Source organism: Telopea speciosissima, chromosome 11, assembly GCF_018873765.1.
Source record: "Telopea speciosissima isolate NSW1024214 ecotype Mountain lineage chromosome 11, Tspe_v1, whole genome shotgun sequence".
NCBI lineage: Eukaryota > Viridiplantae > Streptophyta > Magnoliopsida > Proteales > Proteaceae > Telopea > Telopea speciosissima.
Genome location: NC_057926.1, coordinates 21741967 through 21814055, shown reverse-complemented (window position 1 = coordinate 21814055; position 72089 = coordinate 21741967). Strand labels below are relative to the sequence as shown.

Here is a 72089-nt window from a genome sequence, read left to right as displayed (position 1 = left end):
GTGGATCCACTGTTCACATTTGCAATGATTTGCAGGGGTTCAAGGAGACAAGGAACCTAGAAAGAAAGGAGGTGCATCTTCGGATGGGCACTGGAGCTGAGACCATGGCAATGGCTGTGGGAACTTTTATTTTAAATTTTAGTTCTGCTTGTTTAGTTTTAAAGGATTACTATTATGTACCCTCTTTTAAGAGGAAGATTATTTCAGTTTCAAAACTTGTTTTAGACGGGTATAGTTTTTCCTTTAATACTAAGTTAATTATTTGTTTTAATAAATCCTTTGTGGCATCCGGTTATATGCAAAGTGGTTTGTATTTTCTAGAATGCCCTATTAGAACGAATGTTGTTTCAAATGTTGATTTGAAACGAAAAGTAGCTCCAGTGAACTCAACATACCTGTGGCATCTAAGATTAGGTCACATCAATGTGGACCGAATCAGTAGATTAGGTCACATCAATGTGGACCGAATCAGTAGATTAGTGAGGGATAGACCCTTAAAGAGTCTGAGGGTGGAACCATTCTCTACATGTGAGTCATGCCTTCAGGGTAAAATGACCAAGAAACCCTTTAGCAATAAAGGTGCTAGAGCCACAGATCTATTAGAGTTGATACATACTGACGTGTGTGGACCCATAAACATACAAGCAAGATATGGGTATGAGTACTTTATCACATTCACCGATGATTACTCTAGATATGGTTACATATACTTGATGCGTAGAAAATCGAAAGCCTTTGATAAGTTCAAAGAATTCCAAGCCGAGGTCGAAAGACAGCTCGATAAACTCGTCAAGTCCTTATGATCAGATCGTGGAGGGGAGTATCTATCAGATGAATTTAAAGATTATCTCATATCACAAGGGATAGTTAGTCAACTAACTAATCCAGGTACACCACAACAAAATAGTGTATCTGAACGATGCAATCGAACCCTATTGAATATGGTCTGGACGATGCTCACTTATAGTGAGCTGCCTCTTTCTTTTTGGGGGTACGCTTTAGAGACGGCAATATATATCTTGAATAGGGTTCCATCAAAGTCTGTAGCCAAGACACCCTTTGAGCTGTGGAAAGGGCGAAAGCCCAGTATTCAACACCTTAGGGTATGGGGTTGCATAGCACATGTGCGAAAGCAACAGACGGACAAGTTGGAATCCAGGACTTCGAGATGCTATTTCTTAGGCTACCCCAAAGGCACGATAGGCTATTATTTCAATGACCCGGTTGACCAAAAGGTCATTGTAAGTAAACACGTCACATTTCTGGAGGAAGAAATGATGACCCAGAGCTCTGAACTAGTAGTCATTAAAGAGCTATCAGATGGCTCAGAAACGTCACTTTCAGAAGTGAGACCAACTGATATACCTGCTGAAATACCAACACCCGAGGAACCTTGACGTAGTGGGAGGACTATTAGACCACCCACCAGGCTTACTCTTCTAATTGAAGAGGAAACAGTGGAAGAGTTCCACATGATATCGGTTGAATCATATGATGATCCGTTGACATACTCTGAGGCTCTAAAATATGTTGATGCCACTAGGTGGCTGGAAGCAATGCGCTCTAAAATCGATTCGATGCGTTCCAACAAGGTCTGGACTGTAGTCGATCCACCACTTGGCGTCAAGCCGATTGGATGTAAATGGATCTTTAAGAGGAAGAAGGGTGCAGATGGAAAGGTCAAGAGATTCAAAGCGAGACTGGTGGCAAAGGGTTATACCCAGAAAGAGGGTATAGACTATGAAGAAACCTTTTCACCAGTGGCGATGATGAAATCCATCAGGATTTTATTGGCAATCGCTACACACTTTGATTATGAAATTTGGTAGATGGATGTGCAGACTACATTTCTGAATGGATTCCTTCAAGAGGAAATCTACATGGAACAGCCAGAGGGGTTCTCTTCCTTAGAGGAAGAAAGAAAGGTGTGCAAATTGTAGAGGTCCATTTATGGGTTGAAGCAGGCTTTCAGGAGCTGGAACATCAGGTTTGATCAATCAATCAAATCGTTTGGTTTTAATCAAAACATGGATGAACCATACGTTTACAAGAAGACCAGTGGGAGGGCAGTATGTTTTCTTGTTTTATACATAGATGACATATTGCTGATTGGTAACGATGTAGGTTTTCTTTCATCAGTAAAATAGTGGTTGTCCACAACGTTTTCAATGAAAGACCTTGGTGAAGCTAGCTATATCCTTTGGATCAAACTCGTAAGAGATTGCCAGAAAAGAATGCTAGGCTTATCATAGGCTACCTATATAGACAAAGTCCTGGCCAGATTTAGTATGGAGAACTCCAAGAGGGGAAGTGTTCCCTTCAGACATGGAGTCAGTCTTTCCAGATCTCAATGTCCTCAGTATCAAACAGACATTGAAGAGATGAAGAGGATTCCCTATGCCTCAGCAGTAGGGAGTCTTATGTACGTTATGTTGTGTACGAGGTCGGACATTTGCTATGCAGTAGGTATGGTAAGTCGTTATCAATCTAACCCTAGACGCGAGCATTGGAGTGCTGTCAAGAATATCCTCAAGTACCTGAAAAGGACTAAGGATTATTTCTTGGTTTTTGGATCTGATCAGTTGTCAGTATTGTGATACACAGATTCGAATTTCCAAACTGACAAAGATGATAGAAAATCCATGTCTGGGATGGTATATCTAATGGGTGGAGGTGCCATTGTGTGGCGGAGTGCGAAACAAAAGTCTACAGCCAATTCTACTACCGAAGCAGAATACCTTACAGCTTGTGATGCAGCAAAAGAAGGTGTTTGGCTGAGAAAATTCCTATCAGATTTGGATGTAGTCCCTGATCTTGTCAAGGGCCCTATTCCCCTGTTATGTGACAACAGAGGGGTCATTGCACAAGCTAAGGAGCCTAGGGCTCATCAGAGGAACAAGCACATGCAGCGGAAGTATCACTTCATCAGAGAGATTATCCTGCAGGGTGACGTGAGTATCTCCAAAGTGGACACAACTGAAAATGTGTCTGATGCCATGACAAAGGGTTTGTCACCAGGTGTGTTTGAGAAACACATGGAGGGCATGGGTTTAAAATGTATGGGGAATTGGCTTTGATGTACAAGTGGGAGATTGTTGGAGAAGTGTGTGTCCATCAAACCCGGTTCGGTCTGGTTCCACCCGGTTCACCTTTGTATTGAACATTTATACATTTTAGTTTGATATTGTCACATGCGATATAAACTTTTTGAGCATTATGTGTCCCAAAGTTTTACTTAAAATGGTAGTCACGACTAGGGTTTGGGCTGGGCACCCTTATCATATGGTCATTGCATTGGGTATGCCTAGACATGTGATGTCAGGGTACGAATGCGAGTGCTCACATGTTTGATGTGTGCATTGGAGAAGAATCTACTTTGTCGATTCCCTTATGTATTATTGCCAGATGTAGGAAGGGATAGACATGTGTCACTGACACCCTGTACCTGAGGGAACCCTGTCACTGCAAAGTTTGATCATATTCTTTGATTCATCAATGACTGAGACTCAAGCGAGTCAAAGCCGGTGTTCTGGGAATGCGTGAACACTTTGTGAGTGAAGGAGTTATCCAACACGGTCACCACTGCCCGATTGGGGAACACCAAGATAGAGACTGTCTGTGCATGGTCGGTTCAGAATCTGGATCCAGTACCGTTTTAGAAATGGTTTAGCAAAATTTAATTTACATAAAATGATACATTATTTACAGTTATTTTAAATAAAGTGTTTAATTGAGTTTTGTGGGACCCAATCAAATGCACAGACGCTCGTATATGGACTTGTACTATGGATTTGGGTTTGGCAGTACATGTGTACGTGCCCTAGATTTCATAATGATGGTGTTGATTAGTGGGGGGGTTGTATATGATAATTGTTATCATATAGGGAGTTATTTGGAATTTGCTAATTTAATTGGCTCTTTATTTAATTAATGGATTTGGTGCTAATTGTAATTATCCATTAATAATTAAATAAAGAATCTAATTAATACTTTCCCTATTAGATTCTGCTTCTTCGCCTGTGTAGCACTTTGAGTTTAAACAGAACTACCAAACAAAGAGAGAGAGAGTCTGACTCTCACAGGGGTTCTATTAAATCCTACTGGGATTTAATTAAATCTAAAAATAATATATAAAGGGGACCAAAATGCAGAAGGGAGAGAAGCTCTCCACGTTTTTGAGCAGACACTCTCTCTCTTACGTTTTTGGTTTCTCTCTCTCCCTCTTGTGATCTCTCTTCTTCTTCTTGCTTCTCTCACCTGTGTTTGAGAGTTAGGGTTTGTGAAACCCTAGATCTGTGCTGAGGAGTTTGAGGGCATCTGGGATTGGCGTGTAGAACCTTGGTAGCACCATTGGAGGTTCAGATCTGTTTGCTTGGAGAGCTCACTGGAGGAAGAACCACTGTCTATTGGAGGAGCAACACTTTAGGCTCACCAGGTTAGCAGTGCTTTATTAATTCCTTCAGTTTATTGATTATTAATATTTATGGGATGCGAAAGAAACTTGAATCGATTTAATTCCGCTGCGCATTCGAGTATGGGATGGACCCCTCTTGCCATGTGATGGACTAGAGATGAATTTCTCCGTCCCTATTGTGATAATTAATTTTATGGGACACAATAGGGAAGGAGAAACCCTAATAGGGATGCACCAGGTTCCCATGGGAGACCATGGGAAACCCTAAAATTTAATGGGGCACCCATGGGATACCATGGGATAACCTAGGGCGTGCAATACCCTAATTTTCAGTTAATTGGTTTCCCTAGGGAACCATGGTTTAATCCCTGGACCATTGTTTGACCAACAGTTTGATGAGGATACAAGAGGGCCAGCAGTAGAGGAGTCATTAGATGGATCGGTTGCCATGGGGAGATAAGCTCTTGTGGGTAGACAAAGTGCTGCTGCTGAAGGAAGGCACCACCACAAGATTGGATAACTCGTTGGAGTTAAAAGAGCTGCTCAATGGAGCAGAAAAAGAAAGACAAATGGCCTGGCTGTGATACCATATTATTGCATTGAAAATATTATTCATCCATTAGAATTCTTCTCCTCATTGTGGAGAATATATAAGAGGTGTACATGCAATCAGATTTACAAGGATTACAAGAGATTCAAGGAATCATAAGAGATTACAAAGATATTCACAATCAGATCTAGAATCTTTCAAGGATAGAAATGCATATCACATGTGATTGGAGAAATCCATATCACATGTGTTTCCTAAAATGAGAGGATACCGATCTTGAGTATCCATAACTGATAGGATCCTCAAGATTGGTTGATACCTATCAAGTAGTTCAAAATAAAGCAACTGTAACAAACAAGAATGCCAACAACAGATACAAAAGGATCAAAGCAACTTTCTCTGTATCTACTCTCCTCTTCTGCTTGTTCTCAAATCTCAACCCCCTACAATACTTCAAATATAAAACAATCAAATGAATTGGTTTGTTGGGGAAGTCTGATATGACTAAAGGATTGAAGGTTCAAAACCTATTAATCAAAATCTAAAAAAGAGTGAAACAATGACAAGGAGAAGTTCAGAATAGAACGGAAGAGAGCTTCCCCAATATAATTTCAGAGCGAGAGAACACACACACTCACTCACACAGAGGAGAGAGCAACCAACGTCTCTATAGGAATTTAAATTGTTGCCCGTTCTGTGACTAGTTTTCATCATTTTGATTTGTATTTCAAAAGTTGTGGGCAACACGTCATCATTAAGCATTAGGACTGCTGATACAGACAGATTTTGTTATATATAATCTATTTAACCTTAAACCCTTTATTCCTAGGATCACTGCAACCCACCGGCGATGGTTTCTTAGTGGTCGTTCACCGAAGGGTCACTACCCTTGGTCGGCTGGTCTAGCAGCTGGTAGTCCTGACACTGGCGCCATTTCACGCTTATGAAAGTACTCAGGTTTGCAGGTGCTAACCTGCAATATCAAATAACAATCAGATAGCAGTTTCACCACTCTATTCTATAGATTCGACAAAACTAGATGGAATTGTAAATAGTACAAGTGATAAAGCTAAGATACCACATATAAATTTTCATTCCAGGCCAACCATGATCTAAGATGTAGTGAGCTTGGACCAGACAATGTATTCGCATGTTTGCTGAGGAAGATCTCATGCCTTCAAACTACTCTACAATGGACACACATGCATACTAACACAGCTGTTTATACCCACACCTTTAGAGAACATGGAAAACAAAAATTGAACACAAAGAACCACCAATTCATTATGCAGTTCTGTGGGTCAATGAAAAGTTGTAGTAGTTAGTCTAAGCAGAGAAACTATCATGGGACATCAACAAATGGAAACCAGCAAAAATCCTAATAACCCTAATCTACTTCTCAGGCCCATTGCAAATTGGTTCAGCTGTTTCTTTGATTTCTCCTTTTATTATCCCCCCCCCCTCCCAAGAGGAAAGCAATCAATTTGAGTAAGTAAGCAGTTTTAAGTATTTAAGCAAATAGATTCATGTTATCAAACAATCAATATTTCTTGACAAGGTTGTAAGTTGTAACAAGTAAGATTTATACCTCAGCGCTTCTTATATGTGGCAGCAAATTTCGATTCACTAATATATACCACAAAGAATCTCCAGCTCGTGGAGTGCTTTAAGTTGTACTCAATATGTCAGCTATTGAGCTCTTCTTCTTCATCTTCAATGGGATCTTCTTTAGGCCGATTGTTTTGAGTTCATTGTGCTTGATTGGTGAACTAGTGCTTCATATTGTTGACATAATGGATTTGAAAAATGAAATCTTTCATGGAAACAATAACTCTCACCATCCCTACTCATGTGAAATTGGAATTTCTGCCATATGATGAAAGAGATTCCTAGTTTATTTATCAAGATTGAGAAAGATACATGTAATTTCATTTTTGAATGGCCTTATAAAATAAGGAGAATCTCATATTGGAAGCCCAAATTCATTTTTATGAATATGAACATGTCAATGATTGGATCACCTGCTTTGGATCAGAAAAAGATTGGAGGTACTGATGGGTACCCACAAAATTAAGAGCAAACAGTGTGAAACCAAATACGAACCTCAAAAATGACAGCCTTTATAAAAGATGCATTCAATAGTAATATGAAATCATTGTTATACAAGTTCTCCGACCTCAATTTGTAGATTGACACTACATGCACCTCCTTGGGAAGCTATAGCAGGCCATCTGGATATTCTATGAAAGAATTGGCTCCCTGACATTGTGACAGCCTGCCATGGTTGCTATGCAAAGCTGTGACCTCAGTCATTACAAGTTTGATATCTACAGAGCTACAAGAGACCTTGCTTGTAAAATGGAACCATATTAGTTGACACACTACCATATACAACATTAATTCAAGATAGAATTTTCATTTACTTGACACATTAACGTTTTTAGTTTCATCCAGCCAGCAAGCAGGAGATTCTCACGTACCACTTAGAGCCATATGTGTAACAAGTCTGGCAAAAAAATACTGTGTTATTTCTTTTTCCTTTTTTTTTGGAGGGGGGTGGATAATTAAATGATGTTTTAGAAGAATAAAGAAGGCAATGAACTAACACACATTGTTTATTTCATGAAGTATATATAGGTGGGAAACATCCCACATCTGTTTTGGACACATCAAGTAAATTGCAAATTTTTACCGTGTTGTCGGGGGTATGCACATCTACCTCCCAGAGGAGTCAGAAACGATGCTAAAAAACCAAGCTATTCAATGTACAGATCATCATACAAAAGCAAAACATGTTTTTTCATAAGAATCTACACCACCATACCATATCTTTAACCTACTAAAATAAGCAGCACTAAATATCTGAATCAGAATGAAACAAAAGTTCTACCAAAAAGTCTGAATCAGAATGAAATAGAAGTTCGACCAAAAAAATAAAAAAATGAAACAGAAGTCTAACAGCAACCTAATTTCCCATTTTTTTTAAGTAAGCAGTCTGTTCCACCAAATTTGAAATTCCTGCAAATGAAAATAAACTGAACCTCCTTGCTGTTATCGGCAACAACAAAACCTAACAACTAGAGAACAAAAGCCCTTTCCATTTTCTCAGTTGCATCATCACATGCTGCCTGTAAAGAAACAAAAGTTGAAACCATAAACATGCAAATTCTAACATCTAATGCAGCATAGCATATCACTCAAGTCATGCACCCTCATATCATGACTACAAGGCAACAATGAACGTTGAGGAAACAAGGAAGCAACATCTAAAACTTTTATACTTGAAACCCATGTGACACTAAAAGGAATTTTAGTAACGCAGAAAGCCAGAAACATAATTGAAACAGAGATGCACCCAATGAATGTTGGGAATACTGTATGAGAAGAATATCCCTCTTCATTAAAGAACAAGTAGGAGAAAGTAAGTCAAGAAAGTACCACCCAAACTTATCTGAAAACTACACATATCAGTAAATGTAATTAAATCAACAACCTGTGAAGGTGTATACACAAAATACCTTTGTGATCTATGCAGGTGGACTTGAGTAGTACCATTCATTACTGGGAGGATCTGCACAAAAATCAACGGCTTGTTAGGCTATTAAGATATGACATATCAAAACAGTTATGAAAAACTTGTTCTGCGAAAGCGGAGTATTACTATTCAAATCTATTTGCATCAGTTGATCGAGTAGTTGGGTATTAGCATCTGCCCTATGTGCATTAACCTAATAGATTGTGAGGAGTATTTTTTTCAATGTTAGTGATGAAAAATTGCTATAATTAATTAACAATAATATGGAAAGAATAAAGATAAAGACCCTCACCATAGGACATAATGCCACGTTGTGTCCTATACTATTGCAACCCGAGCAATGATAAGCCCTTCTGTTGGTGATATTATAAGCCCTTCTGTTGGTGATAGTCTCTACGATTGACGTAATACAGGATTTATTCGGTCTCCCTTTCGTTGAAGAGCACTTTGGAGCCATGACACAAGGACAGTCTTGGTTCAAAGGAATGCCAATGCCGCTTTGTGATCCCAAATTGGAAGTAAAAGTGCCAAGAGTTAGTTCCAATTTCAACACCTCCTCTAGAAGTTCACTCAAAGCTTTAAGTGCAATATCAAACCTCTCTTGGGAAAGAGATCCTTCAATGGCTATTTGGTTAGCAATGTCATGAAGTTTCAACACAAACTGTTGGGGTTGCTCATCAAATGAGCCCTTAGCATGTCCACTACCACTGCTATCATATAGAGCAGATTTGGACCATCTAGGCAGAACATAGTGTTAGTGAATTTGGGATCTATTTGTTATCACATACACTTTAAGTATGTGCCTACAAAGTAAACCTTTATGCTCGAACATCTTACAACTACAGCTAGTAATTTTGGCCTCTTGGTTGTCAAGCACATAGTTCACGGTAATCTCTCGATCCTTGTCCCTCAAAAACACCTTGTACCTCTTAACTGGGAATTCCCAATCACATTGCCTGACCTCAAGTCCAAAGCATGGATACCATTCCTCCGTGAAAACCTTGAGCACCTTTGTTGTATAAACATTTGCGGCTTGCTCCTCAACTTTATGGGTTGTACGACAAGAAGGTGTTGAAGTGATGCAATCAATGTCTGCCTTCGCTTCTTTTTCACGTCTTTTCTTAATAGCCTCTTCATATTGTGTTATAAATTCATTAATTGGGGTGGATGGTGTGAAGAAACCTTTAAAGTAGTTGTTCATTGACTCCCCTCTTTGTGTAGTGCTCATACCAGCAAAAAAAGTATCAGCATAGTAGCATGGCACCCAATGCTTCCATATTTTGTACTGCCTCCTCAACCATTTATGCTCCTCTAAATTATACCTCTATATCATACTAGCCTATCTCTCCTCAAACTCAGATGGTATTTTTGAATCATTAATGCAACTTTTATATATTGCTTTCAAGTCTGGATATCTTTTATATAATGGCCTCATGTGATTGATCCTGTGATTCTCCAAATGCCATCCACAAAATCGATATACAGTATATGGAAATACATGTCGAATAGCTCTCATTATTCCTGGGTCCTCATCGGTCAAATTGCCTTTGGATGGATATTATGCATTGCTTGAAGTCATGTCTAAAAAAGCCACATAAATGATTCCTTTGTTTCATCGGCTATTAAGCCACAACCGAACAATATACAATGCATATGATGATTAACACCAGTAAAATGGGCAAATGGGAACTTGTACTTATTTTTTTTGTAAGTTGTGTCAAACACAATTACATCACCAAACTTCTCATATTGTTCTCGTGCACGACTACCTATCCAAAAAATCCTAGTCAATTGTTGCTCCTCATTGACACGGACTGCATAAAAGAACCTTGCCTCTGAAGCTTGGTTACTATGCAAATAATTGATTGCTTGTTGACAGTCAATCCCTATAGACTTCCTACACTTGGACCTAATCAAATTCCTGCAACTATCCTTAGTTAAACCAACATGTTGTTCTCCACCAGCAAAATCTTTTAAAATTGTCATTATTTGGGACTGCCTAATCCCACACTTTTGCAGCCGTTCTATCAGTTGAACTGTACCACTATTAGCTTTTTGGTGTGACCGAAGTCTAAAAGAATCATTCTGATCTACCATTGGATGGTTGTGCTCCTTTTTCCAAAGATCCACCACCCATTTCCCATTCCTAGACTTGATCCTCATTACAGCTCCACAATTGGTTTTCTTTGATACACGAGGCATATAATTCATTCCCCTCCGCCGCTTGTCATTACACCATTTTTCATCTTGGTTTGCACATACATATGATCTAGCAAGGATATGGTTATCAACTCTTGAGCGCTCCACCCTATATTATCGGACTGAAAAATACATCTCATTTGCATAGTTGTTATAATGGTTATATGCATCATCCTCGGTCTTGAATTCCATGCCAACGGATGGTTCCAATTCACGAATGGAAAATCTAAATTGTGAGCTGTTGTCATCGCCTTCTAAGCTCAAATTGACAGCTTGCTCCTCGGTAACCTCCTCAACATTAAAGTCAGAAGATGTATTGCTATCTTCATTCGCATCACTTTGATAAGAATTATTTTCTTCATCTTCAGGGCTACTATTATCCTCGTGCACATCATTTTCTTCTTCGTTGGATGTGCTATCATTCTCCCTCCCATCATTAATTGCATCAGTCTCTCCAGTTGTATTATGCTCCACTGCATTGTTTTCAAAACCGATAAATGCATTACATGCATCTGAAACATGCAAATTACTACCCTGTAAGGGAGCTTGACCCGTTAAGAAGGACTAGTCCTCTATCCAATTACTTTCCATTTTCTCAAAAAAAAAAAAAGGAGTTATATTGCACTATCCTGCAAATTAAAGATGACTCAAGGATTCAATAATACATACAGTCGCACTAATTAAACCAACATATCATTAACAACAAAATACAAAAAACAAAAATTTATATCTACCAACCTATAAAGCTACATCCTAGTAGTACCAATAATTACTATAAAAGAAAATAATTTTTGTAAAGCAGCCATAAGGAATAAATCTAAAACCAAATACAAATTACAAATTATTTATTTTGCATCGAGTGCATTTTTTAAATCAACTTAGGAGTCTAGTATAGTATATTAGTCTTGCTTGAAATTATTTCAAATGCAGAAAATTCCCATTTGGCCTAGTTGTAAATTCAGTAACCAATCATATACAACATTAAATGATAACAACCAAATAAACTACAACCCATTCCATACAACTTTAATAGATAATGACCAAATAAACTACAATGTGGTATAAAAATAGATAGAACCCATAACCACACTGACATTTGTCTCCAACATGATATGCTTACTTTTCCATACACAATTAATTTTTTTAAAGACAATTAAGCACAAAAACAACAAACTCAACAAGTATTTCCCTTATAAGAAAAACTCTTAGTCAATAAACATGAAAACAAAAAATAAGCACTACTTTTTTATTAGTCAGTAAAGAGAGTGTTAAAATAATAAAAGATGGTACTAAAATCCACTAAATGAAGTACAACAGATTTTGCCTTTTGTTTTAAAAAAAACTACAACACATAGGAAAGCAAATAAAATATAAGACAGGCCTTAGAGAACAACTTCTATGGTTGAGAGAATATTTCACTTTTAAACTGTATATCTAAAAGAAACAAAACATGACTCAGTTCTGCGTCAAGCAGGTATAACAAGGATAACTAAGACATATCAGTTAGCACTTGAAAACAAACGGTTGGACATTGATAAAACCCCCTATTGAGACAAATCCAAGAAATATAACTCAAATAACTCATATCAGTGATAGAAAAAAAAAATATTGAGCTGCCCACTCTACCAGGTAGTAAATTATAACATAGTTAAGACTAGAAAGAATGGAATACAACACTATTTAGCTACCTACATACTCTTTTCTGGCAGAGTTCAAGTTCATACATAAATTTCATCTGGCAATCAAGCACACCCGAAGTATGCCAGCCTTTTTTTCTTTGGCTTTCCCTTTCTACAATTTCAGAGAAAGAATTGGGATCAGTTCTTATGGTTAAAGCTTTTCTTTTTTTTCCATCCCCCCCCCCCCCCACTTTTCTTTGGCTTTCCCTTTCTATAATTTCAGAGAAAGAATTGGGATCAGTACTTATGGTTTAAGCTTTTCTTTTTCTTCCACCCCCCCCCCCCTTTCATTAGTTGTCTTCTTGAGATATTTTTTTCTTAGTATATTTGTTTATGAGTTGCTAGAAACATGGGTATTATTCAAACAATTGTTAGAATACTTGGGTATTATTCTAATAAGTGGACCTAGATTCTTAACTAAGAGTAATACCTTTGCCTGAAAGGCTTGTTGCAGATAACTTGAATAACTATAGACCTTCTAAGACATTAAGAGAATTATAGAGGATTTATTGGCTTTTCCCTTCATCCTCTTTACCCTTCGTAAGGGAAGCACTTCTGACTTTGAATATTCAGTCTGTACTGTAAAAATTGGAGGGTTTGTTGGAATCTTGCCTCTCAGTTCTGCCTCTCGTTGACATTTTTGATTTCTTTGCCAAGTGCTTTCTGGACAAACATCTCTGCTAAAAGAACTCAACTATTCAAATGAACAACAAATGGATATGATTTAATTTAATCGCATGATTATGCATGAATTCACTTTCAACTCATTAAAACAATTTTACCTAGATTCTAATTGAATTTTTGTTATGCTCATGGAAGGCTTAGAGATGGTAAGATTGTTGTTGTCAAGGTACTATCTCATCCTCCACTTTACCGGCTCCATCTCTCTATCTAATCTAATCTATGTATCAAATAAGAATGCACAATTACCAAAAAAACAATGTACACAAAATGGTAGCTCATGTGGAAATATCATACTAGGAGCATAATGTAAAGGAAAATCAGATATAGCGCACTTACAGCCTTGTTAGATCCAACAGATTGGTTACAGCAATAGGAAAAGCCCCAACAATTAATAAATCATGAACTTCCCTGTAAGGCAAGAGTGATTACCTTAAGGTATAAACTAAGCATTTGAGGTCAACACCAAATACTGCCAGAGGCATTATATTTAAGGAATAAGCCTCAAACATCAAACACATCATTGCTAACCTACAGAATGGAAAGGGTCTTCCAAGCTTAGGGTTTTAAGGTAATGTGCCACTAGCAAAAATGATTATTCAAATATGTTATTACAAATCCACAAAAAATGCAAATTTGTATTCAATAAAATGCTATTAAGGGCCTTCTTTGTATTTATTGGGAAGGATAAACCATAGAAGGCCATGATAGAAGGACCTTTATCCGCTCCAGTACAGCACTTGTTGCTGTACGAATCATGCGGCGCAGCAGTGGCCATGTCTACACAATGGGGCCCGCGGTGCACACATGGCCACTGCTGCGCCGCACGATGCAAACAGCAGCGCTGCCTATACAGCAGGTTTCTGACCATTAGCAACCCAGAATAGCTGGGGGCTGCCATGAACTATCTCAGATCCACCATGCAAACCCAATGCATGGAAGATCTGAGTATTTCAACCATGATTTGATGGCCATTTTACATCTGAGACTGAAACCCAGGCTGTGCCAGGCTGCACTGCCTTGTTACACCAAGAACAGGCAATTTGGGCTCAGATCAGTGTGCCCTAACTGCATGCAACCTAACCCTGAGCTGTAACAGCCTTGGATCATAGTAATAAACATGAATCCAGCCTTGGATGCAGCCAAAACCATGATTTGCAACTGAAGATATGCTGGGTTACTATTCACTGGGCTGTCTAGGTAGTTCCTGGCAGCCAAGTGGTGGGCCCAGGTGAAAATCCATTGGGATCGGTGCAAAGTATGCCCCAGGGGGTCCATGGTGACCTAACATGCATAGGGAGAAGATCCATGCACTGCCCATGGCCTGCAACTTAGGAATCTCAGCTTGTTCCCGATTTTGCAATCTCTGGGCGATGCAGACATCGCCCAGTGAATGAAATTTGGCTGGAATGCTGATCTGACTTGGGGATCTTCACCCATGGGCCATAAATCAGTGTAGGGAGGGGGAAAATAACCAAAATGCCCCTCCCCACATCTGTCCACATGTATGAATGCCTTGGGTACCCAAGTGGGCCCCGCAGGGCTTGGAAACCCTATCTGTCAAGGTCCTGCAGGACTGCCAAGTTGGGGACTGTACTGTGAAGCTTGAATAACCTAGGGACATGTACCAATGTGATAAATGACCATTCTGCCCCTAGACCACAGTCTCCGGATGATGCACTGGGACATAGGCGTAAGGCCCAGTGCAAGGCCCAGAGATTTCCAAGTGATGACCAACTGTACACCGAGCCTCAGCACAGTTGGGATGCCCCAGGGTAAATATGCCGGGAAGCCCCAGGCTACAAGCTTGGGAAGCATTGATAGGTGAATCATGGCTATATGCCACATAAAGTTTATCCTTCAATTACATGGAAGCACCGAAAGGTGAAATTATTATTGAGTCGGTTACCTCACAAGTTCAATCTAGAGGGCCGATCGGGCTGACTTGGGTAGGGAGATGCTGGAGCCTACTGGTTCTCTCTGACAACTTAATGAGTGTATCGCGGGAAAGGGTAACCAAGCCCAGACAAGGAATACATGTATTGGGGATTGTAGTAGCACTGATCTGACTTAGCTGTATTGTTAGGTGGCTAATAAATAATCTGGACTTGCATATCATGTAGGATCATGTGGAATGTGGTTGCATATGCATGCATGATGATATGTTTTGCTCACGAGCTCAGTGAGGGCTCACACTCTGTTATATATGTTTTTCTTCTAGATGATTCTGCAGGTGGATGCCGCTGTGGCATGGCGGCTTATTACGAGGAGGAGAGCCCTTGTGATTATGATGTTATTGGTGTGGACCCCAACGGAGGTCGTACCGATGATGCAAGCATTCTCAGAGGTTAATGATGAAGACCAGTGAGGGGCGCTTCTGATTCTTTTTTGTTTTGGGGACTCCTCTTTATTTTTTATAGGAGTTTATATCCGTTTCTGTTTCTGGTTTAGACTTTTCTTTCCTTTTTGGGGTTGAGTTATCTCGCCCTGTATATATATGTACTTTTCTTTTTTGCTTATGTATATGTCGGTTTTACTTTTCAGTTGTGGGTTGTACTGGGGAATGTTTCAGAACATACATATGTATATATATCACCATCATTCTTGTATCGCTACGCCTTCTCTTTCTTGAATTATAATTGTAGATTATCTGCAACACTCTGATCTTACCTATGGTAATGTTACGAATGTGGTACCATGAATGTATTAACTGCTTCTAGATCTGTGGGATTTGGCGGATTATTGTTATGCAATTCAGGTCACCTACCTAATCCTCCCAGGGGGTGGTTTGGGGTGTGACAGAGATTGGTATCAGAGCGTGAGACTCTTCTTACATTCACGGGATGCAGAATAGGTATAATATGCTACCAACATTAAAATATGTAATATAGTAAAAGTTACAAGGGAGGTAGATGTAATAAAAGACAAAGATGCATAATTACATTAATATAAAGCAAACTGTGGCTGAGCCACCACAAGAAGTTTGATTGAAAGTACTACTTTTAATTTACATATACAAAAAAAAAAAAAAAAAACTACATAATCTATAAAAAAAAAAAAGGGTGTGAGATAAAAGTCAGAACTACATAGTGACAAGTCAGACTAGAGCTTATGGACGCTGGTTGGAGTACTACTCTGTCAGTGGTAAATCACTCAATGGAGGCTGAGACTGGCATGAGTCAACTCGGTAGAATGTATCCCAAAAGTTCAGGCGTCGCTCCACAGATCCCACTCTACCCTCAAGTGACGAGAAGCCCCAATCCATCCTGGTCGCCATATTAGTGAGCTGGGTGTTGTAGCCCTGGAACTGAGACATCACCTGTGACCACTCAGATGACTCTGGCACATGCGAGCTAGTGGCACCTGTCGCCTCATATGGGGGCAAATCAATAAACTGTGTACCCATCCCCTTAAAGTCGCCCTCCTCTCTCTGCTCGTCTCCCTGCATCTCTCTCTGCTCATCACCTTGCTCCTCATTGCCCTGCATCTCCATCTGATCACCGTCCTCTGGATCACTACCTAGCTCCCCTGGTACCTTCATCTTCAGGATCGAGGTCTTGTTGATGGGCCTAGACCTGTCTCTCTCCATATACTCACCTCCCAAGGGAACCTCAAAGTGTCTGAAAACTAAAGTGAGGAACTTCCCATATGGAAGGTTCCCATCTGAAGGGTTTTGAGCATGATATAGCATAGCCTGAAGAAGTAGATACGGGAGGTTTATCACTAGACCCCCCTTGCCCGCTCCCAGTAGGCAATAGGTAATGTAGGCTCTCATCATAGAAATGCTGCCCTTGTTCCCGCCTTTCGGGTAGATGTTTTATGAAACACATCTACTGATGATGCGAGCACTGGGCTTATAAGAAGCCTCAGACCTAGGAGTGCTCTCAGAACCAGTCAATGCTTTGAAGACCCTCCTCCTGGTCTCCAAAGATAATATATCAGAAATGTCAACCCTGGGCTTATAATAACATCTCTCACTGGTAGCCCTAGGATCCCTGCTAAGGTGGCAGTGGTCAGTCTAATGTCCACCCCCTTGACTCTGCTCTCCAATCCAAACTCTTATGCCCCAGATGGTAGGTTGCAGTAGAAGTAACGAACCAAGTTAGGATAACAAGGTTCTGTAGGTGATAGCTTAGAGGCCCAACCCAGAATGTTGAACCAAGTGAACAAATTGTACTGGTGGAAGTCATCCACCTGTGCCACCCTTCCATTTACAATCTTTAGGGACCTAAGCTTGTCCCAATCCCTAGAGTGCTCATACTTAGAAAATATGAACCAATCAAAATCCGGCTCCTCTGATGATGAATCTTCCCTAGGAGAAGTAGGAGTCACAGAAGAAGAAGAAGAATGCTCACTCTCGGACCGTAGCCTCTTGCGTGCTACGGATTTCCTCGCAGTTCTATGGCTAGTAGACATTGGGCTGCAAAAAGGGGAGAAAAGAAATGATTAGGGCAAAAGAAAGTGAGAAAACCCTAGCTAGACAAATAAAAACAAAGAGAATGACCTAAAGTTAGGTAAAAGGTGAAGAATCTTACCTAAAGTTGCGTAGAAGCGCGGAAGACCCGAGGAATTACAACGAAATGGTGTGGAAGGGGTCACCCTACGCACCTAAGCTCTGCCCTTGGTGTTTGGGGAGCTTTAGAGAAGAAATGAGGAGAAATGGGACCCTCTCGGACTGATATAACTGGGCCCCGATTCTCTGGGCAATGCATCTAACGCCCAAAGATTAAATTTTTGCTATTTTTGTATAACAGCTTATGGAATTTTGGTTTTTGCTTGTAAATGCTTCAATAAACACAAAAACATTAATTTTGATAAAATATGCATATAAAAGAAATAATACCCAAAAAAAAAAGATAATAATAATAAATTAAAATATTAAGCTAATAATGTGTTCAAAGAAAGCTAAGTTAATGCTTGAGGAATGTAAAAAAAAAATATATACGATACATAGGAAATTAGGAATTTTATTTTCTTTTGTATGTAAGTAAATAATGACCAATAAATATGCCTATGCCTATATGTAATTAGTGTGTACATAAATATTTGATGATGTATGCCTAGTACCATGCGTGTATGAACCAAGTGGATTGATGCTATGCAAATTTGAACATAGATATTTAGGTATGTTGTAATACGTATCTATGAGATTAGGGTACATAGGACTCATCCTACCCATCACCTAGGTCAACCAAGAATAGTATCCAATAGATCGTACGGTTAAGTTGAACCATTAGACGCTAAGACACCTCGAGCCAACCCATTTATTTTCTCCTGCTCATAAGTTATACCTACAGCCATGTACTTAATTCTTTTAATTAAGTATTTATAGTGACTTGATGCTTAGAACCTTTTCATGATAGGACCATACTACCCCATTCTAGCCTGGAGACCCCGGCAGCATGCGATATATTAGGCAACTGAGGAGAAGATTGATCAGGATACGAGTGGTACAAGCCTGTGCCGAGAACCAACTAGTAATCTACTTAGCTCTTGTGGACGCCAGCGAACCTGTAAATCGAGCCATTTACTTATCCCTAGCTGACGAGGTTAGAGGTGATATAGCCTACCTATACGTGCAGAACATTATCACCAGTTGGCAGTTACAGAGACTTGCCTGTTAGACTCAGGTATATATTTAAAAGATTTTTGGATTAAAACTTAAAAATTTATCATATAGTATCATGCATAGCTTATCATCGCATAAAATACCTAAAGGATAAGGAAAAAAAAAAAAAACAATTCAAAAAAAAATACATGCAACAATGACTATAAATATAATAATCCACCTTGCTGGTATGACAACAAAATTTCACTAGAATTATGGAATAGGTATGTACATGTCTTAACTAGGAATTATTCAGTTGACCTCAAAAGGAAGTGTTGGATTATTGATTGTGTTGCTCTTTTCAGAAAAGCAACCATGGTTAACACAAGAAGTTCTCGAGGTGGTGGTAAAAGGAAATGCCCTTATGTTATACTGGAGGTTGAACGGCCAGATGGAACTGAGGCCCAAAATTCTGAAGCATCGGCTGCTTCGTCAGGAGCACCAGCTGCTGCTCAAGCCATTGCTGCGGCACCTCAGCCGGGTATGGCAGCCGGCGAGGTAACTGTGTTCATGACCACTATGATGCAAACCATACAGCAACAACAAGAATTACTGGGTTAGATGTCTACACAGTTTGCGACCATAATGCATGAGTGTGTAGCACCACCTCCACAACCCAACCGGCTCGTACTTTTTCCACCTCTTGTGCCTCAACACTTGGCAGAAAACTCTACCGCTAAGGTGATGGAGAGATTCAAGAAATTCCAACCACTCGTGTTTTCTAAACTAAACTCTGAGGCAATGCAGCCAGAGCGGTGGATTAGCGCATGAGAGAAGGCATTTGATGTGCTTGAGTGCACGGATGCGTAAAAGTTTATATGAGCGGGTTATCAGCTATAGAACGAGGCTGAAGCTTGGTGGAAGGGCACTAAGCCAAATCTGGAAGCTACTCATCCGAATCCCACGTGGGAGCAATTTAAAGAGGTTTTCTTCACGAACTACTTCCCAAAAAGTTTTAGGGACAAGAAGGAAGCTGAATTCTCTGCATTGGTACAAGGGACCAAGTTAGTGCTAGATTATCAACAACGATTTGAAGATCTATTCCATTTTGCTCCGGAACTCTTGAAAGGGGAAGTTAGTAAGACGAAAAAGTTTGAGAAGGGACTCAAACCCGAGATCGGGTCTGTACTATCAATTATGGACATTCGGGATTATGCTCAGATGGTCGACAAGGCGAAGACCATGGAAGACAGATTTAAAGAGAAGGCTACAACATTGCCTGGGTTAAACAAAAGGCTAAATAACTTTTAGACTTTTGGTTGGCCAAACAAAGTTTATCGAGGAACAAGTTCAGGCCCCAATCCGACTCTGTACCGTAGGCCACAAGTGGGTTAGAATCCTTTCCGCCCTACTATGAATTGACCTGCTCAATCGGCTACGAGTCAAGCGACAATAGCAAGCTTCGCCAGCCCAACCAACCACAAGCCAAGTGAGCCAAGCCTCAACACCTACTATTCCACCTTATAAGTGTTACATGTGCAACAAAGAAGGGCACATGGCCAAAGAATGCAGACTGCGTGGGTACAGCAATAACTCGCTGAACCAGCCCTACGCTAGGCCTTTTCAGCCACGGGACAATCGGACACGAGGAAAGGTGTTCGTGCTAACTAATGAAGAAGCTGAGGTGAATCTTGATGTATTGACAGGTAAGTCTACTAAATGCTGCTAAGTTGTAGGGAATAAATCAGTGTATATTCATAACTCAAGCTATATACAAACCCTAGGTACCCTGAGTGTCTCAACCATTCCTGCACGAGTACTATTCGACTCGGGCACATCCCACTCTTTCGTTTCTACCACCTTTGTGAGTAGGATGAAAGATCAACCGAGAGACATCGAGCAAGACTTAGTAGTTAGCACACCGACGGGTAGTGTCGTGAGCTTGAAAGAAGTCTATGACCCCGGTCAGGTGGAAATTTATGGGAGGAACTTGACCATACGGCTAATAAAGCTCAATATGAAGGATTTTGACATGATATTAGGCATGGATTGGCTGTCCGCCTACGGAGCAAACGTCATGTGTGCGAAAAAGAAGATAATATTCAAGTTGGAAGATGGGTCAGTTTTTACCTATAAAAGTGAACCAAAGAGGAAACCTGGAAGGATAACTTTATTTGCCCTTCAGGCTCGAAAGTTACTAGACGAAGGATGTCAAGGCTTTTTGGCCACTGTGATGGACACCGAGGCAAAGATAAAGCCCTTGGAGGAACTTGACGTCATCAGAAAAATTTCCTGATGTTTTTCCAGAAGATCTGACCCAGCTACCGCCCGATCGCAAGACAGAGTTCACGATTGACCTAATTCCTGGTGCAGCACCAGTATCCAAGGCACCATATCGAATGGCACCTATTGAATTGAAGGAGTTGCAGGTTCAATTGCAAGACCTATTGAAGAAAGGTTTTATACGACCCAGCGTATCTCCCTGGGGAGTACCCGTGCTGTTCGTGAAAAAGAAGGATGGTAGCATGCGGTTGTGTATCGACTACTACGAGCTGAATAAGCTAACCATTAACAATCGATACCCATTGCCATGCATTGATGACCTATTTGACTTTTCTCCAAGATTGACCTTAGGTCCGGGTATCATCAACTGAAGATCAAGAGTGGTAATGTACACAAAACGGCATTTAGAACTCGATATGGACATTATGAATTTCTAGTCTTATCGTTCGGGTTTACCAACGCCCCGGCAGCGTTCATGGACATGATAAATAGAGTATTCCATGACATGTTGGATAAGTTTGTCATCACATTTATCGACGACATTCTGGTGTACTCCAAGAGTGAAGAAGAGCATGCTCGGCACCTTACTTTCGTGCTGCAGCGATTGCGGGAACACCAGCTCTATGCCAAGTTCAGCAAATGTAAATTTTGGCTTCACCTGATCGGATTTCTGGGACACATCGTCACCAAGGATGGCATTAAAGTGGACCCAGATAAAGTGAAAGCGGTTCTCGAGTGGGAGACTCCGAAGAGTGCCACTGAGATCCGAAGTTTCTTGGGCTTGGTCGGATATTACCGACGGTTTATTGAAAATTTCTCATGAATCTCGGCACCAATGAAAAAGCTAACAAAGAAGGGCACCAAGTTTGAATGGAATGAAGCATGCAAGAAAAGCTTCCAGGAGTTAAGAAACCGGTTGGTGATGACTCCAGTTTTAACCATTCCGGATGGAACTGGAGGAATGGTGGTATACACCGACGCATCTAGAACAAGATTGGGTGGCATCTTAATGCAGAAGGGTAAAGTGGTCGCCTATGCCTCAAGACAACTGAAGCAACATGAAAATAACTACCCCACTCATGACTTAGAATTGGTAATGGTAGTTTCGCATTGAAGATATGGCGACATTACCTATACGGTGAAAAGAGTGAAATCTTCAGCGACCACAAAAGTCTAAAGTATTTCTTCACCCAGAAGGAGCTGAATATGAGACAGAGGCGGTGGTTAGAACTGGTAAAGGATTATGACTGTGAGATCTAGTACCACCCCAGCAAGGCCAACGTTGTAGCGGATGCGTTAAGCAGAAAATCTCAGGCTGCATCCCTCGCTTCCTTGGTCGTAAGCGAGCAATTGTTAGAGGAAACTCAAAAGTTTGGTCTAGAGCTCGTGATCGAAGGAACGGCTATACAATTAGCAGCTATGGATCTACAACCGTCGATACGAGAAGAAGTAATTGCAAAGCAACCTTTGGACCCCTAGTTAGCAAAAATAATTTGGGAAGTTTAACAAGGAGTCCATAAGGACCTAGATTTTTCATTGGCCCATGATGGTGCTGTTGGAAAACACATTCCTCCATAAACTAATTTTGATGATAACAAACATTAAGATTAATACTAATATTCCAATCTTTAAGCAAACTTCATAGTCAGACGTTGGGAGCATCAAGCATCCAGGAAAGACTTGATCAACGGAGCTCACAATGAAGAGTTAAGGAAAAGAAGAAATTTGAAGATTGAGGAACATCTTCTAAAGGAAGCCAAGACAAAGACTCTCCAAGAAGATTCAAGTGCATTAGAACACATTTCATTACATGTACATATCACATTACACACACATTGCATTCACATGTAAGAGACCCTAGGAGGAACTCATTCGCATGGCCTAGACTCAAGAAACATGGCCATTAAAGTGTTAGACAAAAACCTATGAAGTCCCCAAGCAAGTGGACCAAAAATCCCCTTGACAGACAATCAAAAATAGGATAAATGTCGTCGGTCGACCTCGACTCACGGCGACCTACAGAATATAAAAGATACAGACACTGTTTCCGGTGATCAGCCGGTTGCAACCGACGATCTATCGGTCGACCGACACTTGTAGGTCGATCCATCGGTCGACCGACAATCGTGACGGCAGTCCCAAACTTGGGCTTAACGGCTAGTTTTCAACGGCTAGTTCTTTGATGGTCGACCGACAACTTTTATAGGTCGACGATAGACTAAAAATATGGCCGTTTTATATCCGTTGGAGAACAAACAAACTCCAACTTTTGGCTTTATAAAACCCATCCAAACAAGGAACAAAACACATCCTTTGATAGAAAAAGTGCATTGTACATTTGAGAAAGTACAAAAGTGAGAATTTGTCATTGAGCTAAGTTATTCAATTCAAGCTCTTCAAAGAGATATTACCAAGCTCTTAACTCTCCACTCTCTCCAACTCATGCCATCAAGGAGAGTTATCTAGGAGACTCAAGGTGCATCACTCTCATTCATATCATTGAGCACCATCACTCAAAGGGTAAAAGTGTCACTACTCTTTGATAGGTATTTATACCAAACCTCTATTGTATTTACTTGTTTATGCTTTTGATTTGATAAAGCATTGTTGTATTAATCTAGACTGTACTTAGATTAGTACAAGGACCCTCTCATCCTTAAGAGATTGAAAGGATACTCTTGTCCTGGAACTAAGAATGTAAGGATCCTCTTATCCTGTTAAAAAGAGTTGTAAAGGTGTCATTTCCCCACCTATTGTATTGAAAGGGAAATACTAGTGGAATTCTCTCAAGGTTGAGAGGAGTGGATGTAGGCTAAGTTAGCCGAACCACTATAAATCTTGTGCCTCATTTACTTCGCTTTTTATATTTAATATAAGTGTGCAACCAATCGAAAAAGAGGCAAAATCCACTAGTGGTAACCTATTCACCCCCTCTAGGTTACCCAACAATTGGTATCAAAGCGGGAGCTCAAAACTAAGACCATATTGTCTTTATATTGTGCTAAAAACGATCCATGGCATCATCATCATCTACACACCAAATTGAGGGCTCAACACTTCTAGGCCACCATACTTTGATGGTGAAGGATTTGCCTCTACTGGAAGTGTAGGTTCAAAAATTATGTGTGTGCTCATGATATTGATGTGTGGACTGTGATTGAGGAAGGTCCTTCCAAATCATAAAAGAAGTAGGAGGAAGAATTGTACCTAAGGAGAAATCCGAATGGACACCATCGGATAAAACACACATACAACAAAACTACAAAGCTATTGCATTTCTACAATGTGCCCTTAGTGAAAAAAGAGTTCAATAGAACTAGTATGTGTAACACAGCTAAGGAGATGTTTGATACTCTTGTGGTTACCTATGAAGGAACATCACAAGTTAAACAACTCAAGATTGACAAACTTGTTCATGAATATGAATTGTTTAAAATGCTTGATGATGAAAGTATTTCTAACATGTTTACTAGATTTACTAACATTGTTAACAAGTTGAAAAGCTTAGGAAAGGAATACACCAAAGCGGAGAATGTAAGGAAGATCTTGAGATCACTACCCTCCAAGTGGAGACCAATGGTGACCGCCATCAAACAAGCAAAAGATCTAGAGGCTCTACACATGGATGAATTGATGGGAACTCTACAAACCCATGAAGTTGAACTCCTTGAAGATGATAAAGTCATAGAAGTAAAAGAACCAAGGAGAAAGCCCATCGCACTCAAGACCTCTTGCGAATCCGAAGAAGAAGAAAGCGATGAAGAGGATATAGAGAAAGAAATCTCTCTAATCACAAGGAAGTTCCAAAAATTCCTAAGAAAGAGAGGAGGAAGATTCTACAAAGGACAACCATCAAAAGAAAACAAAGGTAAAACATACACAAAACCCTTCAATACTAACAAGGACATTGTGTGTTATGAATGTAGAAAGCCTGGACACTTCAAAACCGAGTGCCCTAAGCTAAAAGGAAAGGAAAGCGAGAAAGAAAAAGGCTTGCACCGCCGAGATATCATGGGATTCAAGTGATAGTGAAGAAGAAAATAATGAATCCGATGAAGAGACCGTCAACTTGGCACTAATGGCTCACAACAATGATGATGACGAGGTAAACTCTCCCTATCATAGCTCATTGTCAATTTGCAATGATGATTTAGAATATGAAGAACTTCAAGAGGCCTTTGAAGAACTTTATAATGTAAGTCTCCAAGAGGAAGCTTCTAAAAGGCCTTAGAAAAAGAAGTAGCCAATCTTCTACACAAAATTGATGAGTTGACGTCACATGCACACAACCTAGAAGAAGAAAATAAGAATCTAACTTCCACATTGCACACCTTTACTAAGGGCCAAAAGACCTTAGATACATTATTAGGAAATCCACAAAAGGGACCTCATAATAAAGAAGGTCTAGGCTATGATGGTAAAAGACCACATCAAGCCAAAGGAAAGGGAAAGATGAGAACTCCAAGATGGAGAAAATCAAACCAAGGCCAAACCTCACATCCCATTGTATGTGAAAATGTCATTTACCCGGACATGAAACTTGCATCGGTGCTTATATTGATGGTAAGGTGATATATAAAGAACCGGATACAAAAAGGAAGCATCATGCATTCTACTATACTTCTCAAAAGAGGACCAACAAACCTCAAAGAGAATTTGTGTCCCAACGGCCACAAAGACAATATCCCAAGCCTAAGCCATTTCAACCATATAGGCAAAATGCTTCATATATGCCATATGCACCCCAAAGACCTCAAAATCACTATAGACCAAACACATACACTAGGCCCTATGATCACCAAAGGGCCTACATCAACAATAAGTCTTACACATCACAAAATTACTATATTCCATATAGACACTATGAATTTCAAGGGCCAAGAAGAACCCAAAGATCATATGGACATCGAAAACCTACATCTATCACACCTACAATACAAAGTCAAAATTTCAGAAGAGCTTGGATACCTAAGGGTATGATCGATCCTAACCTCAATGGACCCATGAGATTATGGGGACCAACATATAATTGATTGCTTTTGTAGGTATGCTTGAAGAGCAGTGAAGCAATTGAATGGTATATTGATAGTGGATGCTCCAAGCATATGACGGCCAACCCCAATCTATTCACCAAGCTAAACAAGTACAATGGAGGAATGGTGACATTTGGGGACAATAGCAAAGGAAAAATCATTGGCATCGGTGAAATCACCATTGGAGGTACAATCATATCCAATGTATGCCTAGTTGACAATTTAAAGTATAATTTACTTAGTGTGAGTCAACTGTGTAATATAGGATATAGTGTCATTTTCAAAACCTCTCATTGCTTAGTAAAAAATTCAAATGATAAGACTATCTTGAAGGGAATTAGGAAACATAATATCTATATCTGCTTATTGGATGAAGCAAACTCTAGTAATACATGTCTTGTGACAAATGATGTTGATCCCTACCTATGGCATAGGAAACTAGGACATGTGAATGTAAAAGTGATTAAGACCATTGCATCTAAGAATTTAGTTAGAAACTTACCCAAACTCAAATTTGGAAAAGACCATGTATGTGATGCTTGTCAAAGAGGAAAACAAACCAAGGTATCTCATAAATCAAAAAATGAAGTGTCTACCACTAGACCCTTAGAACTACTACACTTGGACTTGTTTGGACCTATTACTACACCTAGCCTAGGCGGTTCAAGATACACCTTTGTAATAGTTGATGATTTCTCTCGCTTCACATGGACTCTATTTTTAAAACATAAAAATGAAGCCTTTGATGAATTTGCATCTCTATGTAAGAGAATACAAAACCAAAAGGGATATCTCATAACAACCATTAGAAGTGATCATGGAGGAGAATTTGACAATCTCAATCAATTTGGGAGTTATTGCAGTAAACAAGGCATAACCCACAACTTCTCCGCTCCTAGAACACCTCAATCCAATGGGGCGGTTGAAAGAAAGAATAGATCACTCCAAGAGACCGCTAGAACAATGATAAATGAATACTCTCTTCCAAAATATTTTTGGGCGGCGGTCAATACGGCTTGCTATGTGTTAAATCGTGTATTAATTAGACCTATATTACTCAAAACACCCTATGAACTCTATCATAATAAACTACCTAAAGTTGATTACTTTAAAGTGTTTGGGTGTATATGCTATATATTGAATACTAAGGATAACTTAGGAAAATTTGATGCTAAAGCCGATGATGGCATTTTCCTTGGATACTCTTCAAATAGTCGAGCCTATAGAGTCTTCAATAAGAAAAGCTTGATTATTGAAGAATCAATGAATATAAAATTTGATGAATCTCTTCCTAAAGATAGAAACAAGCCATTGGTTGATGATGATGATACACTTGTTGAGATTAGGGAGAACATAGAAAATCTCTCTCTAAGAGAACCCGAAAACCAACCAAAGGATCTACCCAAAGAGGTTAGACCTTGGAAAGACCATCCCTTGGATCATGTCATTGGAGACTTAAACAAAGGAATCCAAACTAGATCTAAAACTCAAGACATTTGCAACAATGTTGCTTTCATATCCAAAATTGAACCTAAAAATATAAAAAGAAGCATTGGAAGATAGTGATTGGATAGTAGCTATGCAAGAAGAGCTCCATCAATTTGAAAGAAACAATGTTTGGGAGCTTGTCCCAAAACCCAAGAATCATTCTATTATAGGAGCCAAATGGGTGTTTAGAAACAAACTTGATGAAGATGGATCAATCATTAGAAACAAGGCTAGATTAGTTGTCAAAGGATATAATCAACAAGAAGGGATAGATTTTGATGAAACTTATGCACCGGTAGCAAGACTGGAATCTATTAGAATGCTACTTGCTTTTGCATGTCATAAAAATTTTAAGCTATGTCAAATGGATGTCAAAAGTGCTTTTTTAAATGGCTTCATCATGGAGGAAGTATATGTTGCATAACCTCCCGGATTTGAGGATACACAATATCCGGATCATGTCTTCAAACTTAACAAAGCTCTCTATGGACTCAAACAAGCTCCTAGAGCTTGGTATGAGAGATTGAGTGAATTCCTAATCCAAAGTGGATTTCAAATGGGTAAGGTTGATACAACCTTGTTTGTGAAACATAAAGGAAAAGACTCTATTATCGTGCAAATATATGTTGATGATATTATATTTGGATCCACAAATGAAAATCTTTGTGTTGAATTTAGCAAATGCATGAGTGATGAATTTGAAATGAGTTTGATGGGTGAACTTAATTTTTTCTTAGGACTTCAAATTAAGCAAACCAAAAATGGAATCTTTATATGTCAAACTAAATACACTAAAGAACTTCTCAAGAAATTTGATTTTGATGGTCAAAAGTCATCTAGCACCCCCATGAGCACCTCTCTAAAGCTATCTAAAGATGAGGAAGGTACTCCCATAGACCCTACACGCTATAGAGGCATGATTGGCAGCCTTCTATATCTCACCGCTAGTAGGCCGGACATCATGTTTAGCGTGTGTGCTTGTGCTAGATTCCAAGCCAACCCAATGCAATCCCACTTTAGTGCCGTTAAAAGGATCTTTAAATATCTTAAAGGTACTACAAATGTAGGATTATGGTACCCAATGAACCAAAATTTTGATTTAATAAGCTTTTCGGATGCCGACTTTGCAGGGTGCCATCTTGATCGCAAGAGTACAAGTGGCACATGTCACTTCTTAGGATCTTGCTTAGTTTCATGGTTTAGCAAGAAACAAAACTCGTTGCTCTTTCCACTACTGAGCCGAGTACATTGCGGCCGGCAAGTGTTGTGCCCAAGTCCTTTGGATGAGGCAAACTCTCATGGACTATGGGATACATTTTAGTTCATCTCCAATTAATTGCGACAATACAAGTGCAATCAATTTAAGCAAAAATCCCATTCTCCATTCAAGAGCCAAACATATTGATATTAGGCATCACTTTCTTAGAGACACAGTTCAAAAAGGGGAAATTGTTCTAAAATACATTGAAACGAAAAACAACTTGCGACATACTCACCAAGCCATTAAGTGAAGAGAGATTCTGCTATTTGAGGAGAGAACTCGGATTTGCAACCCTTTTGAGTAAAGTGAAATCCTTAAAAAGCCCAAAAATCAGGTTGTTAGAGAATTCAGGCTAAAATCCCATTAATCCCTGTTTTGACTCGCCGGCGACCGGACGACTCGTAGGTCGACCGACACGGAAAAATTTCGTTTTAAACCTGAACCGAGAGGACTTTTTCATTTCTCTCCTCTTATGTTCGAGACCTCTCCTCTCCAAAACCTTTTTCTCGAACTCCAAGGCAAAACCCCGCAAAAACTCTTGAGATTTCACCAAATCCAAGCCCCAAATCACTCTTCCTACACAATCTACCCACTTCCAACCCAAAATCTCCATTTCTCTCTATTCTCTAAAGCCCTAGGTTTCAAATGGCTCCAAAACAAAGCAAGGGCAAGCAACCACGAAGAAAGCCAAAGTTGGAGAGAGCTCGCAGCATATGACAAGTCTCTCTTCATCTCGGAAGAAGCTTCCATTCTCCTGGGAAGATTTGAGAAGAGAAAGGTTGACAAGGAAAGAACGATAAGAGTTTCTCAATTTCTTGAATATGACATTGAAGAATATTTCAACTATTTGGGTTGGGAAAATACTTTAGTTTATGTTGATCCCCGCTATCCCGACCTTGCTAGACACTTTTCTTGTAATCTGAGAACCCAAATAGTGGATGATAGGCTTGCCATCACATCCCTAGTAAAGGGTGTTCCCATCATGTTCACTTATGAAGATCTAGGAGAGATCATGGGAATTCCCACTGTAGGAGATATGAGCTATCTTCCTCCCAAAGGGGATGCCAAAACCTTTATGAATGTTGATGAAGTTTATGGTGCCATCATGAAAGACTATGTTGGGTTTGAACCAACTGTTAAAGCTATAAAACTTCATGAACTACCCAGATGATCAGCTTCATTGTCGGCTACAACATCTTGCCCAAAGGAGGCCATAGAGACCAAGTCAATCCCTTTCAAGCCTATATTACTTGGTGTCTTGTCACTTCAATCCTATCAATCTTCCATATGTGATTATGAAGACCATGGAATACTGTGCAGTACCTCATTATAGGGAAACCTTCCATATGGCGACTCATAATCGCCATCCTTAAGTTCCATGAAGTGGATCTCTCCGGGAATTCATTGACCCAAAGATGATTGACATCGACTCATCCACCATCAAGAAGATGAAGCTGGGATTTGTTGCGGCTCCTCCCTCACACCAAGCCCGAAGGAAGCGAGCTACCCAACATGTCACGTGACGAGGAGTCACAAGAAGAGGACGGCAGGAGGATGAAGACTATCTTGGTGAACCCTCGGGGACTATGTCGCGAGAAAGAATTTTCAAGTTTTCGCCAACAACTTGACACCCGCCAAGGGCTTTGATGATCACTTCACCTCTCTCCACAAAGATCAAGCGGAGATTCTTCGCATCCAACAGAGAACCAAGTGATCTTACAGCGTCTCAATCGCATTTCTTTCCTCCTCCTCCCCAAGAGAGATAGTTGACTTTCTATTAGAACTTTTGATATGTACTTTTATGGCATACTTTTAAACCATGGAACTTCTATTTTGAAGTATGTGATGCTTTTACAATTAAAACTTTATTGGGCTTCATATTATTTGCTCTCTGTTCTTCTAACCATGCAGAAGTCATTTTCTTAGGGGAGCCACCCTAAGATTGTTTTTGTTTGCTCATGGTTACCAAAGATCGGCTTAGGGGAGCCACCCTAAGATTGTTTGTGCTTGTTCATACTCTACACCTCCTTTTTGTGTTGACAAAAGGGGGAGAAGTTATTATGATTCAAATATTCATATTATGTGATAATGCATACCTTGAATTATGATGTATGATAATACAAATTCATCTTGAGTTACATGCCCACATGAATAATGCATATATTTATCTTAAATTGCATATTTTGAATCACATGTTTGTCATCATCAAAAAGGGGGAGATTGTTGGAAAACACATTCCTCCATAAACTAATTTTGATGTTAACAAACATTAAGATTAATACTAATATTCCAATCTTTAAGCAAACTTCATAGTCGAGGCGTTGGGAGCATCAAGCATCCAGGAAAGACTTGATCAACGAGCTCACAAGAAGAGTTAAGGAAAAGAAGAAATTTGAAGATTGAGGAACATCTTCTAAAGGAAGCCAAGACAAAGACTCTCCAAGAAGATTCAAGTGCATTAGAACACATTTCATTACATGTACATATCACATTACACACACATTGCATTCACATGTAAGAGACCCTAGGAGGAACTCATTCCCATGGCCTAGACTCAAGAAACATGGCCATTAAAGTGTTAGATAAAAACCTATGAAGTCCCCAAGCAAGCTGGACCAAAAATCCCCTTGACAGACAATCAAAAAATAGGATAAATGTCGCGTCGGTCGACCTCTCGACTCGCCGGTCGACCTACGAAATATAAAAGATACGGACTGTTTCCGGTGATCTGCGGTTGCAACCGACAGATCTATCGATCGACCGACACTTGTAGGTCGATCCATCGGTCGACCGACAATCGACCGACAGTCCCAAACTTGGGCTTAACGGCTAGTTTTCAACGGCTAGTTCTTTGATGGTCGACCGACAACTTTTATAGGTCGATCGACAGACTAAAAATATGGCCGTTTTATATCCGTTGGAGAACAAACAAACTCCAACTTTTGGCTTTATAAAACCCATCCAAACAAGGAACAAAACACATCCTTTGATAGAAAAAGTGCATTGTACATTTGAGAAAGTACAAAAGTGAGAATTTGTCATTGAGCTAAGTTATTCAATTCAAGCTCTTCAAAGAGATATTACCAAGCTCTTAACTCTCCACTCTCTCCAACTCATGCCATCAAGGAGAGTTATCTAGGAGACTCAAGGTGCATCACTCTCATTCATATCATTGAGCACCATCACTCAAAGGGTAAAAGTGTCACTACTCTTTGATAGGTATTTATACCAAACCTCTATTGTATTTACTTGTTTATGCTTTTGATTTGATAAAGCATTATTGTATTAATCTAGACTGTACTTAGATTAGTACAAGGACCCTCTCATCCTTAAGAGATTGAAAGGATACTCTTGTCCTGGAACTAAGATTGTAAGGATCCTCTTATCCTGATAAAAAGAGTTGTAAAGGTGTCATTTCCCCACCTATTGTATTGAAAGGGAAATACTAGTGGAATTCTCTCAAGGTTGAGAGGAGTGGATGTAGGCTAAGTTAGCCGAACCACTATAAATCTTGTGCCTCATTTACTTCTGCTTTTTATATTTAATATAAGTGTGCAACCAATCGAAAAAGAGGCAAAATCCACTAGTGGTAACCTATTCACCCCCCTCTAGGTTACCCAACAGGTGCATCGAAGTTTCGAGACAGATTGTGCATGCCTGATGATTTCGATGTCCAAGACTGAATCCTTAAAGAGGCACACAACTCACCCTATACAATCCACCCCGGAAGCACGAAGATGTACAAGGATCTGAAGAAGTACTATTGGTGGATTGGTATGAAAGAAACCCTAGCAATATACGTGTCTAAGTGCCTCACCTGTTAGCAAATTAAGGCAGAGAGACACCGACCGTATGAATTGTTGCAACCGCTCCCTATACTTGAATGGAAGTGGGAAAAAATTACTATGGGCTTCATGACAAATCAGCCCAACACCAAGAAGGGCATCAACGTGATTTGGGTGATTGTAGACGGACTGACAAGGGCAACCCACTTCATACCAATCAAAATAAGTTACTCAATGGAGAAGCTTGCCCAACTGTATAAAGAGAATATAGTCCGCTTACACGGCGTGCCTGTCAGTATTGTATCTGACAAAGATCCTCGATTTACCTTAAGGTTTTGGAGAAGTTTACAAAAGGCACTGGGATCTCAACTAAATCTTAGTACGGCCTTCCATCCTCTGTCGGACAGACAGTCAGAAAGAACTGTCCAGACTCTAGAGGACATGCTCAGAGCCAGTGTCTTGGAAATGAACGACAGTTGGGATGCCCACATACCCTTGGTGGAATTTGCATACAACAATAGTCACCACTCCACCATTGGCATGGCACCGTTTGAAGCTCTTTATGGCCGGAAGTGCCGAACCCCGCTATACTGGGACAAAGTTGGTGAACGGAGATATCTCGGGCCAGAGATGATACAAGCAACCTGTGACAAGGGGGATGTCATTAGAGAGAAAATCAAGTCGGCCCAATAAAGGCAGAAGAGTTATACAGATAATCGAAGGAGGGACATTGAATTCAATGTCAGAGAAAAAGTGTTCCTCTGGATATCTCCAACAAAGGGATTTCTACGTTTCAACAAGAAGGGTAAACTGAGCCCAAGGTTCATTGGTCCATATAAAATTCTCAACAAAGTGGGACCCATAGCATACCGACTGGCATTACCACCATCTTTGTTGGGCGTCCACGATGTTTTCCATGTGTCGATGCTAAGAAAATACATCAACAACCCGATACATGTACTCTCAACTGAACCTGAACAGTTGGACGTGGACATGACTTACGAAGAATAGCCCACGGAGATATTGGATAGAAAAGAGCATAATCTTCGTATCAGCACGGTCGCCTTCGTAAAAGTTTGATGGGGAAACAATCCCATAGAAGAGGCTTCGTGGGAACAAGAAGAAGAGATGAAAGAGAAGTATCCACAACTCTTCGAGTTACAAGGTAAGCAAATTTCGAGGACAAAATTTTTGTACAGTGGGGATAAATGTCAAACCCTGCCCCTGATTGACTGGAATCTCAACTGAAGGACAGGAACCCCTGACATGGCATCCAAGCACACTGTGGAGTATTACTCCAGTGATTGAATTTGATGAAGAAACCCTGAGGATGTCTTCCTACATACCTGTCAGAAGATGGACTGCTGATCCCTGTAGTTGCATGGCCCACAACATAATGTACTGCTTGGACTCCAGGTATTCTCTCTCTTCTCCATAAATGTGGGACCCACCCCTGATAATTGGTGTAAAAGGCCCTGAGTGACATGTGGGTGCAAGGCCCTGACCCTGGGTCAAACCCCTGTGCAAGCCCACAGAGATACAGCCTTGCTGAAATCACTGGGCGATGCAGACATCACCCAGAGACATCGCCCAGAGTGGGAAAATGCATTTTTTCCATGATTTGATCTGTGGGGACCACCCATATTGGACATGGGCACCCTCCATAGGATGAGGGGAGTCTGAGGGACCACCTCATACCCTTGGATTACTATGGACCCCACCTGAGTGTCCAGAGTGGCTAAGAATTCAGTCAAAAATGTATTTTCAAAAGAGGCCTTAGCAGCCAAGCAGGCCCTAGTTAAGGGTTGGCCTATAAATAGGGGTAGCCTTAGCTCATTTTAGAGCTTTGGCTACTATTGAAATCATGGAGAGAAGGAGAAGAAAGAAAAGAGAGAAAAGAGAAGGAGAAGGAGGAGGAGACCTCACCTTGGCTCAGATCTGCTACCAGACCTACTATAAGGTATAAAATCATACTCCTCATACTGCTATGCTGCTGTCCTCTATGTATCTCCATGGATCTCTGTTGTTTAGATAGGTTTCTGACCATTGGCAGCCCAGAACAGCTGGGGGCTTCCATGAACTATCTCAGATCCACCATGCAAACCTAATGCATGGAAGATCTGAGTATTTCAACTATGATTTGATGGCTGTTTTACATTTGAGACCGAAGCCCAGGCTGTGCCAGGCTGAACTGCCCTGTTAGACCAAGAACAGGTAGTCTGGGCTCAAATCAGTGTGCCCTGACTGCATGCAACCTAACCCTGAGCTATAACAGCCTTGGATCATAGTAATAAACATAAATCCAGCCTTGCGTGCAGCCAAAACCATGATTTGCAACTGAAGATATGCTGGGTTACTATTCACTGGGCTATCTTGGCAGCTCTTGGCAGCCAAGTGGTGGGCCCAGGTGAAAATCCATTGGGACCAGTGCAAAGTATGCCCTTGGGGGTCCTTGGTGACCTAACATGCATAGGGAGAAGATCCATGCACTGCCCATGGCCTGCAACCTAGGAATCTCAGCCTGTTCCCGGTTTTGCAATCTCAGGGCGATGCAGACATCATCCAAGACATCGCCCAGTGAATGAAATTTGGCTGGAATACTGATCTGACTTGGGGATCTTCACCCATGGGCCATAAATAAGTGTATGGAGGGGGAAAATGACCAAGATGCCCCTCCCCACATCTGTCCACATGTATGAATGCCTTGGGTACCTAAGTAGGCCCTGTAGGGCTAGGAAACCCTATCTGTGAAGGTCCTGCAGCACTGCCAAGTTTGGGACTGTACTGTGAAGCTTGAATAACCTAGGGACATGCATCAATGTGATAAATGACCATTCTGCCCCTAGACCACAATCTTTGGATGGTGCCCTGGGGCATAGGCTTAAGGCCCAGTGCAAGGCCCAGAGATTTCCAAGTGATGACCAACTGTACACCGAGTCAACCCAGTGAGCCTAGATCAACCCTAGGACATCCAAAAACAATACAAAATATTAAATGACATATTTCTAATTTATATCTAGGGTTTGATCCCGTGCGCGAGGCCTACAGCTAGACTGTAGTCGGAATGGAAACAACAACTGAATTCCTAGAACCAGACCCAGGTGAGTGAAATGTTATTGTGTATGTACGTGTAACAATATTAATTATGCCGGGAATTTACATTCTTTAATTATGATGCTGTGTTACTTATTCAATTAAATTTCTCAATTATTACACATTGTGTGACTGTTGATCAACATTGCTTGAATTTATCATGATGAATGTGATTGATAGACTAGATGTCGTAGTCGGCTTGGAAATGAGGCTGGTGGTAGCTCGTAGTATGGGATACGGTTGACACCGCCCGACTCATATGATGCCATATAGACATGGGGCTAGAGTTTCATCACCCGTGCTACGCACCCTTGCCAACAGGGTTAAGGTGTTGGACAACTATGAGGACTACTGTAAAACGTCGGGCGTTTACGTCGGGAAGCCTCAGCACAGTTGGGATGCCCCAGGGCAAATATGTCTGGAAGCCTCGGGCTACAAGCTTGGGAAGCACTGATAGGTGAATTATGGCTATATGCCACATAAAGTTTATCCTCGAATTATATGTCGGGAAGCACCAAAAGATGAAATTATTATTGAGTCAGTTACCTCACAAGTTCAATCTAGAGGGCCGATTGGGCTGACTTGGGTAGGGAGATGTTGAGCCAGCTGGTTCTCTCCGACAACTCAATAGGTGTATCACGGGAAAGGGTAACCAAGCCCACACTAGGGATACCTGTATTGGGGATTGTAGTAGCACTGACCTGACTTAGCTGTATTGTTAGGTGGCTAATAAATAATCTGGACTTGCATATCATGTAAGATCATGTGTAATGTGGTTGCATATGCATGCATGATGATATGTTTTGCTCACGAGCTCGGTGGGGCTCACACTCTATTATATATGTTTTTCTTCTAGATGATTCTACAGGTGGATGCCGCTGTGGCATGGCGGCTTATTACGAGGAGGAGAGCCCTTGTGATTATGATGCTATTGGTGAGGACCCCGACGAAGGTCGTACTGATGATGCAAGCGTTCTCAGTGGTTATTGATGAAGACCAGTGAGGGACACTTCTGATGCCTTTTGTGTTGGGGACTCCTTTTTATTTTTTATAGGAATTTACCCCCGTTTCTATTTCTGGTTTAGTCTTTTCTTTCCTTTTTGGGGTTGGGTTATCTCATCCTGTACTTTTCTTTTTGCTTATGTGTATGTCAGTTTTACTTTTCAATTGTGGTTTGTACTGGGGAATGTTTCAAAACATACATATGTATATATATCACCATCATTCCCATATCGCTACGTTTTCTCTTTCTTGAATTATAATTGTAGATTATTTGCAACTCTCTGATCTTACCTATGGTAATGTTATGACTATGGTACCGTGAATGTATTAACTGGTTCTAGATCCGTGGGATTTGGCGGATTGCCGTTATGCAATTCGGGTCACCTACATAATCCTCTCAGGGGGTGGTTTGGGGTGTGATAGGTATAGTCTTCCTAGAGAGAGAGAGAGAGAGAGATTGTTTTCATTGGAAGCCCGCCCTATCGAGAGAGAGAGAGAGAGAGAGAGAGATTGTTTTCCTAGAAGTGAAGTGCTACATAATGCTCAAATTCAAAACGTAGAAGGTCTACCCACTGAAGGCTTAAATTTAAGTGAAATTACAGGAAAATATTTGTGTAGCCAACTTAAGGTAGTTGGGGACAGTGAACAAGCCTTTGAGTGCTTGACTCATTCAAAAAGTACTAATTGGTCAAGTATCTTCTAGGTGAATCTAGTTTGATTAGGAACTTGTGGGTCATGGAATTCTAAGGGTTATTCAATGTTTGCATGTCTTCAAAAAATCTATACGAAGGGGAACTCATCCTTATTTGTAAGCACAACAGTTAATTGAATGAATTTATGTTTCCCAGTGCATCTATAGCACTTTCCCTGGAGATAGATCTCCTTTACCTAGGTGGACCCCTAGCCCCTTGGCTCTCCCTTCTTGATAGACCCCAAAAGGCAAGTAACTCATATTCCTTTCCTGTTTTCATTCCTTCAAACTATTTCACTTGGTACAGTTCATAGGCCGTGCAGTCTTATTTTCTCTTTAATTAATGGACTCTAGAACTTTATTTTTTGTAACATTATTCATAGCAGTTCCAGTACTCGTTTCTGTCTGGCCTGTAGGAACGCCTAACCCATGCTTACATAGAAACAAATCCCATCACATATGAAATGCATTCTGCAGACACATGTTGAGAACCTAGGTACAGCAAACTTGTTAGTTTTCACATGATATCTAACACAATATAGAGATGAAGCGTCATATGAGGTCACCATAATATGAGATGACTGAGTCAGTATCAGTTGAAAGCTTAAAGAAGACTAACTGACTGCAGCACAATGGTTGGCAATCAAAGATAATTTGTCCTAAAAAAATGGCATTGTGGAAGTTGTGATATGATGTTACACATTCTAAAATAACTCAAATATATTTGGAATTGTAAGTATATTGAAGTTAGGAGGTAAACATTCTCATGGTGCTTTAAGCTAGAGATTAAAAAAGGTCATTCTGCAGTTGCTTCATAATGACACATAAATGGTATTCCCTAATCATACACATACTGACATTCACAAAGAGTCTGCCCCCATCTAATTGAGAACAAATTGGTGAACGTACAACAGTTGCTACTAATGTTGCATTAGTTAAATGCTTAAATCAAATGAAGTCTCACAGATAATCCTATAGCATGATATCCTATACAGTATCATTGTAGTGAATGTTGTAACCATGAAACAAGATAATCCATTGCAGCATACAATAATATCTTCCAAACATGTGACATCCATTTCCAAATTCTATGTCAGAAGATGGTGAACACTTTCCACAAGTAATGTATTAACAATGTGTAAAGGAGTACTAAATTTATGTATACTTTGACTATGCATAAAAACAATAAGAGGTGGGTCACCTTAATACCTTGCTTACCTATTGATGAAAAAAACTCAAAATAGAGTCATGAAAATTTTATAATCAGAAAAAAAAAAGAAAACAAAATGGAGTAGTAATGTCATATAATGCTAGACAGACATAGGTGACGAATGGGGAAAAAAACTCAAAAGAGAGTCATGAATATTTATAATCACCAAAAAGGAAAACAAAACTAATTGTTAAAAAAAAATACAAAATCTGTACTATAGCAGGACATGCACTCAAAATATGAAGTCTACCAGTTACATCCCTTTTAAGGTCCAGATCACCCTTAGAATAAGGGAAAAGATTAGTCAGGGAACATGCTTGATGATAGATGATAATATCGGTAGCACTTACCTCCTTTGTTAATGCACAAGTACTAGCATCATTAAACACACCTTCCACTACAAAGCCATAAAAATTAAAGCCATTAAATACTTCCAGCCTCTGTTGACAGGCATAGATTGTAGCTCCATAGTTGCATTACTCTTTAGGACCCAAGTAGTCATTCTTGCCTTATCTCAATAGAAGTTCCCCCTCCCCTCATTCCTGATGACAACAGATTCTAAAGTAACATTCATTAAAATATAGCTAATGGTGACCAGGGAGGGCTCTCCAAATTGCTCTCAAGTCTAGAATCAAAGGAAAATTTTAATGGAACCATCATTGCAAAGACATTACTTGTTTTCAATAGTATATGGGCCAACCAAGACAAATCCTATTCACCATATTTGGTAAGCACTGGTCTCAATTTTCAATTTTCAAAAAAGCAAGCTACATGGACCACTATCAATGATTAATTTTCTTCATAAAAAATGTAATAACTGATAATAGTTTTCCAAATTCCGCTTCACACATCAATCTCAAGCAGGGAAATAAAGCCATACCTTTCCAATCATACTTGCATTGGCGAAGTCCAGCATTTCCCAGTCACACTTGTTTGGGAGAGGGGGTGGAACAGGCTTTTTTTCAAAATGGCTGCCAGTTTGACCCTACAGTAGCCATTCTCAGATACAAGGCACCAGGAGTCATTCAGAATGTATACAATCGAATGTATACAACCAATATGCATTCAGTGCCATAATGCTAGATTGAAGTAGATCATACAGCAAAAAGAGAGAGAGACATGTCACAGATTCACACTTCTTATTGTTATTACTTTAGAATAATGAGTAACCAGTTCAGAGCAAAAACGAGAGAGAGGGATCAGAGAAGATCGCTCCTCATTAGGGTTTTAGGACTCACGTGATAAATTGACCATTTGACTGCAGGGTACACCAGAGAAGAGAGAGGGATTGAAATGAGATTTCTACAATGCAATCGCCGATTAGAGAGAGAGAGAGCAGGGAAGGGGACTGTGGCAGAGAAATGGAGATCGCAGAAAGAGAGATAGAGAGACGTCCCACTCTCCCACTCTCCCTAAGATTCCAGAAGGGAAGAGACTTCCGCGGGATTCAGCTACATAGCCATTGATAAGATTTCAAATAATGACCTGCTGTCGCCGGTTTTTCGGTCGAACTAGGGGAAGACGTTCAACGACTCAGATTGCACTAGGTGAAATCAATGGTCACTAGAAAAGAACATCCTGTAAACTTATTTGACACGTACATACCACGACCACTTACTCTTATTTATTTGTTTTAAACTCAAATCCTCTTTCTTCTTTATTTCTTTATTTAATTTTCAATCCAACTCAATTTCTCTCTCTCTTCGTCTTCCACGTTTTCTCTAAATGTGGAAATCTCCACCCCTATTTTCTCTCTCCCTTTACTATTGGTTATTTAGGGTGGAAATCTCCACCCCTATTTTCTCTCTCTCTTTATTATTGGTTATTTATTTTCAATACAACTCAATTTCTCTCTCTCTCCCTCTTCCACGTGGGAATCTCCATCCTATTTTCTCTCAACTTCTCAATTAATATTGTGTGTGGCCCACCAAGCTGCTTAAAAAAAATAGATAAAATTCCTTATAATTGCTTCCAACAAGAGTTGATCCTTATACCTTTATAATTACTTATAAAAACCTAACCATTAGGCTAACAAGTTTACACATTTATATGATGATAAATAAATATATTTAAATAAATGTTACATAAATAAGTATGGGGAAATAAATAAGCAACGCTACACTAATAAAATACTAGTAAGGTTTTTACCTCTAACGTGGTAATCAATCAAAATTCATCCATCATTAGTCCACCACTGGTACAAATTCTGCACCCAAGGTGAAAAGTCTAAGTTACCCTTATATTTTGGGTATGGATATTACATCCCTCCCCTCTTATAAAAATTTCGTCCTCGAAATTTACATACTTGGATCAGTGAAAAGGTGTGGATACTTTCTTTGCATGTCATCTTCCATTTCCCATGAAGCCTTATGAATGCCGTGATTATTCTAAAGAACTTTCACGTATGATATGGTGTGGTTTCGTAGGACTTGCTCTTTACGATCCAAAATCCGAATAGGGGTTTCTTTATAGGTTAGGTCTTGTCTTAGCTGCAATAGTTCATAACTCAGGATGTGTGATGGGTCAGCAACATATTTCCTGAGTAATGAAATATGAAAGACATTATGTACTCCGGCTAAGGTTGGGGGTAATGCAAGTTGGTAAGCTACTGGTCCAACCCTCTGTAGAACCTCGAACAGAGCAATAAATCTGGGGCTAAGCTTTCCTTTCTTGCCAAATCTTACTACTCCCTTCATTGGTGCAATTTTCAAGAAAACATTGTCTCCCACATAGAATTCTAGCTCCTTCCTTTTTGTGTCAGCATAGCTCTTCTATTTGTCTTGTGCTGCCTTGATTCTTTTCTGTATGAGCTGAATTTTTTCCTGAGCTTCTTGTATCAATTCTGGTCCCATAACTTTTCGTTCACCAACCTCATTCTAGTGATGAGAAGATCGACATTTCTTTCCATATAATGCTTCGTATAGGGCCATACCAATGGCTACCTGAAAACTATTATTATAAGCAAATTCAACCAAAGGTAAGTATTTCTCCCAGCTTCCTTTCAAGTCTAGAGCACAGGCTCTCAACATATCTTCAAGTATCTGTATCACCCTTTCTAACTGTCCATTGGTCTGTGGGTGAAAAGCTGTACTAAACTTCAATCCTGTCCCCAAGGCTTCATGTAAGCTCTTCCAAATTCTGGACATGAGCCTCGGGTCTCTATCTGATACATTCAAAACTGGCACCCCATTAAGTTTGACTATCACATCAATATACAACTGAGTCAACTTCTCTAAAGAATACTTCATAGAGTAAGCACTAAAATGTGTCAACTTGGTCAGACGGTCTATTACTACCCAAACTGAATCATGTCCCCTAGGGGTCTTCGGTAGTGCAGTGACAAAATCCATGCTGATATGTTTTCATTTCCACTGCGGAATTTCCAATGGATGCAACAATCCTAATGGCCTCTGATGCTCAGGTTTCACTTTCTGACAACTCAAACATTTTTCCACATACAGAGGAATTTTCCTCTTCATATTGTTCCACCAATAATGCTCCTTTAGATCCCGGTACATCTTGGTACCGCCCGAATGAATGGTGTAAGGAGAATAATGAGCCTCCTTTAAAATTAACTCCCTCAGCACAGTGTCATCAGTTGCACATAAGTGAGTGCCATACATCTCAATCCCGTCCTCTATCAACTGGAACTGTGGTTGTTTCCCTGCCTAAATTTCACCTCTAATCTTCATCAAGTAAGGGTCTATAGTCTGAGCTGATTTATGTTGGACTGGCTTCAACACTGAGAGGGGGGGTGAATCAGTGTTAATTAAATTTTCTCTCCCTTTTTTTTTTTTTTTTTTAACTCTGACGGTACCAGGATGTGCACACCCACTCTGTAAGCACACACACACTTCTAATATCCAATCAACCACAGAGACACAAGATGTACGTGGTTCGGCAATTTGCCTACATCCACGGAGCAATATCCAATCGGGGTTTCGTATTTGCTCGATACGCAACACTTTTCAACCGCTACAACGGTTCAGGATAGTATCCTACTTCTGTTCTTGACAATACAAGAAACTAGGGCAACAACCCCAAAAGAAAATTCCTATCAAGCACCCACCTGATAGCCCATACAATGATGTAATAATAAAATAGAAAATTCCCCCTTTTACAGCATCAATCTAGGTTAACATCAAGCAACAAAAAACCTAGAACATCAAAATAGAGATTCGATATAGCATTACCTCACAATGTAATCCAATTAAGGAAGAACTCAATAATCTTCAACGGTAGCAGCCTTGGACAACATTCTCCAACCTTGAACTTCTTTTTTTTTTTTTTAATACTCTGTTCACAAATGCAGCAACAAGTGTATGTACCCAAACCTCCACTCTATATCGTTTTCTTTAAATGATGCATCAGAAACTCACGAATTTCAGAAACCAGTGACTCTTTTAAACCTCCACTTCACAACCAGTGGCAGCAATAACTCTTCATTACAGTAATAATAAAAAATATATATATAGAGAGAGAGACACCTTACTTGGTTTTTCTACCTATTTCTCTTATTTCTCTCACAAGAGTACTCTTGGTTCAGCAATTCATCTCAATGAAGATCAATAGAACATCTTCGGCCAGCAACTAAGACTCACGAATCACCTCTACTGCAACCCCAAGAGAACTCTCTCTGCTTTTTTTCTTCTTTTTTTTTTTTTAATTTCACAAGTTAGATTATTTTCAATCCACGCAATAACCAACTCAGATTCAACAATCTTTGGATTCCCAAGCTAATCGCATATAGATAGCTTTCCTTTTATATTAGGATCCTAATATTCTTTCGATATAGCAACAAATCAGCCAAAAAAAGTTCTAATTGAACTCAACTACTCAAGCCACGATCAATAAGAGATGCAATCTGAGCCGCAAAATCTCTTTTAGGATCAAAAAAAAAAAAAAAAAAACTTGAATCACATTGCTGCAATATAGAATGCATAGCTGGCTTTCACCCAATCACCATGACTTGCTGTCCAGCTTAAAAAAGAATCCCAACTTACTTCAATAACATGTGGCAGCTCTCTAAGAATACAAGCATTGACATGTGGCAGCAACTATATTCCCATCACATGAGCTATATAATATTAAATAATAAGGTTGTTCCTTTACAATATCATGCCCAACAGCCTGCTGTCCACGTATGAGATCAAGACTCTAAAATCAAATTAGCAACTTACCTTGCTGTCCAGCATATGATAAGGTTTCATATCATGCCATGCCTTAGTACTATCAACCTATTTGACATGATTCATGTTTAACCAATGTACACCTGGTGAGCAATTGAACCATTGAGAACTACCCCACCTTGAATCATTGAGAACCAGCCCACCTTGAACCATTGAGAACCAGAATCAACTGTAGTTGCGAACAATGACAACCTTTACTTCAATAGTCCAACAATCTCCCCCTTTGGAATTGTTGGCAACTACTAAGCTCTTCTCCCCCTTTGACAACAAGAACAAAGGGTGTCTCAGCTCCCCCTGCAAGGAAGCTCCCCCTGTCGATGTATTTCAATGCTTAGAAAGTGTAACCACACCCATCTTCTGACGAAATCTTTCAAAGGTCTCCCTGGGTAATGGTTTCATAAATATATCTAATTGTTGGCAACTACTAAGCTCTTCTCCCCCTTTGACAACAAGAACAAAGGGTGTCTCAGCTCCCCCTGCAAGGAAGCTCCCCCTATCGATGTATTTCAATGCTTAGAAAGTGTACCACACCCATCTTTTGACGAAGTCTTTCAAAGGTCTCCTTGGGTAATGGTTTCGTAAATATATCTGCAATATGCTCAGCTGTGGGAATAAATTCCAACCTTATCTCACCAGCACTAACCTTCTCTCGTAAGAAGTGATAACATATGGCAATGTGCTTTGTTCTTGAGTGCATCACCGGATTCTTAGAAATATTTATAGCACTAGTGTTGTCACAATACACTGCAATTGGTTGCTTCTGCTTAATGTTCAAGTCCTTCATCATCTGTTTCATCCAGAGGATCTGTGTACAACATGTCGACGCTGCAAATACTCCGCCTCAGCTATAGACAGTGAAACGGACTCTTGCTTCTTGCTATGCCATGCAACCAAGCTATTACCCAAGTAGAATGCACCGCCATTGGTGCTCTTCCTCTCATCAACACAGCATGCCCAATTTGCATCTGAGTAGGCCTTCAAGTCAAAGGACTTGCTATTTGGGTACCATAACCCATGCTCTACAGTACCTCTAAGATATCGAAATATCCGATTTACTGCAGCAACGTGACTTTGCTTGGGATCAGCCTGAAATCTTGCTACCATGCACACAGCCTGCAATATATCTGGTCTTGATGCTGTCAAGTATAAGAGGTTGCCAATCATAGACCGATACAAAGTGTGGTCTACTGATGGTGAATTATCTTCCTTACTCAGCTTGCAACTTGTCATCATAGGGGTACACACTGGTTTACAATCTTCCATAGAGAACCTTTTTAACATCTCCTTCACGTCTTTGGCCTGTGAGATAAATATCCCTTCCTTCAGTTGACTGATATGGAGACCAAGAAACAATGTAAGTTCTCCTAGCATACTCATCTCAAATTCTCTTTGCATCTGATCAACAAAATCTCTACAGAATCATCTTTGTGGCTTCCAAATATGATATCGTCAACATACACCACCACAATTATTTGATTGTCTTCCACTACCCTGATGTAAAGATTGCTATCAACCATGCCCTTTGTGAAGCCTAGTTGATTTAAGTAGGCATCCAATCTTGAGTACCAAGCTCGAGGTTCTTGTTTCAGCCCATATAGTGCTTTTTTCAACCTGCATACCATGGTAGGATCCTCACTCAATTAAATCCATCTGGCTGTTCAATGTAGACTTCTTCTTCCAGTGTTCCATTCAAGAACGCTGATTTGACATCCATTTGATAAATCTTGAAGCCTCTATATACTGCCAATGCCAAGAATATGCGTATTGCTTCTAGTCTTGCAACTGGTGCGAAGGTCTCTTCAAAATCAACACCTTCAACCTGTGCATACCCTTTACATACCAACCTTGCTTTGTTTCTGACAATCTTGCCATCTTCATTCAACTTATTTCTAAAGACCCATTTAGTGCCTATGACATTCTTATCTGTTGGCCTTGACACTAAGTCCCATGTCTTGTTCTTCTCTATCTGGTCAAGTTCCTCCTCCATGGCTTTGACCTAGTTGGCATCCTTACATGCTTCTTCAACTGATGTAGGCTCTATGTGTGACAGAAGAGAATAAGCATTAGTCTTCATCCTTCGTGTCTACATTATTACATTGGGATCACCTAGGATTTGACTGGGAGGATGATTCTTCTTTATTCTATTTGGTCTATGTCTTCTCTCTTCTTGTTCCTCAGAGTTTGACTCATGTTGTTCAAGAACCTTTCCATCATGCTGCTCAGGCTCCTTTTCACCATGTTGCTCATCCTCACTTTAGCATTATCATCTGTGAGGTCTTCATCAAACTGATATTCAACATTCACATCTCTTGGGCTGTAGCTCTTTTCATCAAAGGTCACATCAGAACTTTCAATAATCTTTCCTAGCCTTTTGTTGTAGCACTTGTAGGCTTTACTACGAACAGAATAGCCCACAAAGATACCTTCATCGGCTCTGTCATCAAACTTACCCAAATTTTGATCAGTCCTTCTGATGTAGCATTTACTGCCAAAGATTTTGAAGTACTTTGCAGTTGCCTTTCTTTTGAACCACAACTCATATGGAGTTTTGTCTTCATGTGGTCTGAACATGCACCGATTTTGTATATGTACTACTGTGTGTATAGCTTCTTTCCAGAACCTTTTACTCAAGCCACTCTCTATTAACATAGTTCTAGCCATCTCTTATACTAGTCTGTTTTTCCTTTCTGCAACACCGTTTTGTTGAGGTGTTTTTGTAGCTGATGTTTGTCTTTTATTGCCATGCTCAAAACAATAATTATCAAACTCAGACCATGTGTATGCACCCCCTTTATCTGATCTCAGACACTGCAGTTTCCTTCCTGTCTCATTCTCAACTTGGTTCTTGAAAACCTTGAATCTGTCAAATGCCTCAGATTTGTGCTTCATGAATTGAACCCAAGTCATCCTTGTATAATCATCAATAAAAAGAATGAAATACCTTTCACCATTGATGCTTTGAGTTCTGGTTGGTCCACATAGATCTGTATGAACTAACTCCAGTGGCCTTCTTGAGTAGTGTTCCTTCGTTTTGTGAGTGACTCTGGTTTGTTCACCCTTTTGACAAGATGCACAAATAGAACTTGACATCTTCTTTAGTTGGGGAACATCTCTAACTGCTTTCTTGGATGTGATTTTGACTAGGTTATCAAAACCAATATGACCCTATCTTCTATGCCACAACCATTGTTCTTCCTCCTGTCCCATCAAACAGGATGCTTCAATACTTTCTGTCAAAGTATACAAGTTGCCTGATGTCCTTGTACCAGCTGCAATTAGTTTGCCATTGCCTACATGTCTGAATTCACAACCAGATTTGTTGAAGAGTACATTGTGTCCCTTGTCACATATTTGACTGGCACTTAGTAGATTGTGCTTCAACCCAGTAACATACAAGACATCAGTTGTTTTTACTCTGCCATTGTCCAAATTAACTCACTGTTGCCAAATTTCACTATCCCTCCTTCATATTGATTCAACTTGATGAACTTCTTCTTGTCACCTGTCATATGACTAGAACAACCACTGTCTAAAATCTATGGAACAGACTTGTCTTGAGCCTTGAAAGCTGTCTGAACCACAAGGGAGGTGTCTTCAATGTCATCTCTTCCCTTCTCTACCCAAACTCTCTTACTCACACCTTGGAATTTCTTCTTAGATTGTTTCTTTGGTGCCTTTCTTGCTTTCTTTTTGCTTTGCATTGGGGTAACCATCTGTTTGACATCTCTGAGTTGTTGCATCTGTGGAGGAATGACTATCATACACTCTCTGGAAATATGACCAAAATAACCACATCTGTAGCATTCAACCTCATTTTCCATCAACGATGCAAATGAATTATTGCTAACAAAACTCATCTGCTTTAAATACTTTCAGGCAGCTATTTTGTGGCCATAGGTGTTACACTTGAAATAGTATCCTAGAAAGAAGTTGCTATGCCCCACTGGAGATCTCTGCCATCTGTAGTATCCACCATAAGCATCAACTTTGACTGGCCTTTGTTGTCTAACAGAATTAAAGTCGTATTCCCTATTGTTTCTTCTAACTACTGTCTGAGCAACCTGCTTTCCTTTTTCTTGTCTACTAGCTCTCTTCTGAGCTGGAGCACTTGTTGTTTTCTCAGTAACCATTACTTAACTTGAAGTTGTGTCACTCTGTTTATTTTTACCCTGTTTGGGTGTTTCACATGGTTCAAAACCCAATCCAAATCTAACACCAGTTGGTCTCTGTACACTAAGTATCTCATTCAAGATTTTTTTATTCTGTACTTGAGATGTCTGACTACTCACAGTAGAGGATGAACTTTCTGTCCTAACCATTTCTTTAGCTTTTTCTTTCAACATAGTTAGCTCTTTTTCCATCTCAGAGTAAGCAAACATGGCAGTAGCTTGCTCCTCTAATTGTGCCTTGAGAACTGTATTTTCTTCTATCAGTTTCTTACACTCAACCACTTTTAGAGATAGTTGTTTCTCTATCTCATCTGTAGCCTGATGAGTTTCTTCAAACTTCTCCTTGAGTGACTTCACCTATTCATTTCTTTCTGTGAGGAGTTTGGTAATTTTCTTGTTTTTCCTTCTCTCTTCATCAAGATCATCCAAAGCGGACTCTAACTCAGCTTGTAGATTGATTTCAACTTCTTCCTCATCCTCCTTTTCAGTTTCAGTGTCACTAACTCTGACCTCCTTTTCTTTGTCCTTGGTCTCATACACCATGAACAAAGCTTCGCTGTAAGCACTATCTGATTTATCATCAATGTCAATCTCTGAAGAATTACTGCCTTTCCTAGAAATCAAACTCCTTTTCTTTAGTCTGGTCCTCAGGTTGGTGGTTTTCTTCTTTTTGAATTTTCTATTCTCTTTTGGTTCCTCCTCATGATCACTAACATTGTTCTTTCTATGAGGACACTTGGAAGCAAAGTGTCCAACTGCACCACAATTGAAACACTTGAATGAGAGTTTCCCTTTATATTTGCCTTTACCTCTGGTAAGTTTTCTGACAAAGTTGGCTGCCCCTTCATCATTACTGCTAATCTCCACATCTGAGGTTTCATTAATATCAAGTTTCTTGAGTGCTTTAAATGTTGCCTCCTTGTCATTTGATTTGCCTTTGCCTTTACGAACCTCATCTCATATGCAATAAGTGTTCCATGGATCTCATCGAGTGTAGCTGTATCAAAATCCTTTGCTTCTTCTATTGCCGAGACTTTTGAATCAAACCTTGGAAGCAGTGACCTAAGGATCTTTTGAACAACTGCTGAAGCAGACAGTGTCTCTCCCAAACCTTTGATTGCATTAACGACCTCATTCACCCTGAGCATATAACCTGCAATGTCTTCATCAAATATCATCTTTAAGCTTTCAAAATATGCTTTGTGAATTTGTAGTTTAGCCTTCTTAATCTTGGGATCCCCTTTATGAATACTTGTCAATTTATCCCACATCTGCTTGGCTGTAGTACATGTCATCAATTTAGCCATCTCGCTGTCTGGCATTGCACCAGAGATTGCATTGAGTGCCTTCTGATTACTCACATATTTTTTTCTTTCTTCAGTATCAGTTGAGGGTGCTGATGGTGTAGTGTACCCATTCGTTACAGACTCCCAAACTTCCAGACCTAAAGAACCTAAATAGAATTCCATTCTTTTCTTCCAAAATGATAAAATTTGTGCCATCAAATTTTGGTACCTTACCAGATGAATATCCTTCTCCTAAAGCCATGACTGTCCTATGGATCTCTCAGTTGTTGGTTTCCCTGTCACTGAACCTAGCTCTGATACCACTTGTTGAACTGGCTTCAACACTGAGAGGCGGGTGAATTAGTGTTAATTAAATTTTCTCTCCCTTTTTTTTTTTTAATTCTGACGGTACCTGTAACACAGTTGTATGCACTCCCGCCTCGCAACCAAGAATGGCCAGGCCTACCAAGATGTGCACACCCACTCTGCAAGCACACAGACACTTCTAATATCCAATCAACCACAGAGACACAAGATGTACGTGGTTCGGCAATTTGCCTACATCCACGGAGTAATACACAATCAGGGTTTTGTATTTACTTGATACGCAACACTTTTCAACTGCTACAACAATTCAGGATAGTATCCTATTTCTGTTCTTGATAATATAAGAAACTAGGGCAGCAACCCCAAAAGAAAATTCCTATCAAGCACCCACCTGATATCCCATATAATCATGTAATAATAAAATACCAAATTCCCTCTTTTACAGCATCAATCTAGGTTTAACATCAAGCAACAAAAAACCTAGAACATCAAAACAGGGATTCGATATAGCATTACCTCACAATGTAATCCAATTAAGGAAGAACTCAACAATCTTCAATGGTAGCAGCCTTAGATAACATTCTCCAACCTTGAACTTCTTTTTTTTTTTTTTTAATACTCTGTTCACAAACGCAGCAGCAAGTGTATGAACCCAAACCTCCACTCTATATCGTTTTCTTTAAATGATGCTTCTAGGCAGCAACTCACAAATTTTAGAAACCAGTGACTCTTTTAAACCTCCATTTCACAACCAGTGGCAGCAATAGCTCTTTATTATAGCAGCAATAAAAAATATATAGAGAGAAAGAGACACCTTACTCGGTTTTGCTACTTATTTCTCTGATTTCTCTCACGAGAGTACTCTTGGTTCAGCTTTTCATCTCAATGAAGATCAATAGAACATCTTCGGCCAGAAACTAAGACTCACGAATCACCTCTACTGCAACCCTGAGAGAACTCTCTCTGCTTTTTTTCTTCTTTTTTTTTTAATTTCACAAGGTAGATTATTTTCAATCCACGCAATAACCAACTCAGATTCAGCAATCTTTGGATTCCCAAGCTAATCGCATATAGATAGCTTTCATTTTATATTAAGATCCTAATATTCTTTCGATATAGCAACAAATCAGCCAAAAAAAGTTCTAATTGAACTCAACTACTCAAGCCACGATCAATAAGAGATGCAATTTGAGCTGCAAAATCTACTTTAGGATAAAAAAATAAAAAAAAAAACAAACTTGAATCACATTGCTGCAATATAGAATGCACAGCTGGCTTTCACCCAATCACCATGACTTGCTGTCCACCTTAAAAAAGAATCCCAGCTTACTTCAATAACATGTGGTAGCTCTCTAAGAATACCAGCATTGACATGTGGCAGCAACTATATTCCCATCACATGAGTTGTATAATATTAAATAATAAGGCTGTTGCTTTACAATATCAGGCCTAACATCTTGCTGTCCACGTATGAGATCAAGACTCCAAAATCAAATTAGCAACTTACCTTGCTATCCAGGATATGATAAGGTTTCATATCATGCCATGCCTTAGTGCTATCAACCTATTTGACATGTTTCATGTTTAACCAATGTACACCTGGTGAGCAATTGAACCATTCCACCTTGAACCATTGAGAACCACCCCACCTTGAACCATTCAACCTTGAACCATTGAGAACTAGAATCAACTGTAGTTGCCAACACTGACAACCTTTACTTCAGTAGTCCAACAATTTAATCTAGTCAATCAATAATGGTTGGATAGTCAATTTGGTAATTAATGTTATGGGGCAACTGACTACCACCTCTAGCTCCAAGTTCCTGATGTCTTTTTGAAGCTGTATCTGCTCAGTCAAAATGGCTGCTGAAAGTCCTTGTGATTTTCTGCTTAATGCATCTGCAACCATATTCGCCTTCCCTGGGTGGTAGTGAATGTCACAATCATAGTCGTTTATCAACTCTAACCACCGTCTTTGTCTCATCTTCAGTTCTTTCTGGGTGAAGAAGTACTTTAGGCTTTTGGGATCTGTGTAAATCTCACACTTCTCACCATACAAGTAGTGCCGCCAAATTTTGAGCGCGAACACCACCGCTGCCAGTTCTAAATCATTTGTGGGATAGTTCTTCTCATGATTTTTTAATTGTCTCGATGCGTAGGCTACCACCTTGCCATGTTGCATAAGCACGCAACCCAAACCTTGTATGAAGCATCACTATCAATAACCATCCCTCCAGTTCCCATTGGTATAGCCAACACTAGTGCTATCACCAATTTGTGCTTCAGTTCCTGAAAACGTTTCTCACATTCCTTTGACCAATCGAATTTCACACCTTTCCTAGTAAGTCAAGTCAAAGGTATAGCAATATTGGAGAAGCCTTCAATGAATCTCCTGTAATAACCAGCCAAACCCAAAAAGCTTCTAATCTTAGTAACTATGGTCGGTATGGCCCAATCTATAACCGTATTGACTTTAGCAGGGTCAACTGAAATCCCACTTGCTGATATAACATGACCCAGAAATACAACTTGGTTGAGCCAAAAATCACACTTGCTCAACATGGCATACAATTATTTTTCTCTGAGTTTTTGTAGTACAATCCTTAAATGTTCCTCGTGGTCTTCCTTGTTCTTGGAATATATCAAGATATCATCTATAAACACAATAACAAATCTATCTAGGAAGTCATGGAATACTATGTTCATCAAGTCCATAAATGCAGCTGGTGCATTAGTCAACCCAAATGGCATAACCACAAATTCATAGTGGCCATAACGTGTCCAGAATGCAGTCTTTGGTATATCCTCACCCTTGATCTTCAACTGATGGTACCCAGATCTCAAGTCAATTTTGGAAAAGACACTTGCACCCTGCAACTAATTGAACAAATCATCGATCCTGGGTAAAGGATATCTATTCTTGATGGTCACCTTGTTCAATTCTCTGTAATCAATGCACAATCTCAATGTCCCATCCTTTTTCTTCACAAATAACACTGGTGCTCCCCAAGGAGACACACTAGGTTTGATATACCCTTTTTCTAATAATTCTTGCAGCTGGTCTTTCAACTCTTTTAGTTCTAATGGTGCCATTCGGTATGGTGCCTTAGAGATCGGCGATGTACCAGGTATTAGATCAATGGCAAACTCTAATTCCCTATCGGTGGTAACCCAACAAGGTCATCAGGGAACACATCTAGAAAGTCCCTGACGATATGGATATCCTCCAACGGTTGCTCCCCTTTCATCAGATCAACTAGAGAAGCCAAAAATCCATGGCAACCCTGAGCGAGTAACTTCCTTGCACGCACTGCTAATATCAGAGGCGATGCAGGTTTACCCGTTCTCAACCCACTAAACTTGAATTCAGTCTCATCCTTGGGTTTAAAAACTATCTCCTTCTCATAACACTGTATATTGGCATGATAAGTGGACAACCAGTCCATGCCGAGTATGACATCAAAGTCAGTCATGTCTAGAAGAATTAAGTTTGTTGGTATATCTCTACACTTTATTTGAATCAAACAAGACTCGAACACAGTGTCTGCAATCAAATTCTCTCCAGATGATAGGGTCACTAATAAAGAGGGTCTCAAAGGTCTAGGGTCAACACTAATCTTCTCAGAAAATGATTTAGATAGAAATGAATGTGTCGATCCTGAGTCAAATAATACACTGGTAGATATGGAGCAAATGTATAGTGTACCTGTAATATAATCTAGGTTTCAGTTTTCATTTCCTAGTTCTAAATGTAATTCATCAATCAATCAAATCAATCATCAATTTACATATTCGATTAAATCCTCAAAATAGACTAACCTGTAACCATTGTGGGTGAAGCCTCAGCATCCTCTGCCATCAAAGCAAAAACTCTGGCCTGGGCCTTTTGTGTCTTACCTGTCTGTGCAACTTGAGTGTTTGATAGGGGTTGTTGCTTCTAAGGCTGCGGTTTCCCCTAGTAAGGTTGCCATGAATGTTGTCCCGATACAGGTGACTTTTGTGATGTCTGCTGCTGTCCAGGTACAGGAATCCTCACGGCACAGGTTCTTGGAGTGTTCCCTTCTCTCCCACATCTATAACAAGTGAAAGCTTCTTAACGACATTGTCCATAATGAGATCTACCACAATTACAGCACTGTCCCAGAGTCGTCGGCATGTCTTGAATCTTCTGTTGCTTTTGTGGCTGGGCATTTAGAACTGTCTGGCTATCTACTGGCCTCTTTCCCTGTGCCCTACTAGAGCCTTCAGGTAACAGTGCCTTCTCCAGAATTTTAGCATACGTAGTGAGGTTTGATGAGCACATTTATGTGTGAAATCTTAGGGCCATAAAGCATGCATTTTTATACTTGGAACGGAGCTACTCGAGGTTTTTGTTTGTGTTTTCAGGTTTTAGGTGAATTCTTGTGAAAATGGACCAAATGATGCTAAGGAGCCATTTTTAAGTTGTTTAGTGGTGTTTGGCAGTAGTCGAAAGCGTCCAGGAGTCGAGAAAATCAAGTTTGGATTGAGCACTGAAAGAATCAAGTCAATTAGTCAAATTTGAACGTGATTACAGTGAGCCCCTTAGCATAATTTTGTGCTGTTAATAGCATGGATGCATAGCCCATCAAGTCAGCTTCGCAACGGTTCAAACGGCACTTGATTCCGAGCTGAAACGAAGAAGTTACGGCCATTTCAGTAACGACGCGCGAAAATGGCATATATGGGTTTATTTGTAATTATCAAAAATTGATAGGGGACAAAATAAAGCAGAAGTTCGGATTCGAGGGGCTTTAGTGCAATTATCAGAAGTTATCTTTTTTATTAGCCAAAAGATTCCATTTGGAAGGCTCTGGAGTAGTCCAACTTCAACTTGAGATATCTTGGGCTCTCGAACTCCAAATTGGACGAAATTTGGGTCTATTTTGGGTGATTTTTCACAAAAAATGCAACAGTGAGGCTTATATAAGTACCCCATACTCCACTTTTTTTTTAAGGATAGAATGGGTATTTTATTTATTCTTGAGTGGAATCCTAGTCATTACTCTCTCTCTCTCCTCCAACTTTCCAAGGGTACTTTAGGGAGTTTACTTTGGATAGATTTCGTTGGAGAAGATTCTCTCATCCTTGGAAGGTTGAAAAACCAAAGATGCCTTGATCTCATTGTTTGGAGAAGACACCTACAAAGAAAAGGAAGCACAAGAATAGAATTAGAAAGTCACTTTTTGAAAAATAGAAGGTTTATGTAGCTAAGATTTTATCTCTCCCTCTTCTTATTTTTCTCTTTTTTCTTAGGGATCAAGCTATGTAAAGGAAGGAGAAGGGAATATTTCTCCTACCTCTTCTCCCTTCTCCTCTCCTTCCCTATAAATACCCCATGGTTCTCTCTTGTAAACTTGTTCAATTCATTAGTGAAATTTCTTCTTCTCTTCTTCTAGTTTTTGGCTTTCTTAGTTCTAGTTTGATTTTATGATTTCAATTTCATGGTTGTAATGCTTTTGATTCATGCTTTAATTTTATGTCTTCAATATGGTTGTAATAATTTAATTCTAGTTTAGTTTTAAAACTTTCTAGTCTAGGCTTCTAATTCTAGTGAGAAGATTTAGAAGACTTGGAAGAGGAAGCCATGCAAGGATTAATCAAGTGTTCAAGCTTCATCAAATTACATTCATGCAAAGCCTAGTTAATTCATGCACTTTCAACTTTGGTAGAAGGGAGTATCAATTTCTTATTTTTAGTTTATGTTCTTCTTCTTCTTAACCTCTTAATTCTTCTAGTTTCTAATTCCTTCTTCTTATTCTCTACCTTTTTCTTTTTCTATTAGTTTTATTTTATTAGTATTATCATCTCCATTAATCCCTCCATTCTATTAGGAATTTTCATTCTCCATTATTTTTATTTTTCATTCTCATTCTCTATCTCTCTAATTCAATCATACTTTTAGGACTTTATTTTTCTTGTTACTATTATCATTATGCATTATAATAGGATTTTAATTTAATTATTTCTGTTTTAATTTCAGATTTGGTAGCGTCATTTCAAGTGTGAGAAGCAAACAATTTCAATACGGTTCAAGTCCCTTCGGGTTTTACATCTCTAATCTCTTAGTCTCATTCTCCCTCCCTAATCTCTTCTTTGTTTTTTTTTTTATTTTATGTGGTTGTGATGTGTGGCTGTAATTTATTCCTTCCAATCCGCGTTAGTATTGATAGGTTAGATGCTTATGTGTTAGGACGCCAATTCAATTCTTTAGATGCGTAATTTTGATAGATGCTTGTGAGTTAGGACGCGTTAATTTAATTATCATTAGTTTAATTCCACCCTTTAATTAATTTGGTTAACTTTGCATTGCTTTTAAGTAAGTAAAATAGAGTGGCGTAGATCTCCTTAAGTTTGACCCGTAGCTACGATTGATCCATACGCTTGCGGTTAATTATTTCTTGCACAAACAAATTTTTGGCGTCGTTGCCGGGGAGATTATTGACCACTTTATTTTTCTGATTTTTAAGTAGTTCGAAGTGTTTTAGTTTCTTCTCTTCTCTTCTTTTTCTGAAAAAAAAAAAAGTTTTTGAAAACCTCATCTTGTTTCTCTTCTGTTTCAAAGACAGATGCACTATCTACCTTGGGCTCCCTCTTGTTTTTGAAATTTTTGCTAGTCTTTTATTTTTCTTTTTTTTAAAGAAGACCTCATATTTGTTTAGGTGGCTACGGTGTGAACTCGTGATTCAAGCAACCGTCTTATTAAAATACCACCTCTTCCACCAGCTTTGACCCCACCTTTGACCATGAGAGACCAACAACCCAAGACCCTTAAGGATAGGTTTTACCCTGCAGCCCTCTTGCATCAATCTACCTGTTGCTATAGGGAACAACTATGAACTCAAGACCCACTTCATTAGCATGCTACCCCACTTCCATGGGATGACCAATGAAGATGCCTATCTTTTCCTTAGAGAATTTGAGGAGGTGTGTGTTCTAATTAAGGTTCAAATTTAACTGATGATGCAGTGAGGCTGAGGTTTATAAACTTTGCCCTGAAGGACCAGGCCAAGAAGTAGCTCTATGGACTGCCAACAAACTTCATTAATACATGGGATGAGTTCACCATTGTCTTCTTGAGAAAATTCTTCCCTCTTCACAAGACCAATAAGCTCAAGAGTGATATCCTCCAGTTCAGGCAGAAACCACATGAGTTCTTCTCTAAGTTCATGGAGAGATTCAATGACCTCCCTTTAGAATGCCCCCACCATGGTATTGATTTGTGGCAGCTTTGCCAAATTATTTATGAGGGCATAGACTTTCAGACCAAGCAGTTTTTAGAATCTATGTGTCCTGTAGGCTTTACCTCTTTTTCTAATGAAAATGAGGCCTGGACATTCTTGACCAACTTGGCTGAAAAGACCAGGGAGTGAGAATCTTCCCAAGAGGCTAAAAGGACCACTAAGGGGTATCTCATAGAGGGTGTTCTAGGCAAAGAGGCCAAACTTGATAGCCTCATCAAAAGGTTGGAGTCCCTATTGCGTAAAGAGCCTATGCCGGTTAACCAGGTCAACCAAGTGTCAATATGCAGTTGGTGCCACAACCTTAGACATCTTTTGGAGGAATGCCCCAACACCTTTGTGGGTAATTCCAACACTGAGAATGTAAGTGCCCTCTACCAAAACAATCCATATAGCAACACTTAAACCCAGGATGGAGAAATCACCCCAATTTCTCCTAGACTCAAGGGAACCAAGCAGGCCCTTCCAACTTTCACCATCCAAGCCAGCTTAGTCTCCAAAGGCCCAACTATGCACCACAAAGCCAAGGTATGTCTCCTCACCCCTTCCCCCTCGTCTTCATCTAGGACCTTCTATTAATTCTGCTAAGCCACCTCTCCTTGCTCCTTATCAGCTACCCCCAGGGTCTATCAATATAGGAGAGGCAACAAGAATGAGTGAGATAGAGAACAAGATAGCCCTTCTCATGACATGTCAAAATAATATGGAGAAGCAACTCACCCAGTTTGTCACAATCCTATATGAGAGAGAAATAGGGAAGTTACCTAGCTAACCTGAGCCAAATCCTAGGCATCGGGTTCGTATTCAGTAAGGTACCCAAGCCCCTCCACTCAATGTTGTACAGGGCCAACATCATCAAGGGCCCTCCAATCAGGTAAATGCAATATATACTTTGCGGAGTGCCCGTGAGTATCAACAGGCTAGTACACCTCAATCTCTACCATCTTATACTCCTGTTGATTCTCCCCCTTCTGATGAGGCCATTGATGTGCCTACTATTCCTGGTTCGTCTGATGAACCTAAAGTAATTCCTGATGATTTGGTTGAGGAAACCAAAGATGATTCTATTGAGAAAGTGAAAGAGACTACCCCTAAAAGAGTTTATACTCCACCTGCCCCTTTCCCAAATAAGTTGGTTAGCAAGACATCTCCTTCTATGGAGAAAATTTTGGATGTTTTTAAATAGGTTCAGGTGAATATTCCTCTTCTGGATGCTATAGCCTAGGTCCCCGCTTATGCTAAATTCCTCAAAGACTTATGCACCCAAAAGCGGACCACTAACGTGCCCAAAAAGGCATTCTTGGCTGCTAATATCAGTTCTCTTATCGCACAGCCGGTAGCAGCCTAGCATAAGGACCCTGGAAGCCCCACCATCTCTTGCACTGTAGGTGTTACACCCGCTCCCAAATTTATTATTTAATAATGTTTTCTCTCTCGTGTGACGTGTAGATTCTGCTATGTATGCTGGCGAGTTATTTTCACTTGTGGTCAAACCTAGCCATAAGATCGTTGACCATATCATGGGCCTGCCTGTGGAAGAGAGGTTCCTTAACCGGCAGTGGGGAAGATTTGTTGATGGTGATTTCGTCGATCATCCCCCCAGTATGAGTCCACAAAGTGAGGAGTACCGAAAGGCATTCCCAGTGTCCCCACAGTTAGATACCTCCTTTGGCGATGAACTTAGTATCGTGATCGGGAAACTATTCGGGATCACGAAGGACACGTCCTAGTGGCCGAGGGGTAGGATTTTAACCTTATGAAAGATACTGAACCTTACTCTAGTTGACCTCGATGTGTGGGCCAAAGCCTGACCCTTTTCCTTTGTGTTCTGCCCTTACTGCAGTAATGGACGCACGAGCAGACTCATTAGCATTGCATCCGTCCTTTAGTCCGCCCGTGCTGTCTCTGGTTTTTGTGTGTTTTCCTTATGTGGTACCTACACCCCGTACCTCGGGCACTCTAGTTTAGTCTATTGGACGAGGTTGGTTTCATCCTTGTCTTTCCTTGGTTTGTAAAGTTGCCATTGGGTGGACCCATTGATTAAATAAGCCTTTTTAATGAGTTTTAGCTCATTAGGCTTCAAACCAAACAGACCTTAAGAGGGAGATTAGTCTTAAAACGAAGACTTAACTCTCAAGTCTCAAAGCACTTCTCCTTTCACCTACCCAAACTATTGGAGCAGTGGGAGCATTGAAGGCTTGGAGAAGAAGGGCTTGAGAGGCTGTGGAGGTGGGAGGCATTGATTGGTTTAACTTTGAGGTAAATGACCTCACCTACCTCTTACTCTCTTCCATTTCTAGGTCTGGAGATCCCTTGGGATCGATTTCAAGGTTGGGTTTTCCCTTGGGAGCTCAACAATACCTAGTTAATGCATTCATGACTTTGATTTACCCCTATACTATTCAATTATTGGAAACCTAGCTTAGGTTAGGAAGAATCTTGGGAATGGACCTAAAATCCCCAAATCCCCTTATCTTTGTGTAGGGCCTCTTGTATTGGACCTCCAACGTGTTGGTCAAACAACGGTGCAGGGATCAAATCATGGCTCCCTAGGGAAACCAATTATAAATCAATTAGGGTTTTGCACCCCCTGGGTTATCCCATGGGTGCCCCATTTAATTTTTAGGGTTTCCTATGGTTGCCCATGGGAACCCTAGTGCATCTCTGTTAGGGTTTCTCCTTCCCTATTGCGTCCCATAAAATTAATTACCACAATAGGGACGGAGAAATTCATCTCTAGTCCATCACATGGCAAGAGGGATCCATCCTATACTCGAATGCGCAGCAGAAATTAATCGATTCGAGTTTCTTTCGTATCCCATAAATATTAATAATCAATAAACTGAAGGAATTAATAAAGAACTGCTAACCTAGTGAGCCTCAAGTGTTGCTCCTCCAATAGACAGTGGTTCTTCCTCCAGTGAGCACTCCAAGCAAACAGATCTAAACCTCCAATGGTGCTACCAAGGTTCTACACTCTAATCCCAGATGCTCTCAAATTCTCCAGCACAGATCTAGGGTTTCTCAAACCCTAACTCTCAAACACAAATGAGAGAAAATAGAAGAAGAAAGAGAGAGATTACAAGAGGGAGAGAGAGTGACCAAAACACGGGAGAGAGGGGGCCAGGCTGAAACACAGAACACTCCCCCCTTCTGCGTTTTGGTCCCCTTTATATAGAATGTATCTTTAATTAAATCCTAGTAGGATTTAATAAAACCCCAGTGAGAGTCTGACTCTCTCTCTCTTTGTTTGGCAGTTCTGTTTAAACTCAAAGTGCTACACAGGTGAAGAAGCAGAATCTAATAGGGAAAGTATTAATTAATCACTTAATTTAATATTTAATGGATAGTTACAATTAGCACCATATCCATTAATTAAATAAAGTACTAATTAAAATAGCAAATTCCAAAATAACTCCCTATATGATAACTATTTATCATATACAACCCCTCCACTAATCAACACCATCATTATGGAATATAGGGCATGTACATATGTACTGCCAAACCCCAATCCATAGTACATGTCTATATGCGAGCGTTTGTGCATCTGATCGGGTCCCGCAAAACTCGATAAAACACTTTGTTTAAATAATTATAAATAATGTATCATTTTATGTGAAATAGATTTTTTCAAAACCATTTCCAAAACAGCATTGGATCCAGGTTCTGATCCGACCATGCATAGACAGTGTCTATCTTGGTGTTCCCCAATCGGGCAGTGGTGACCGTGTTGGATAACTCCTTCACTCACAAAGTGTTCACGCATTCTCAAAACACCGGCTTTGACTCGCTCGAGTCTCAGTCATTGATAAACCAAAGAATGCGGTCACACTTTACAGCGACAGGGTTCCCTCAGGCATAGGGTGTCAGTGACACATGTCTATCTCTTCCTACATCTGGCAGTAATACATGAGGGAATCAACAAAATAGATTCTTCGCCAATGCACACATCAAACATGTGAGCACTCGCATTTGTACCCTGACATCACATGTCTAGGAGTACCCAATGCGACAACCATATGAAAAAGGTGCCCAGCCCAAACCCTAGTTGTGACTACCATTTTAAGTAAAACTTAGGGACACATAATGCTCAAAAAGTTTATATCGCATGTGACAATATCAAACTAATTTGTATAAATGTTCAATACAAAGGTGAACCGGGTTGAACCGGACCGAATCGGGTTTGATGGACACACACTTGTCCAACAATCTCCCACTTGTACATCAAAGCCAATTCCCCATACATTTTAAACCCATGCCCTCCATGTGTTTCTCAAACACACCTGGTGACAAACCCTTTGTCATGGCATCAGACACATTTTCAGTTGTGTCCACTTTGGAGATACTCATGTCGACCTGCTGGATAATCTCTCTGATGAGGTGATACTTTCGCTGCACGTGCTTGTTCCTTTGATGAGCCCTAGGCTCCTTAGCTTGTGCAATTGCCCCTCTATTGTTACATAATAGGGGAATAGGGCCCTTGATAAGATCAGGGACTACCTCCAAATCTGATAGGAATTTCCTCATTTTACTATAGACTTTTGTTTCGCACTCCGCCACACAATGGCACCTCCACCCATTAGATATACCATCCCAGACGTGGATTTTCTATCATCCTTGTCAGTTTGGAAATCCGAATCTATGTATCCCAATACTGACAACTGATCAGATCCCAAAACCAAGAAATATTCCTTAGTCCTTCTCAGGTACTTGAGGATATTCTTGATAGCACTCCAATGCTCGCGTCCAGGGTTAGATTGATAACGACTTACCATACCTACTGCATAGCAAATGTCTGACCTCGTACACAGCATAGCGTATATAAGACTCCCTACTGCTGAGGCATAGGGAATCCTCTTCATCTCTTCAATGTCTGTCTGAGACTGAGGACATTGAGATCTAGAAAGACTGACTCCATATCTGAAGGGAACATTTCCCCTCTTGGAGTTCTCCATACTAAATCTGGCCAGGACTTTGCCTATATAGGTAGCCTGTGACAAGCCTAGCATCCTTTTCTGGCGATCTCTTACGAGTTTGATCCCAAGGATATAGCTAGCTTCACCAAGGTCTTTCATAAAAAATGTTGTGGATAACCACTGTTTTACTGGTGAAAAGAAACCTACATCGTTACCAATCAGCAATATGTCATCTACGTATAAAACAAGAAAACATACTGCCCTCCCACTGATCTTCTTGTAAACACATGGTTCATCCATGTTTGATCAAAACCAAACGATTTGATTGATTGATCAAACCTGATGTTCCAACTCCTGGAAGCCTGCTTCAGTCCATAAATAGACCTTTGCAATTTGCACACCTTTCTTTCTTCCCCCAAGGAAGAGAACCCCTCTGGCTGTTCCATGTAGATTTTCTCTTGTAGGAACCCATTCAGGAATGCAGTTTGCACATCCATTTGCCAGATTTCATAATCTAAGTGTGCTGCGATAGCCAATAAAATCCTGATGGATTTCATCATCGCCACTGGTGAAAAGCTTTCCTCATAGTCTATATACCCTCTTTCTGGGTATAGCCCTTTGCCACTAGTCTCGCTTTGAATCTTTCAACCTTTCCATCTGCGTCCTTCTTCCTCTTGAAGATCCATTTACATCCAATCAGCTTGACGCCAAGTGGTGGATCGACTAGAGTCCAGACCTTGTTGGAATGCATCGAATCAATTTCAGAGCGCATTGCCTCCAGCCACCTAGTGGCATCAACATCTTTTAGAGCCTCAGAGTATGTCATCGGATCATCATCCAATTCGACCAATACCATGTGGAACTCTTCCACTGTTTCCTCTTCGGTTAGAAGAGTAAGCCTGGTGGGTGGTCTAATAGTCCTCCCACTGCGTCGAGGTTCTTCAGGTATTGGTATTTCAGCGGGTATGTCAATTGGTCTCACTTCAGGAAGTGACGTTTCTGAGCTATCTGATAGCTCTTTAATGACTACAGGTTCGGACCTCTGGGTCATCATTTCTTCCTCCAGAAATGTGACATGTTTACTTACAATGACCTTTTGGTCAATCGGGTCATAGAAATAATAGCCTATCGTGCCTTTGGGGTAGCCTAAGAAATAGCATCTCGAAGTCCTAGATTCCAACTTGTCTGTCTGTTGCTTTCGCATATGTGCTATGTAACCCCATATCCTAAGGTGTTGAATACTGGGCTTTCGCCCTTTCCATAACTCAAAGGGTGTCTTGGCTACAGACTTAGATGGAACCCTATTCAAGATATATATCGTTGTCTCTAAAGCGTACCCCCAGAAAGAGAGAGGCAGCTCACTATAAGTGAGCATCGTCCGGACCATGTCCAATTGGGTCCGATTGCGTCATTCGGATACACCATTTTGTTGTGGTGTGCCTGGATTAGTTAGCTGACTAACTATCCCTTGGGATATGAGATGATCTTTAAACTCATCCGATAGATACTCCCCTCCACGATCTGATCGTAAGGACTTGACACATTTATCGAGTTGTCTTTCGATCTCAGCTTGGAATTCTTTAAATTTATCAAAAGCTTCCAATTTTCTATGCATCAAGTATATGTAACCATATCTAGAGTAATCATCAGTGAACGTGATAAAGTACTCATACCCATATCTTGCTTGTATGTTTATGGGTCCACACACGTCAGTGTGTATCAACTCCAACAGATCTGTGGCTCTAGCACCTTTATTGCTAAAGGGTTTCTTGGTCATTTTGCCTTGAAGGCATGACTCACAGGTGGGGAATGGTTCCACCCTCAGATTCTCTAAGGGACCATCCCTCACCAATCTACTGATTCGGTCCAAGTTAATGTGACCCAATCTTAGATGCCACAGGTATGTTGAGTTCACTAGAGCTGCTTTCCTTTTCAAATCAACATTTGAAACAACATTCGTTCTAACAGGGCAATCTAGAAAATACAAATCACTTTGCATATATATGGATGCCACAAAGGAATTATTAAAATGAATAATTAACTTAGAATTAAAGGAAAAACTATATCCGTCCAAAACAAGTTTTGAAACTGAAATTATCTTCCTCTTGAAAGAGGGTACATAATAGCAATCCTTTAAAACTAAACTAGCAGAACTAAAATTTAAAATAAAAGTTCCCACAGTCATCGCCATGGTCTCAGCTCCAGTGCCCATCCAAAGACACACCTCATTTCTTTCCAGGTTCCTTGTCCCCTTGAACCCCTGCAAATCATTGCAAATGTGAATAGTGGATCCACTATCCACCAACCAATAATTGGTCGTTCAAAAGACAAAATAGACTCATAAAGAATGTGAACATCACATGTACCTTCTTTAGCAGCCTCTGGTTCATCCGGCTTCTTGTCTTTCAAAGTCGCCAGGTAAGCACAACAGTTCCTTTTCTAGTGACCCTCCTTCTTACAATAGAAGCACTTGCCTTTGCCTTTATTTCCAGACTTCCCACCCTTGGCTTTCAGGGTCTTACTCTTACTTCTCTTTTTCTACTTCTTCCCATTTGAAGAAGGCTTTGCCTCAGTTGCATTGACCTCAGCCTTGTCCTTTTTCAAGGACGCTTCAGCCTCTACCAATGCATTAGCAAGCTCGGTGAGCTCCATCTCCTTCTCGGACATTTTATAGGACATCCTAAAAGGTGCGTAGGCAGAAGTGAGTGATGCTAAGATCACATCGGTCTTGTATCGTAGGTTGAAATCAGTCCCCATGGATTCTAGTTTTTCAAATAGATTGATCATTTTCATTACATAATCCATCACTGGAGTCTCTTGGGACATCTTGGAGTTATGGATTTGACTCACCGCATCAGAATGTGCGTGTATCAATTATCTGTTGAACAATTCAGCAAGCTTATCCATTTTATAGAGTCTACAACTGACTTTTCCAACGATCCTAGGATATAGAGTGATGCCTTGGAATCCCTCCTGAGGAACTCCTGCATCTTTTCATTTGCCTCAAAATCGTTCGGGTCGGGTTGAGGATGAACTTGTTCATCTAGAACTGTGTACAGTCCTTCAGCAGTCAGGAGCAACTTAATGCTCCGGTACCAATCAATATAGTTCGTACCATTAAGTTTGTATTCACTAATAAGTGCTAACAGGTTGGAATTAACGGCAGCCATTGTATAATTATCTACACATGCACAAATAAATAACCACATGCTAATTAATTAACCATTGAAAGTAATAAGTTGAGCACACACACATCAATGGTCTTTCATGATTTGGGTTTTTCTCATAACCCAAAAGATGAATTGAATACCTACAACCCTTGTATGCATAACTTACCCTGTCGGGAGTCATTATACACACCATGGTAGTGTGGACTAAGCTATCCGCTTCATGGGCTTCCAATATTTTTGGCCACCTGGGTGTCATGTCCAGATTCTGTCGGCTGACATACACCCAAGTCATGTACTTACCTATTGCATTAGTTAGAATCATGGAATCATGAAAGATGGCCTACTGTCGCAGTGCCCTCTCACTATCCATACCCTAACATATCTTGATAGAGGTAAATATAGATAAATATGTGACAGAGGTCCTGGCAATGTCCTGTCGGCTTATGCGGGGTCATGTCACACACTTTCTACATTTATCTTCAATAGGAGGCCATGGACATGTCTACCAGTTAATACTAGTCCATATCATACATGTATTATCAATTAAGAGGGATTAATCAACTCTCACATATCATGGACAGATTTAAACATTCATAATTAATCAACATTAATTAACAGTGATTATGGGATGGCGGCATTTTTATTTAGAAGCAATTTAAAAAACCCTCCCAAATAAAAATAAACTAATAACTTGGGTGCATCAACCATGCCATGGATGCCACGTCTCGATCATCTCCTCCACCCGATCGCGTCTTCAAAGTAGGTGATTTTCATCTCCATAAGCTTTGAGCGCCACATGTGGATCACCATCAACATGCCTTGGGAGTCCTAACTCCTCTAAAATTACAATGGAAACCTAGGAAACTATACACTTTTCTTTCCATAATAATAAAGAAACCCCGCATAGAGAAACCAACCCACCATTTGGGCTGCCCATGGGGTGGAGTACATTTGTTTATAAAAAAGCTAGGGGGAGAAAGAGAAAGAGAGAGAAGCATCACATCCACCCATAACCCCATGTATCACATACATAAACAATCCATCCATTTATTAGAATGTCATTCTCATAATCACATCATAATATAATTTCATGCATGGGCATTAAAGCAAGTAAACCAAAAATATAATATGGATTCCATCAATTATCGAACCATCACATCTCATGTGATAACATGTATCAAAGCCCATAAAATTAAAATCACAATCTTAATTACAAGTGGGTGGGGGAAAGAATCCCTTCACCCATCTTCTTCCTCCCAAAAACAAAACATATCAATAAAAAATACTGTTTTGAAAAATCTTGATTTTTTTTTAAAAAAAAACTGAAAGGAAACCAAGGGGGTGCATGCAGCCCACATGCGCAGGCTGCAAGCACTCCCCGTGTAGCCTTTAGGTCCAAGGCCCACGGGTAGCAGCCCACTGGCACTGTAGGCAGAATCGACTAGCACCGTAGGCAATAGCCACTGGCACCGTGGGCAGAATCGACTAGCACCGTAGGCAGTAGCCCAAAAAAAATACGTAAATGGGCAGGGAAAAAACGGGGAGGGGTGTGCGCAGAGGCTTGGCAGCGTGTACTCCCTCCCCCCACATACAATCATGATTAAAAAAAATTTTAATTAAAAAATTAATAATCACAATACTCATGGATACATGTTTCAATAATTGGAAATAACAAATTGCAACCAAATCCATCATCACATGGGTAGGTTGTTACACTAACAACCTTGTAACTACCCATGTGCACATGGGAAGGTTGTTACAACAATCATAATTTTAACCTCCCATGTGCAACTTGCATCCCACTCATGACAATCATATAAAATCATTAATTATCTAATATTCATGGGTGGGAAAGGTGGCTCTGATACCACACTGTTGGTCAAACAACGGTCCAGGGATCAAATCATGGCTCCCAAGGGAAACCAATTATAAATCAATTAGGGTTTTGCACCCCCTGGGTTATCCCATGGTGTCCCATGGGTGCCCCATTTCATTTTTAGGGTTTCCCATGGTTGCCCATGGGAACCCTAGTGCATCCCTGTTAGGGTTTTTCCTTTCCTATTGCGTCCCATAAAATTAATTACCACAACATGGACGGAAAAATTCATCTCTAGTCCATTACATGGCAAGAGGGATCCATCCCATACTCGAATGCGCAACGGAAATTAATCGATTCGAGTTTCTTTCGCATCCCATAAATATTACTAATCAATAAACTGAAGGAATTAATAAAGAACTGCTAACCTGGTGAGCCTCAAGTGTTGCTCCTCCAATAGACAGTGGTTCTTCCTCTAGTGAGCGCTCCAAGCAAACAGATCTACACCTCTAATGGTGCTACCAAGGTTCTACAAGCTAATCTCAGATGCTCTCAAATTCTCCAGTACAGATTTAGGGTTTCTCAAACCCTAACTCTCAAACACAAGTGAGAGAAAATAGAAGAAGAAAGAGAGAGATTACAAGAGGGAGAAAGAGTGACCAAAACACAGGAGAGAGGGGGCCAGGCTGAAACGCAGAACACTCCCCCCTTCTGCGTTTTGGTCCCCTTTATATAGAATGTAGCTTTAATTAAATCCTAGTAGGATTTAATAAAACCCCAGTGAGAGCCTGACTCTCTCTCTCTTTGTTTGGCAGTTCTATTTAAACTCAAAGTGCTACACAGGTGAAGAAGCAGAATCTAATAGGGAAAGTATTAATTAATCACTTTATTTAATATTTAATGGATAATTACAATTAGCACCATATCCATTAATTAAATAAAGTACTAATTAAAATAGCAAATTCTAAATAACTCCCTATATGATAACTATTTATCATATACAACCCCCCACTAATCAGCACCATCATTATGGAATCTAGGGCATGTACACATGTACTACCAATCCCCAATCCATAGTACATGTCCATATGCGAGCGTCTGTGCATCTGATCGGGTCCCTCAAAACTCGATAAAACACTTTGCTCAAATAATTATAAATAATGTATCATTTTATGTAAAATAGATTTTTGCAAAACCATTTCCAAAATGGCACTGGATCCAGATTCTGACCCGACCATGCACAGATAGTCTCTATCTTGGTGTTCCCCAATCGGGCAGTGGTGGCCGTGTTGGATAACTCCTTCACTCACAAAGTGTTCACGCATTCCCAGAACACTGGCTTTGACTCGCTCGAGTCTCAGTCATTGATGAACCAAAGAATGCGGTCACACTTTACAGCGACAGGGTTCCCTCGGGCATAGGGTGCCGGTGACACATGTTTATCCCTTCCTACATCTGGCAGTAATATATGAGGGAATCGACAAAGTAGATTCTTCACCAATGCACACATCAAACATGTGAGTACTCGCATTCGTACCCTGACATCACATGTCTAAGCATACCCATTGCGACAACCATATGATAAGGGTGCCTAGCCCAAACCCTAGTCGTGACTACCATTTTAAGTAAAACTTAAGGACACATAATGCTCAAAAAGTTTATATCGCATGTGACAATATCAAACTAATTTGTATAAATGTTCAATACAAAGGTGAACTGGGTTGAACCGGACCAAACCGGGTTTGATGGACACACACTTGTCCAACACAACGAAGGTCTGAGCTCACCTCTCCTACCCCAATACCCTTTTGGATCAATGAATGAAGAGCTGGAGGTGATGCTCTTTGCAGCTGTTCAAAGGAAGGGTAGCGGACGAACGACCAGACTCACTGTCGTGTATCTATTCGTTAGTCTGTTTAGCCTAGTTTTGCTCTCCTCCTGAGCGGAGTTACGAGTGGACCCACCTAAGTGAATCCGCTCGAAACCCAGAATGCTTAAGTTGATCTCGAGAGTGTCTCAAGGTTGGAACGGATCTACGAGCGGACTCACGTTCTGCATCCGCCCGTGAGTCCGTTCCATATATTTTCAGGGCATGACCTGGGCGGATCCACGACCTGATTCACCTGTCTGGTTCCATTCCTTCATCCGTTCCTGCTGTCTTGGCCCAAATCGCATTTATTTGTTGGGATCTTTTGTGGGACCCTCCTATATGTTCCTAACGCTGTTTTCACGCATTCTCAGACCTTAGAATCTATATAGGAGTGCGTGCACTTGACCAAACTTCACCAAACAACAGTCAAACAATCGGTGAGTGGGCTTTGGGTGATGTTTGGGATTGATATATATAGTTATAGGAATGCATTATCTAGATTAATATATTGATTTTTGTGTTTACATTCATTTTGCTCTGTTGCATCTTGTGTATGAAACCTGTGGATAGGAATTGATGAGATGCGAGCATGATGTTTTATAATGTGATACTGGGTTACGGTGCCGATCACACTGGTACCAAAACCCTGAGACTTTTATAAATACAATATTTACTTATTTGCCATCCTGGTCTCTATGCGTTGTGCCATGCTAGTATCCGGGTACTCGATGGAATGGGACGTCAATGCACCCGGAATACCTCTCGGGACGATAGGACTTGCATATAGTATATCTACGGTTAGGATGATTGTTCCCTATGCTACGACCCTTGCCAACAGGGGTTTAGGTGTTGGATAGTCTGAGCACCTGTGGTCTGTGGAGGTGGGAGAGGCCAAGCGTCACACCCTAAACCACCCCCTAGGAGGATTGGGTAGGTGACCCAAATTGCCCGATGGTAATCCACCAAATCCCACGGATCTAGAAGCAGTGCTTACATTCATGAACCAGTATCCACATCTTAACCATAAGCAAGATCAGAGTAATGCAGGACATCTATATTTTAACAAAACCAAACAGAAGCATAGTGATACGGGAAATGGTGATAATATATACATAATAAATCTTGTTTGAACATTTCCCCAGCACACACAACCCACAACAAAGAAAACATAAGCTGATAAGTACAGTACTACATACATGATTATGTACAGGGTTAGGACACCCAACCCCAAAAGGACGAAAGAAAGGAAAAATAGCAACTAAAATCGATCCACGGTCAAAACGGGAAACCTCCTAACAAAACAAAAAGGGGTTCCCAACACAAAACATCAGAAGCACTCCTCAACGATCTTCATCCACGACCACCGAGAAAGTATGCAGAATCGGTATGACCTCCGTCGGGGTCCATACCAACATCATCATACAAACCAGGACTCTCCTCCACGAGATAGCCCTCCATGCCACAACGGCATCCACCTGCAAGATCATCTAAGAGCAAAACAACATATAACAGAGTGTGAGCCCCACCAAGCTCGTGAGAAAATAACATCCATCATGCATGCATATGCAATCACAATTCCACAGTTCACATGATCTACATGATATGCAAGTCCAGATTTTATTATTAGCCACCTATCATTACAACTAAGTCTGGTCTTGCCACTATAATCCCCAATACATGTATCCCTGGTGCGGGCTTCTAACCCCTTCCCGCGATACACTCATTGAGTTTTCAGAGAGGACTAGTCGGCCCCCGCATTCGTTCACCAAGGTCGGCCCGACTAACCCTCTGTGATTATCCAGGGAAACAACCGTTTCTTCCCTCATGCACCATTCCGGTGCTCTTTTATTTTTTTTTTCACTCCTTGATAATTGTCCCCACAGGCATCCAGCACCTCAACCCCTGCTGGCAAGGGTTCATGGCACGGGTGATGAAACTCTAGCCCCATGTCTATATGGCATAGTATGAGTCCAGCGGTGTCAACCGTACCCCATAATACGGGCTACCACAGGCCCCATTTCCAAGCCGAGTACGGCATCTAATCTAACAATCACAATCATCATATAGAATTCATAGTGTTGAACAACAGACAAACATTATGCACTGATTTGAGTAACTTGAATTATAAGTAAATAACACAGCATTTATGATTCAATTATTACTAGCCGGCATCAGATCATAATTACATTTACATATACGATAGTATTATTCACTCACCAGTACTTGGCTCTAGGTACTCAGTCACAAACTCAGTTCCAGCCATTGTCTGATTGTTGTCCTCGAGCACGGGATCAAGTCCTAGACATAAATCAAGCATTGTCTTATTAATCATTTCCCTAACACTGGGGTCCTGAGGTTGGCCTAACTTACTGGGTTAACCCGGGGTTTCATTTGTCTCACTTGGAGTCACCAGGCTTTGCACTGGGTTTTAGGTCATGTCCCGGTGCATAGGCCAGTGCCTAGGGCACAGGGGTAATTTGATCATTTTCAGTGCTCGTACCTACCACTAGGTTACATTCAGTCCCATTACAGTTTATGACATAAATACACTGCTGTCCAACTTAGGACAGTGTTGTAAAATCAAACACCGCAGTGCACAGTCACATGCGGGGCCCACTTAGGGTTCCAAATTATTTTTCAAATATGGACAGATGTGGGGGAAGGGCATTTTTGTCATTTCCCACATCCCACAGTGTCCAAGGATCAAGGCCGTCAGGAAATTATAGATCTGCCCCTTCATTCCTGAAAGATTCCATCATTGGGCCTTGCACTGAGCCTTGCTGCATCACCCAATGCCTGCGATCGATAGCAGGGCTGAGTTCCCTAGGCTGGGCTTTGCAGGGCCAAGGGCTTGATGGATCCTCTGCATGTTGGGGTGGTTAGGTAGCCCTAATGGTGGTCTACCATTTGCCCTAGGCTGATCGCCTAGCAAATCCACCACCATGCTAGATCTGGCTGCCCAAACAACCCTGGTGAATAGTAGTCAGGGTTTTATCAAACCTGAAATCTTGGATTCAGCCACATGCAAGGATGAGTATGCATGATCAATAGGGTTTTAGGGCTACAACCACTTAGGATTTGGTCTCTGCAGCCCTAGCCTGCAGTCTGGGCTTCAATCCATCAACCAGAAGGGGATCTGGGCAATGTAACCTTGCACAGCCAGATTTTGGCCAAGGCAGCAGCAATCTGAATATTTATTTTCAATAAAATGCCCAGATCCACCATGTACAGGGTCTGCATGGCTGATCTGGACCAAGACTGGGCAAACCCTAGCTTGTCTGGACTGCCCAGGGTTACAAAACACAGCAGACACAAAGGGAGAAAGAGGATAGTAGGCATGGGAGAGGTGTTTCCATACCTGAACAAGGCTATTGGGTGGCTCAGATCAGCCAAGGATGGAGCAGCAGCCTCCCTTCTTCTTCTTTCCATCTTCCTTCCTCTCCTTCTTCTTCTTTCTCTCCCTTCGTTCCTCTCCTTTCTCTCTCAGATTCAGACTTGCCAAGGGTTCTAAAATGAGCCCCATGGCCTCTTATTTATAGACTTAGCCTCTATAGAGGCCTGTTTGCCTTCTTAAGTCTCTTTTAAAAACTCATTTTTGAACTAATTCTGCCTGATTTTGGGTACATTGGTGG

The 72089-nt window shown here is 40.4% G+C and overlaps 2 protein-coding genes across 2 annotated transcripts; both read right to left on the bottom strand.

The window, feature by feature from the left end:
• Nucleotides 1-44433: 44433 nt before the first annotated feature.
• Nucleotides 44434-45018, bottom strand: LOC122644870 (secreted RxLR effector protein 161-like). The gene has a single exon (XM_043838244.1). The coding sequence runs from the start codon at nt 45016-45018 to the stop codon at nt 44434-44436; it is 585 nt and encodes a 194-aa protein (XP_043694179.1).
• Nucleotides 45019-46305: 1287 nt separating this feature from the next.
• Nucleotides 46306-47498, bottom strand: LOC122644868. Its single transcript, XM_043838243.1, has 3 exons — nt 47191-47498; nt 46826-47056; nt 46306-46549 (listed from the first exon to the last, which is right to left on the bottom strand). Exons 1-3 carry the CDS (start codon nt 47496-47498, stop codon nt 46306-46308), a joined length of 783 nt encoding a protein of 260 aa, XP_043694178.1.
• Between the last annotated feature and the right edge of the window lie 24591 nt (nt 47499-72089).

Excerpts from the sequence above, each read along its gene's own strand:
- LOC122644870 (XM_043838244.1), bottom strand. The coding sequence starts at position 45,018 with ATGAGTATGCTAGGAGAACTTACATTGTTTCTTGGTCTCCATATCAGT.
- LOC122644868 (XM_043838243.1), bottom strand. The coding sequence starts at position 47,498 with ATGAGTTTTGTTAGCAATAATTCATTTGCATCGTTGATGGAAAATGAG. Across the intron at positions 47,057-47,190 it reads GCTTTCAAGGCTCAAGACAA|AGTAAAAACAACTGATGTCT; the intron begins GTCTGTTCCATA and ends GGACAATGGCAG. Across the intron at positions 46,550-46,825 it reads GGACAGGAGGAAGAACAATG|GATGACTTGGGTTCAATTCA; the intron begins GTTGTGGCATAG and ends TGATTATACAAG.